Source organism: Drosophila erecta, unplaced genomic scaffold (assembly GCF_003286155.1).
Source record: "Drosophila erecta strain 14021-0224.00,06,07 unplaced genomic scaffold, DereRS2 tig00000126-arrow-pilon, whole genome shotgun sequence".
Lineage (NCBI taxonomy): Eukaryota > Metazoa > Arthropoda > Insecta > Diptera > Drosophilidae > Drosophila > Drosophila erecta.
Genome location: NW_020825209.1, coordinates 13,658,896 through 13,728,856, shown reverse-complemented (window position 1 = coordinate 13,728,856; position 69,961 = coordinate 13,658,896). Strand labels below are relative to the sequence as shown.

Sequence of the window (69,961 nt, the reverse complement as noted above, 5' to 3'; positions counted from 1 at the left end):
GGCGATAGAGGAAGGTAGTTGGCTTCTCTGGTCTAGATGGTTGGCATAGGAGGCACGAATATAGGAGCTCTGCAAAAAGACATTAAAATTATTGAAGCCGACAAAGGGCCATTAATTCGTTGCGCTTAGCTAGCAATAACGGGCACATAATTGTTTATTAATGAAGTTTAAGTATTTTTATTGGCACTCTTCTGCCAGAGAGCGCAAATTAGAGACGCTTTCGCTTTTGGTTAACAATGTCTACTTAGATACTTCGATTTTACTCACTTGGCACTGTCCGTAGTACATATTCCCCATGTCTGGAACTCGAACGAAGTACTATTCCACTCAATATCCGTACCCTTTACCGTGCTATATACGCATGCACTCAATGTGCCCATGTACCCCTGCCAAAGGGTTGAACGAGTGCAGTCCTGGTTTTCACCCCCACATATCCATATGGATACAAGGATATGGATAAAGAGACGCGTGCGCGAGTCTCCTCCGCATCGAAACCTATTGAATACGCATCAGATATCAATCGCCACACACACACACACACACACACACACTCGCACACCCACATGCTCGTGCATGGGAATTGTGAGAGAGATGGCACATGGGCGGAAGAAAGAGACGGGCTGCGAGGTCCTGTCTTCGATTTCGGAGCCACGAGTGCGAGGACAGCCAATCGTGCGACTGCAGGCAGCTGATTGGACGCATTTCCCATTTTCCCATTTTGGTAAGCAGGAAAATTCGCCCACACACACACACACACGCACACACACAGGACGATAAAAAAGAGCATAATGGAAACCCCAAGGAAAGAAGATGGAGCCAAAGAATAAAACGAAAAAAAAAATAAATAAATAAAAAACGGTCAGTTGGGTCGGTGAAGAAATGTGAAAAATTACATAATATGCGCTGAAAAATGTGCGTACATTTTTTGTATCCAAAAAGCTGACCAAGTAGAGTCGTTCATTCGTCTCCCACACTCCTATCCATATATTTCTTGTTTTATGCAAAACTTTTGCGTTTTACAATTCATTGCATATTCAATTTGGTTAGGTTTTTGGGTTTGGGTTTGTGTTTGGGTTCGGGCTTGAGTTTCTTTTTTTTTGGTTCCTTGCAGGACATCAAGGGCGTCCAAATCGCACACAGCAAAGGTCCAAGGCATATTAATAAGGATTTCATTAGTTTTATATGCTACGCTCTTTACATTCTATTATAATTTTGCTTTTTTTGCTTTTTTGTATATGCCCTCTAATGGGTCGATACTTTTGTTTCCTCTTTTTATTATCCTTTGGGCGGGAGAAGCTCCTAATAAATGGCTAAACGTTTGGACAAATGTCTGTTATATTGTATTATCGCTGTTCTTTGATATGAAAAGTTGCCCGGACGAAAATCTGTTGGGAGCTATCGCCATTCAAGCGGTCAGTTGGGTAATCTTGAGCATGGAAGTTTGTGCTATTCCCCAGCTCGTTATAGGTGGAATATCAGACATCATTGCAGTCAACTAACATTTCTCCGATTCTATTTCATCACTGATTAACATACAAATGATAAAATACTGATTTTATTTTATTTAAGCATGGGGTTGTACAAAGTTACAAAGGTAAAGCAGTAAAGTTGGATATTTTGCTTATATAGTGCCGGTATATTGAAAGTACCTACAAGGTCTCTGAGTCAAATTTGGTCGGACCTTAACAAATACTAGGCCTGCAGGGCCAAATTTGTATAGTATATTTCCATGTCCCTCTTTCCAATTTTTTTGTTCTTTTTAAGCCCCACCTCAAAAATTCCCATTTCATTCGCTTACGGTTACGAACTCGAGGCTCGTTTGTGTGCGAAGGCTTTTTGTCTCTATTAAATTAATCGACGCTCATTTTTCCAACTTAACAAACGCAGAAATAAAAAGTATAAGCGATAAAACATTTGCTGGCCACTGCCACCCTACAAAAAATAAAAAAAATACAAAATAAAACCCACCCCACAGCCACTTTTCATTCCTTCGCCGCTTGTTTCTGTTTCACTTTTAAGTAGCACTATTTTTTAAGGATTCTATTTTTGGCCGCCCATCAGTGCCGTTCACATCCTTACACCCCCCAAAACAATCTTGTATCTTTTTTTTGTCATTTTTTCCTGCTTATCAAATGCAAAACAAACGCACTCGAAAGGGGGGTTTCGGATTTTACGGGTTGCGGTTCCCCTTTGCCGCTTTTTTTCAACGCTCCTGAATCCTTGTGACATTTATGTTTCATTTGGTATTTTTGATGCGTTTTCCCCTTGTTTTTCTCTTCTCTTAACTTTTTAAAGGGCAGTGGCAGCGCATTTAGTGTGACATTTCAATCAATCAGCTGACTTCGGGCGAGTGATTTGATTAAACACCAGATTTATGGCCCTGTCAGGATATTCAGATGGCCGGAAAAATGCTAATGGCTGGGAGATGCCAACTAGAGTGTGAGTCGACTTCGAAAAGAAAATTTAAATACTTTTTAGAGCTTCAGAAAACTCGCTTAGCAAGTTGGACTTCTTCTGTAGAGAACAAAATTTACTAAAAATATAAAATATTCTTGCAATACAACAGCCTTTTTAGCTGAAGTTATAAAATTGTTATTATATTGGATTCCTACAAAATTAAGTTATCGATCTTAGCCAACATTTTTGTAGCATGTCGATGGAAATTGGTTAGAAATTGGAAATTGTGGGCACCCGAAGTTCAACCATTTAGGCTCGGAAACGCTTCCTTCTACCTGTTACCTACTTTTCAACGAATCTAATATACCCCTTAGGCCTACGAGTAACGGGTATATGAATTGCAAAACAATGGAAAATCGCAGAATGCTGAGAGAGCCAACGATTGCCGTGGCTGTGTGAAATGTTACTTCAAATCAGTAGAATCACGAGCCAAAGAGTCGGCATAAATAAACACATCAACACAAAAGGCAAAAGTTTTACAGGCTGCCGGCAACATGAACTCCACCCCCCCTCAGCCATTCTCCCCTAACCTTAACCCTTAAGGAGCTCACATATGAGATTTCTGGCGTCTTTGTTGTTGGACGACTGACGATGTCGTCTTCTGTGAAACGGAAGTCAGAAACAAAAATGCTCACAAAAGCAAGAAACAAAAAAGAACATTTTTTAATTGCCTCAGATAAGAAGTACACATAACTTTCTGCCACCCAACATTTAATCCTGCCACGCCCCCTTCCTGCCACTCAGTCAGGAAGGCGGCAATTTTACAATTCAGCGCACATTTGAGATGAGCTTCATAATTTTTTGCTGCTCATTGATGTTCTCACTCATATCACATCGAATGGAATAGTTAGGGGGCTACACACTTGCATCAGAAGACTGTGGGAAATAATCTAGAAGTACAATGAAACTACCAGAAGATACAAACGACTTATTCGATTTTAGATATAAGTAATCTAAACAACCGTAATAAAATATTTACAAAAATGTGCAGTATTAAAACTGAAATAATAAAAACTATTGCCTTAAAAATGTTGCCCTGGAAATACAAAATCCTCGTGATATTTTCAAGGAGTATCCAAAAATCTGCAGGAATGCTGGCACCCAACCAAGACAGACTTTGCAACTTGTACAACTCGTCCGCCACTCTTTCCATTCATTTCACATATATGTCACACAATTATCAAAGCTGTATCTATGCATCACCGCCCACCGAAAAATAAAATATAAGACAAAAAGGAGCAGCCTACGAGGAGAGCGTTTTGTTTACACGAATTACATGCATTTTACGCAACATAAACGAGATTAGTGCTCACATTTAGGCCAAACAGAAATGCCAAACCTGCTAGGGATGTGCACTTCGAAGTCGTGTCACGACTTTTCGTGCAACTTTGCATATTTCGGTTTTGTCACACATCTAAAAAAAAATTCTGGGCATTCTATTGACTGTTTGTTTGTAAAATTCTATGTGAGCTGTGTACGAGAGATGTGCACTTTGAGGTCGTGTCACGACTTTTCGTGCAACTTTGCATATTTCGGTTCTATAACTTAGGTAAATAAAACTCTTTGGAAATTCCATTGACTATGTATTCTTTGTAAAAATGTATGTGAGGTATTGGGCACTTAGGCAAACAATATATAAATCTGGATCTCCAGCCCAGCTGAAGCCACCATCTCTACCGATTTGAAGCAACCCTTTTTTCCAGCTCTACCTCATAAAATGGCCCAACCCTTGACATTTTTACTAGACAAGAAGACTTGACTAAGATACGACTCAGAAACATGGCGAAAACGAAGGAGTTGGGCGCCAATTGCTTTTGTTTTTTACTTGCCTTGAACTTTTCCCGCCAACCTTCCGCCCACTTACAACCCCCTTTTCCCCCCTCTTCTCGACCCGTGTGATGTGTAATTGTTGTGGGGGCAAGGTTATACTCATATATGGTATATGTGTGTATGTGTGTTTGCATTCTTAACAAGCGTAGAAATTTTTCTCATCTTTCTGTTAGACACAAAAATTTCTATAGACAATGTCGACGTTTTTCGAGTGTCCTACGTTCCAGCTTCAAATACATATGTAAAGCATGTGCATGTGTACATTCTTATATCTATATTTTTTATGACTTTCTGTTGATCTTGGCAGCTAGGGCACTTCTCCAAAAACGGTTAGTGAATGTAGTTGGGGGCATGTTTATGCTTTACAATCCCTATCAGAAGTTCTATAAAACGGATGCATCCTATTGTTTAAGACGACGAAAAGTTGGCGGAACAGCTCTTAGAATTGTATGGTATACGTAAATCTTATGCTTGGCCATAAAAAGTATTTCTTTTATTGTGTGTGTTAACTGCAATCGTGATTTTTTGATTGGGGTTGGACTGCAAAACCCTTCTCCTTGCTGTGAAAACAATCGTAAGTCGTAAGGATACTACGAGTGTCAGCTAAAATTTAAGCACAAAAGTTCGCCGAAATTCGGATGGACTTTAAGAAGCACAGCAACGTAGAAAAAGTTATATTATATTTTTGCGAACGCGCCAAACTCTGAGGTTTTTCACATGCAAAAATCGACAGGAGGCGTGCGGCGTGGGGCAAGGCAACAGCTGGAGTCAACTATGGGAAAAGAAAGGACAAGGAGGAAAAGTCAAGGAGGAGCCGGGGCCAAAGTGGAAAATCTCAAATCAAAATGCCATTAAAGCGTGTACCGCTCGACTATAACGGTAAAGTGGAAGTAAATATTGTCATTACTCAAGCTTAAAATTAAAATTACCCACCTGAATGGATAGAGTAGGTGGGGATAATGGGGCGCGTTGCAAAAATGATAAACTGCATGAGGCAAACTGGCAGGGCAACAACAAACGAACGAACCAGAATTTCAAATGCAAAACTTTATTTTTTCGCCCGTGTGTACGCCGTGTACGAGCAGGCCCCGCCCCCAATTTTCGCAGCCGCCTCTTTTCCATAAATGCCGCAGCGGCAGCAAAGAGCAAAGTAATTTTCATAACGACAACAACAAAGTCGCCGAACTTGCCAAAAGGTGCGCACAGCAAAATCTCCTGATGAGCTGCAACCCAGTCCAGAAGAAAATCATATTATATATAAACCCAACCCTGCCCCCCAAAAAAAGTGAGCCCCACTCCCACTTCTTTCGGAATGTGCCACGTTAAGCACATCTGTTTTTTATTGCTTTTAATTTGCCATTAATAAACCATTCCAAGGCGACCGTCGGTCGTCCAAAAATGCTAATTTATATATAGATAGATGTACTCTCTCGCCGCTCGTATATATGTACATATATATAGTAATAAGTAAAATATATCTCTGTGCATTCCGGGGAATCCAATTTGAATTTTAGCCCAATGCTGCCAATTTATTTTGGTGGGGGCATTATAGCCGCGCTAATGCCTCATAAGTCAATGAGTTTTTGGCATTTTTATGGCTTATAAACAGACACCGAAGTGGCAAAGTGGCGGGCAATGGGGTCAGGTGGTGTCCCACAGCTGTTGGCGGAAAACTCTACTCAAGTTGAGGAAAACTTTCCCAGACGCAGTAATTTCCGACTCGGCTCGCCAGTAAGCAGTGCAAAAAGTAAAGCAGTGCAGTATCTCAAGTATCTCCGCATTCATATTGATAATATAATATATTGGTTCACAAGCTGCAGCAGTAAATTGCCAGTAAATTGTAGAATGCCTCGGCTACAAAATTATACATATTACGCAGGTTTTGTAATGGAGGGAGAATCTTAACTAACTGCCCCCTTTGTTGGGGACAAAAACAGCCGGAGCTGGGCGACATCAAAGATTCTGTCAAGCGGCATTAACAAGGGAACCTTTAGTTCTCGAGGCTGTCCAACGGCCCACGGGCATTGGCAAAAAAGCAGGGCGAAATTAGCCAAAAGTAATCCTTTAAGTTGGCTGCCCAAAAATTGCACACAATTGTTAGAGTCTCGGTGTCCTTCCTCCGTTGCCAGCCACATCCAAAGCTGCCCCAGAAATCCCAGCCCACATCCAACATTGTCAGCCACCGTTGATGACATTGTGTAAAATTTTGTTGCTGCTGTCGTCGCTTCGTGTTGCCGTTGTCGTTGTCGTTGATGTTGCTTCTGCTGCACTTTAAGACTGGTTCCCGAAACTTTGGGATATTAAAAAACCCAAAAAACCCCAGGGTTTTCCAAATTTGCGCCAGCCAACTACTTATAGCTGGCCATTTTTTATAGTATTTTAATCGGCCTTCTGAAATCCTAAACTTACTAAGCCAGCCAGGTTGATAGTGATAACCAAATTATGATTTGACTACCAGCATATAGCCTTTTCTGCGTTTGGTGCTGCAGAATTATTTTCTCAATGTGTAATTTTCGCGGATGCTTCCGCTGGCTGGCTATAAAACTTTTATAGTAAAACGTAAATGCCACAAATGAGCAATCGAAAATTTCGCATTATAATGCAAACTGTGTGCATTTTTCGGGGTTATTGTAGTCGGCTTTCGGGCGAAAAGACAAACGCATACCGCGCCGGCAAGGAACATGGAACAAGGAGCAAAATACAAGGACCAAAAATCCAAAAGCCAAGAGGCAGTCGTCATGGTCGCCTCGCTGAATGCCCCTCTCGCTCTCTCATGCTCTCTGCCTTTCTCTTTCTCTTTCGCTCTCGCTCGCCTCTATTAATAATAATAGAATTTTCGGAAAATTTCGCAGCACTGGAAGGAGGAAAAAGGAAAAGGAAGCGCTGCCTTTCGGCTCGCGATTTTTGCATTTGACAACGAAAACGAAATGAACGAGTTGGGTATTCTCACCATTCCATCGCTAAAAATGAAAATGAGTGCCCAAACGCCCCATTTCCCCCCGGACTGCATTGCATAATTCAGCGGAGTCTGCTGCTCCGTCCGTCCGTCCGTTTGTCCGTCCGTTTGTCCGTCCGTCCGTCCGTTCATTTGTCCGTCCTGCCTGACAATAATGCTAATAATGATAATGATTATAATGCATGAACAAAATATTCCCGGAGATGCCATCCTTTGTCTATCGAACCATGGACTCCACCACGGAGCTCCATTTCCCCGCTGTTTTTGGCATCTAATGAACTTCTTTATGGCTGCATCATTCGCATAGCTAATGCGGAGTGTCTATGGCGCTCTATTTTGCCCAGGAGAAATTTAAGAAACTAGTTTCGAAAATGCCAGAGAAACTCGAAGAAATGCAATACTTCCTATATAAGTACGAGTATAAGTATAGTATCTTTAAATATATATTCATTGACGTAACGTACAAATTATAATACAGCCACCATAATAGTCCAATTCCCGCTATAGATTATCGATAACGTGGTGGTGCTGAGACAGCAAACACCTTCGCTACGCCCATTAAGTTTTACTGCTTTTGGGTTTTCAATTTTCCCGAGTTCGCGGAAAAGCCACGTGGACCAGAATGCCATTTAACGCTGCATAGGAAATCAAACGCGCGAAAGGTCAAAGACAAAAAAGGGCGGATGGTATGGGGTTATGGGTTTATGGATGGGTTGGTTGGCAGTGCTAGGTGGGATGGTTGGATGGCTGGATGGTTGGATGGCTGGGTTAGGTTATCACCTTGTGATATATGCCAAAAATGAAGCTTCTCCCTGTGTGTCTGCAGCATCTTCGTGTGCCATCGCAGCCGCCCTCTTGAAAATCCGGGGAATCCGGTGAACCACCGAAAATGGACTGGACCAGTTAACCCTTCCATCGAACTGGCTGAGGAGGAGGCGGTGGGCCAAAAAACCAGCCGTGTTGATTTAGGGTTGCAAACAGAAATTATGATAATGCCTGTGAAAACAACGGGCACGCGGAGATAGAAACGAGGAGTCGCCGGAAGCAAAGGAAAATATATTAAATGTTATTGAGAGGAACTAATTTTCATTAAAAGGATTAAAAAGCATTTGGCGAAAGGAGTAAGGAGTGCAAGGAGACCAAAGGGTGGAGATGGTCGGCTGTTTCGGGTACTGGCAACCGCGACGTTCTTGCTGGCACCGAATTAACATAAAAATCATAAAAATATGACACTGTGAGATGGCAGCACACCACCAGGACCATCAGCATTATCATATTTAACAGAGGCGCAGGGAAAGGGGTGATCGAAACCAGTTTCTTTGTATTATTCTTAAATAAAATTAAAAAAAATAAATATATATTTCAAGTACTATAAAAAAACTGTTTTTAAAATATAATATACCTGAATAACATACCATGGCTTCAGGTATATCTGCTCTATGGAACCCCTTTTCTTCAAAAATATCTATATATATTTCAAGCAAAAAACCCGTTTTTAAAATATAATATACCTAAAATATATCCCCAAATACAGTGTTATACTTATATTAATAACATACCATATATCTGCTCTGTGGAACCCCTTTTCTTCTTCCTCGAGCCCCTGGCTTTGATCATTATGATGACGACGAACGCATGATGCTCATTAGAGAGAGGGGGGTCTCCAGAAACGGGGCAACGCCTTGAGTTTGGGGCAAAGTCAGTGGCGGAGTCTGGCAGGGGGTTTCCATTGATGGCAATGCGCGACAATCAACACGAGGGTGGACTGGGTGGACTTCCAGTGGTTCGAGCACAGAGTTACTTGGATTTCGGTTCGGCTTGGCTGGGCTGGAGGATTAGCAATGGCCAGGACTGTGTGGGCTAAAGGTGGGCAGAGGAGCAGCACCATTTTGATGATACCAAATGCTGATGACGATACCGTGCCCCACGAAACAACATCCGCCAACCCATCAACACGCCAACTCGCCTCTCAGCCCAATCCCGATCCCAATCCCAATACCATTTCCTCTTGGAGTGGGACGCTGTTTGCTTTTTTGTGGGCGTCGCTGCTGCCACTTAGTAACTCACCCGCAGTTTATTATTTTCAAAATATTTAAATTTTTTGGTAATAAGCGAAAAATGGTTTTAATATAACCGAATGGGCGTGCCGAGGCGGACGTGCCTGACGAGGATGACGATGCTCATGATGCTGCTTATGTTTCGTAGGTAATCCACCTGGTAGAGCGCTTTGGGCACAGGATGAGTTTTGTGGACATTACGGGGATGATTGGTTTACTCTGCACGAACGGATTATCCCAGGCACAAAGTCACCTACAGAGCAATCTCTTCGAATAAGAGATGCCCTGATTAAATACTTATTATGAGAAGCTTATTTGGGGACAGAAGTACATCATCTAAGTTTATTTGAAGTTTCATTTATAACGTATTTGTGTGCAATCAGTAAATTTTTGCCTTCCGCACGAATTCAACAAATGTCAACTCTGACTGCATCGATGTAATGGATCACTCAAGTAAATTCAACTCTGCTTGACTGGGATATATGTACATGCATCATATCATATCATGTGTATGTGATATATGGGCAATTCTGGTATGACTGGCATGTGAGGCTGTTTTGCATTGATCTAGCGTCATGATCGGCGTCATTGATCCTGAGGGGACTCCACGTTCCTGCCCCAAGAGCTGTGGTGCCCTTGATTTTTTGTGTTTTGCTGCTGTTGCTGTTGGTGTCGCTGCTGCTGCTTTGGTTGCTGCTCTTGTTGCTGTTGCATGTGCATCATTTGCAAATGCTGCTGGCGATTGCGTGCATTATCCGCAGATTGTTTGTTCTTGGCGATGCGCTTATAAGTCCTGACCGTTTCCTCCCAATCGCGACCCATCACCTCACGGGATATTTCATCCGGACTGCGCATGAACTGCTTTCGCAACGATGTCGGCTCGGTTTGGCGGAAATTGGGTCGATAGGCAGTGGGATCGCGAGGATTCAACCATTTCGTATCGATATAACTCTGATCCCGCCACATATTATCCTCCCGATTGATGCGTCGCTCGAAGGCACTCGTATTTACGCCACGCGAATAGGAGGCGGCATCATTCAGCACCGTCGATGTGGCACTGGACCGCGGAACGCCGGCCCTGGGCGAGTCGGACTCGCTCTTGCCATCGCCACCTCGTCCCCAGGAATCGGAGGCCATAGTCCTTCGCAGATCAGTCCATCCGCCGCCCAAAAGGACGCACACGCGGGGTCGCACAATGTGGCACAGAGGATAAGACGAACGCTGCATGTTTCTATAAACGACACACAGAAAACGAAGTTATTAGTATTATTATTTTTTTTTTTTTAAATCTACGCTTTAAATGTCGAGAAATAAATAGCACTTTGCCCGCATGGAAACATACGAAAGATTTCCAATATCAGAAAACGTACCGCAAGGATATACACAAATGATTCGGTTTACAAAATCTTATGTCACCACCATATGTTTGTTAAATTTGGAATTTTAGTTGAGATTTTTTACAATAAGATTTAGAGTCTGGTCTTGCCGGTTGAAATTTCTAAGGTTGAATGAGAAAACACCAGATTCACAACCAAAAGGCTTGAAAGGCAAAGTAACATTAAAGTCAAGGCTAGCTTAATTGAACAGATGTAGCGTGATTACTAGATTGTAAAAGCATTTCCTTTTATATTTTCAGATAAACTTAAGAGCAATACAGCAACTGCGGTGAGTCAAAAAATGTGTACTTTATGCCAAAGAAATTCTTTAAGCGTGGTGATGGTAAAAACGCGGACATATTCTCAAATTCCCTTTATTTTTCACAACAAAGCAATGGGATTATGCATATGCCTTTCCCCATGTATGTGAGTATAATTATAGGGGACCAAGTCTTGAAGCAATTGCAATTCTGTGGCAGTACATCCGCCTGGGAAAATCCACTACTGACGACCATTAACTGCCCGAGTTGGTACTTTCGAGCCACCCTTTTTCGACTTAAACGTTGACACTTGAACTCTTTTTGATTTCGCATATGTGCGTGGTCCCTGAACAATGGCACAATTATGTTAAATATCGACAAGTGGCCATCCAGCTGCTGCTTTTGTTGTGTGGAAATATTAAACACTCGTGTGCGGCCACCGACAATCGAAATTCTTGGAGCCAAACGAAATTCAAATTAAAAATGGTAAAATGTTCAGAAAAGAGGTTAAGCACCTTGCAAGAGTGCAAAAGTTGCGGTTAGAGCAAAAAAATGGTTTCATTTATTGCTTTGTTTCGAAGGAAACGAATCTAAATCCAGCTTTTCTTGAACATACAAGATTTAAAAAGTATTTTCTTCCTTTAAAATCTACAGAACTTTACCGCATTCAGCTGATTTTGTATACATACGACCAAAGACACTAGAATAATGAGATGCGTAACGCCATACGATTTTTTTGCACACGATGAAAAAAAGGACAGATTTTGATTCATACGTTGCCATTGTGCCAATGCGTTTCAAATACGTTTCGGGCATTTTATAGACTTTATTTAAGACAATTTTTACTACTTTGTGCAAGTAACACATACACTACATACATACATACATACATACATACATACATACATACATACATACATACATACATACACACGTACATACATACATACATACATACATACATACATACATACATATATACATACATACATACATACATACATACATACATACATACATACATACATACATACATACATACATACATACATACATACATACATACATACATACATACATACATACATACATACATACATACATACATACATACATACAAACAAACATACATACATGCATACTTACATACATACAGCGGTACATGCATGCATAAATACATACATACACCGGTAGATACACTACACACACACTAGACTCACTGCTGCGACTCTAAATTAGAAGACATACCTTACAGTCCTCACTAGAACCAGTTGGGAATTATAGGGCTACAAGACAATATTTTTCCTAAGCAAATATCAAAAGCGGCAATAACTATGTGTTCCGACAGTAAGTTAAACATTCTTCAGACTTTAATTAAGGCAATTTTTACTACTTTGTGCAAGTAACACATACACTACATACATACATACATACATACTACATACATACATACATACATACATACATACTACATACATACATACATACATACATACACCGGTACATACACTACACATATGTACACTACATTCACTGCTCGACCGGTAAGATTGATTACTGGAAATGTTTTGTGACTCTAAATTAGAAGACATGCCTTACAGTCTTCACTAGAAAAGCAGCAAATTATATCGAAAAGCAATAGGTAGAAAACTATCTTAGTTGGGGAACATGGAAATATTTTATGTTTAACATTTATTATTTCAAGTCGACTCGAAGGTCATATAAATTTACGACCCCATTACAATTGTAATGTCCTCCCCGTGGTGTTCCCTGGGTACCAAAAAATACATATCTTACAGATAATTTATAATAAAAATATTTATATGTAAACGGTAGCTAATTCGAGCGGCGATTTTACTAGAGAATATTAAAACAACTTCTTAAAAAAAAAAAATAATAGTAACGGCATCAATTTTAAGTAATATTTAGCTCATATTACAACGAAATTGACCAAAACATTAATCAAATTCGTTTCTTAGATCAAAATTGACTTCGGACCGAAAATCGTCTTCTAGCACAACTTTTTTGTTTACTGTTTTCACTCGCACAAGCAAGTGAATTCTATTTTTAGATTTTTATGCTCTCAATTTTATGAAGAGAGCAATTACTGCCGCCACCAAAAAAGTGCAAGCTAGTGCAAAACCAATGTATGGCCGATACGCATCTTTCTCTTCTGTTTCTGTTTCTCTTTCTGATACTTCCATTGATCTCCAACGTGGACTTCCAAAAGAGCGCATTTTCCTGTTGGATATAACTTAATTATGCAATCTAAATGCATTGAATCACCTCAACCAAATGACAATAATCATAATGACAGTGGGTGGCTGGGGCGTGGATGGTGAAAATTGTTATCCACACAAAAATGTTAACTCATTTGTTGTCCCTTTTCAGTTGGCTCGCTGACAACCAAGCAAAACCACACAGAAAGATGGGCAGGTGAAAATGGTCGGGGGCTTTAGCTCGCAATTTTCCCATCATCGTTTCTTGGCGAAAAGAAGAGAGAACGACAAATCTTCGCAATTTATTTACGTGCCATTTCGTAGCGAACATTTTCGTTAGATTTTCCTCATTCGCCTGGCGGAATTCCAAGACAACTTCAGTCAGAAGGTCCAGGTTAACCCATACCCATTCCCAAATTTTGTAGGGCGCTCCTCTCGGGGATTTGCCCGCCACTACCATCTTCTTTGGTTTTTTGGCGACGACAAAAGTCATGACGCGCTGATGACGTTGCCAGTGGAAGGATTTAATGGCACATTAAGAATTTTATTACCGCCCTGCAACAACAACGTGATAAGGTGCTTGGGCGGGGCTAAGAAAGGGGTACGTAAGGTGCCGTAGAAGGGGTGCGAAGGCTGCTGGAGAAGGGGTACGAAAGGTGCTGGAGAAGTGGGGCTATAGAAAACCCCTTCGCCTACCTTGGCAGAAAAATTTTTCGCGCGCGTACACACAAAATTTTTGACAGGCATTTGCCATGAAAATCTTTTGGTGTCAACAGAAAATTTTCATCTCATTTTGGTTCATTTTCATTGGGTTTTTTTGTTATTGTTGTTGCTGTTGTTATTGTTGTATCTGTCTTTTTCACTACTTTATTTTTTGCGTTGATTTTCGGTACGCGTCAGCGAAAAGGGGGGTTTTCTTTTTAGGGAGTTCACAGGAGCTTCGCGGAGCTTCATCTTCACTTCCTTAGACGGGAATTTTCGACGTCTCGTTGGCTAAGACGATTGTCATTATTACAAGTTTTGCATAAATGAATGAATGACATTTATGTATTTCATTTAGCCAAAGCCAAGGACTCGACTTAAGGAGCTGAATGGTGGCTACAATGAATGGATAAGCGAGACTTGATGGGAGGGTAGGTGGTAACCCAGCGAAGTCAGAGATGCTCAAGAACTTGCGTTTTTTGCGTTATCTGTTGATATATGTATTTCGAAAATAAACAAAAATCAGCGACCAATTCTATTGGAACGCTGCAAAATAAATATTCAGTTGGTTAATATATTTTCACTAGCAGATCAATCTGAAAAGTTATGAAAAGGTATTACCATTGTGGCATCACTGGTTGATAAAGAGGTAGTAGGGTCGTGAAAAGAGGCAAGTAAGGTGGTAATAAGATGTTGGAGGCCATTTGGTTGCCTGAAATGATGCGCGAGTTTTTCAAATCTTTATGTCCTTTGTTTGATCAACTTTTGGCAGAGAGCTCCTTCAAGATTTTTGGACAAATGAGTGGATGGGGTGCATTTAGGATGAGGTCAGGTGAATTCGTTGTGCCATTTACCCATTATGTGTCAGCGAAAATTTCAATCCAACCACAATTTCATCATGACATTTGTGCATAATTGAATTAATTCCCAAATGGAACTCAGACCTTTTCGGTGGCTTGGCAATGGAGTGGCTGGAGGGCTCTTAAAGGATTTTGGGTAAGCATAAAGATTCTTAATTGCTGATGCTTACAATTCGAGGTAGAAGAACGGATTTACCTACAATTATATTTTTGATGAAAAGAAATCTAATTTTTTACATTTAGACAAAATCTGAACCAAACACAACTTTGGAACCACTGGACGTCAGCCCAACCAATTAAAAAAGTGTGTGACCTAAAAGAGCAGCTGCTAGATATGCGAAATAATCCCCAAACCAGCCAATTAACGTCGATCCGTAGAACATCTGGAATGGAATACAAGTTCTTTTTTCCCGCCCTGTTATTTATATGCAATTTAGGCATATTCCTCTGCCTTTTTTCTTCAATTTTTGTTTGTGCAACCCTTTTGCGCACCGACCTCATCCTTCCCGCTTAATTTGAATGCATTTAAAAATGTTAAAATATGAGAATTACCAAGGCAAACGGAACGAAACAAAAAAAGCTGAATTTATCTACAGAGACACGCACTTTGAACGTTAACTTAAGTGAGGGAGATGGCCATTTCGTTCGGGCAGGCCTCGGTACACAAAAGATTTGTACGTGTTCCCACTTGATGAGGCCAACCCCCCGGAACCCGTCTTTATCAAGCCCACACCCATGACAAATACTACGCGAAAAAATTCCTTAAAAACCAGCGAACGGAGCGTAGGAAAAAGAGTTAGGCGAGGATAAGGGCTGTGGCAAGGAAACGGAAAGGGGTGTACACTGCAAAAATATCTTCCGAATTGGCATTTAATTGGATAATAGTATACACCAAGTAGGAGAGTTATACTGAACTATTTTGGGAATATATCTATACATTATATTAGACATATTTATACAGCATTTTCTGAGATATTGAGATATTGAAATATTTTTTTCCCGTGCACGCATAGGCATTATTATCAAAAAAAAAAGTGGAGTACACAGAAAGGGGGCGGCGCATTACAAGGTCCTTCACTGCCCCATCCCATTTGCCAGTGGCTCACGTTACGCCGAAAAAGAGATAATTTTATTTCATTAATCCTTTTTTGGGACAAATTCGCTGTCCGTTTTTTTGTATTTTTTTGCTGTCCGTCTCGCGTTTTGTTTGTTGCCCTCTTGTTCCTCTGGTTCTTTTGCAGGATTCAGCTTCTGCTTTTTTCTTGTATTCCGGCTCGGATATTCTGGGCGTGGCTCGAACGTAATATTAGCTTAAAATTGTGTAAATAAAAATTACATTCGTAAGAAGGTCTGCTGCCACCCGTAGCAGTGGCAGCAGCTGCTTAAGTCCCCATCCTCGGACATTACTACGTACAGCCAGTAATTTTTTCTTTTTTTTTTGTTTCCATCCCATTTCGGGATGGGGATCACATGAATCAGTGACCGCAAGTTCTGGGTTCCGTTCGCTGGATTCGGTGGATCCTGTCGTCGCCATTTTGAGTACAGTCAAGCTCTAGTTGCATCTACTGGTAAGAAGATACAATCGTCTTTAGGATCAATAGGGGCTTATAGCACACATAAAATAATAAATGGCCTGACTCTCACTTTTTATGGCACACTTTAAGCGTAGATAGAGAAGTTTAAAGTCGTGGCTCATGCCCCAAAACGTGATCAATATTAACACCTTGGCGAGTCATTTGTCTGGCAATTTACAACACTTTTTCGGCCAATATAATTCGCGCTTAATGGCCTTTCGGCAGACTCTTTGGCAATGGCCGGTAAAAGTGGTAAACTGGTAAACTGGCAAACTGGCAAACTGGCAAACCCTTTGGCACGCATAATTCAAACGGCGCAAAGTTCAGAACACGCCCTCCCCTCATTCGCAAATTAATGTTACATTTTATTTGAAGAAGAAAATATAAATATAAATATTTTCGCAGCGTTACAAATAAATTTGCCAGGCGGCGCAGGAGTGCGAGCCGTTCTCCTGCTTTTTTCGCATTTCGCATTTTCGTAAAAAATTATAAACAGTCGGGTGTCCCCGGGTGTCCTTGCCGCCAGTTACGACTCCTGGTTGGGTATATAACTCCGCTCATTAGTTGCCCTACACGCAATTAAGCACAAATGGCTTTCGAGGCGGGCACACGTAGTCCCGAGTCCTTTGGCTCCCCATCTCCGCCGCCTTTTTGGCAGAAGCTGAAGCACTCTGCCTATGGATGTGTTGCTGCCCCATCGCTATGACAACTCGGTTTTAGCCAAGCTCCAGGATCCTGGTTCTGCTGCTGCTCCTGCTGCTCCTCCTGCTCCTGCTGCTCCTGCTGCTCCTGCTTCTCCCACTCGCTCAACTATAAATCCTTGGGCAAAAGTTATTCGCAGCGGAAACATTGTCATTGCTTGCTGGCGTTGTCGTTGCCAGCGCCGTGGAAACTTTGAGTTTTCATATTTCTTGGGTAAATCCAAAGTGGAGAACAACCTGTACAATCCAAATCGATTGATCAGGGATAAAAAAAAGTATTTAATTAATCTTAAGGTTCCAAATAGCAAAATCAGCAATTATGGTTTGAAAATCTTTACTTTGGCAGATGTTTTGCGAAGAAACAACTATGAAGTGATCATTTGGACACCAACCTACTAATTTGACAGGCCAATCCATTACTCAACACTTACTTAAATGCATGAACGTTGGTAACCCTGTATTTCGAGGTGTTTTAGTCGAGGTCACCATTCGACATTCGGGTCTTTTTTCGCTGGAGCTGAAGTCGAGCCGCATTAAAATTTGTCGTTCGTAACTTTGGCGGACGGGCGCATCCGCTGTTTCGTCTGGGACTATCCTTCCCCCATATCCTTCCCCTATATCCTTCCACCCAAGCCAACCGCCCGCCAATTTTCGCTGTAACATTCTGGGCAAAGCCAAAAAATTTATTACACGTAAAATTTCACCTGCGCAAGACATTGCTTTGCCCATTTTAACGGTTAAATAAACTTTTGGCGCTCATTCCCCTCCGCGCTTTATTATATATATTTTTTTTCTTTTTGTCTTTTATTGTATTTCTGACATAAATATACATAAGCGGGAAGAGGATACGAGGAGGGGCAGACAGAGCCGCACACAAAGGATTCATAAATTTCATAATTGTGAAATGTGCATTTTAATGTGCTCGCAAATGAGTTGAAGACAAATTTTTGAATTATTTGCAAAATTTTGTTGATTTATTGAAATTGCCCTGCTCTGCCACCATTCCAGGAATTATCCTGGCGGCACTGCTTGTTTGAGTAACTGCTTGAGTAACCAACTGCTTGCTGATCAGTGGATAAACTATGAGACTGCAAGTTAATAACCATTTTCAAACTGTTGCGCTGGAGCAGTCTAAAAATGAAACTGAAGCTGCAAATAGAATAAATTTCAGATTTGAAAATCCGTTTTTGTCAATTACCTTTTTGTTAGAGGTATGATGAATTTCTCAAATGACTAAAAAACCCACAAACTGAACTGAACGTCGAACTTCGATTAATAAGCCAATGATGGTATATTTTTACGCTTATTTTATAGCTACAGTATACATAAAATAACACAGTAGTACAGTAATTAGCATAGGACATCCAAAGGTCTATCAGTAATTTACTTGGTCGGCTGGGACCAAAATGTGCAGCCATGTGCATGATTCGTTTATGCCTTTGTCAGGTTCGTCAGTGAGCAGCAGTGAAAGCGGATGGAGAAGGCTGGAGAAATGTGGTAGCGGCAGTTTGCTGCACCTGTCTGACCAAGTAGCCAACACCCAACCGTCCACCCACTCGCCGCCCCACCCGATCCTCCCACCCAGTCTATCCGTCGAGTCAGTTGTTTGATTTTACAGTTGTAGTCCAATTACGATTTTGAGCGCATACCAACCGCACAGATTTCTGCCTTCAGCTATGTGTGTACTACGCAGTTGAGGTCAAAATGATAGTACAAATATTGAAAAGGCATAAAAATGTTTTAGGAACTAAAATTGAATGGAAAGTCAATGCTGACATATTTCAGTCGAACCAATTATAAAGCACATATTACCAATGAAAAACTGGCTTTAAAGCTAAAAGTAATTTTAACCTGGAATGTCGTAGCAACTTTGTGCAATATTATTCTATTATTATGAGCACATGTGTGCCGTGCTTGTAACTGGCTGTCAGTGCTGCAACATCGTCCTTTTCGTCCTTGTTTCTCGTCCTCAGTCGGTCATGCTCCTTCCGAACGGCTTGCACGCGGTTTTCGGCCAGCTCACCACCTGGATTCTAGTTGGGTTCGTCCTGGCCTGCTAGTCCTGCTAGTCCTGCTAGTCCTGCTAAATTACATTTTAGCAAGTTAATTGAAATGGAAATTAGTTGAAATTGTAAAACGAATTGAATTGTATGTGATTAGCTGCAGCATTTTCGAATTGGTTAAACAGCAGCAGCAGCAGCAACAGGAGCAAGCCTTGTTTTCCACCTGAAGAGCTTTTTGGCCAAAACTGTCCTTAATATTTGCAAGCACAACTGTACCAGCAATGCAAAAATACTGCCCTCCCTTCTGATTAAAATAGTTAGGTTAATATTTAGGTTGCGAAACTATTAAACTGCAGCTTAAAATTAGCAAATATTAAAACAACTTTATCCCCTTATTAAAAAAGCGTGTGCTTAATCACAAAAGTTACTATCTATTTGCGTTCTTCCCCCTGACTTCAATATACTTACTCTCCTTCTGTTTCACAACGACCGCAGACAAACGTAGCGCACAGCTCGCATATATTTAACCATAAGTAATATTAATACCCATTTTTGTTAACCGAAAAAAAGTGAGGAGTATGCTTTATGTGTGGGTTACTTGGTGGGTGGGTGGACGGGTAGTGGGCCAAGGGGTGGCGGTTGGGTGGTGTGTGGTGTGTGTAAAATTATTATCCTTCACGCTTAATATGCACAAGCGGAAGCCGTCATTTGTACGCCACGGAGAGATGACGATGACCAAAACCCAGGGCCGCTGGCCATTTAGCATACGCAACTGGGTGTGAGTGTATCCTGGTGTCTTTTTTTCTATTTCTTTTGGCCAGGCGTTTTTTATGTCATCGTCCTAGTCATCGTCTACTTATGTACCACATGCTTCGCATTGCACTCGGAAAAATTAATTAAAGCGATATTTATTAGGATTTTGACGAGTTAAACATTGCGATGGGTTCGAGTGGTGACCCAAAACTCGGTATTTGGTCAGTTTTTAGTAATTGCTATGCTACCTCTGTCTAAAACAAAATAAAAAACAGATGAAAGTACTCCTTGAAGGTATAACATTCAAGGATTATGTTTACTGACGATTGTTTTTGAGTGACAAATTAACTTTGGATTAGGGTGACCCAAAACTGGACTGCTAACATCCATAACTTAGGGTGTTGACTACCGATTTTTATGCTTTTGTAATTAAATTATCTAAGAGCATACAATAAACTTTTTAGTTTCAATTTTTTTAGAGTTTTAATGATCGAAAATTATTGAAAGGTAGTTAAAAAATATGCAACCGTTTGTTGACTTTAGATACCATTTTCCAATGCCCTGAGTTGCGCATTTAATTGCGCAACATTTAATGATTTTGGGCAAGTTATGATGCGACACAGATGGATTTTGGTAATTAATTGTTCATGCTGATTTTGCACAGTGCACTCTCCTGCTTGCTACGTGAGTTGTCCGTTGTCCAGCGGAGAGCGTGTCCTTACAAAATTAGTGCTCTTTTACATTCATATGCACACATGCATCTATCCCAAATATATACGAATTTTTTTCACAATACTCGTACATTATTTCGGTTGTACATTTAGCATGGGCTAAAAAATAAAAAAATTATAAGAAAAAACGAAGTGAGAGGGGCCAGCGGAGAAGCGGACAGCAATCGCAGCGCTGATATATAATATTATATATTTTTTTGCAACTGTTTGTGCCACTTTAGCGGAAGTATCGCAGCGACATCAGCACGAATAGACCCCTTCCCTATGTGCCCCATGTGCCCCATGTGCCCCATGTGCCCCACCCGAAAACCCCTTCTTTTTTTTTGCACAGGACACTCTCGAGCTTTATGCGTTTTTTGTGTGTTTAGCAAAGCATAGAAAAGTGAGCGCATAAAAAATTGAAACCATTTTCTCATATTAAATGTGTGCCGACCGAAGAAGAGGCGGTGGGCGGGGGGCGTGACAGCAGCAGTTAATAATGAGCGCAGCGCCCCCCATCGGCCAGCGTTGGCATCTGGTCGCAAGCAGTCAAGAACTTGAGTGCAAGCAGTTCTCGCAAAGCAAACGTAAGGATTTGCTAATGTAAACCATCTTTAAACGCGGTTCTAATACAACATTTATGAATATCTTAGTAAGATGTTCGTTTCTAAGGAATCTCCTTCTAAGAATACATTGAGAAACTATTTATAAGGTTAATGATCAGCCCTGGGACCCACTTTATAAGCTATATATGCCTCTACTGAAAAGCTGATCTGTCCGCTTCATTCTTCTGTTACTCTGGTATGATTTTCTCCCATTTGCTCGCATTTTACACTATCCTTCGGTTGACAGTACGTGTCTCCTTGTCAGATATATATATATCCGCATACATACTATCTGAGACACTGAGACGCGACTGCTGATTATTATTCCGCTGACCGTTTCGTATTTATTTGAAAGGCATTTGCCGGCAGCCACCAACACACATGCAGTCGCACAGGACACACATCTGTGTGTGGTGGGTATGGTATTTTTTTTTTTAATTTTTTTTGTCCTGCAGGCGAGGAACAAAACGACATATTCGTCCTGCATAAATGATGTAATTACAGCGCAAGATTTTTGCTATGAGCAATTTTTATTTTAATTTCTTCCCCCGGCTCCATCTTTCTCTCCATTACCCCACTCATTTATATCCTTTCCTTTCCTTTTTCCATATTTTTTTTGCCCTATATGTGTACCCTCTGATATGCAAGTACGTATGCCATACTGCACTTGGTCACACACAAGTCTGCCAGCTTGTGAAATATTTTGCATGCTTTTATCACAATTTTAATTAAATGCACAAATTACTATAATATTTATATATTCACATTTATAAAGGTTGAGTTCTTTTTGCGAATCCTTTGACTAAAACTTGTTGCCTTTCGATACAATTTCTTAGATTCCCTAGCAGAAAACATCTGCTGCTTGTTGTGCTCTGTGCAGCAGACTTTCAAGATACTTTAAAAATGATAGAATATTTTTAATTAACCCAATTTCATGGTTGACTTGCTACCATTTATTTTTACCAGCCAAAGTCTCGAATAAAATCAACAAACAAGCGCTTATTTTTCCCACCTTTTTTTTTGTTGATAAACCTTTTTTTGCGAAATGGAACGCTGATATTTTATGGCCCCAAAACGAGACCCCAAAAATATTAACCCACCTGCCAAACAGACTCTAATGCATTTCTAACATGGGTTGAATGTGAGATGTGGGAGGGGCAGTGACCAAAAAGGGGGCGGTTGCGATTTGTTGACACAGCCAACGCCGCAAAAACATTGGCGGGCGTGTTAAATGAAATGAAAAGCCAAACGCGCGACCGCGAAAATCAAACAACAATAAAAAATAAAGGGGAAAACCGCAGAAAGGTAGCTACAACAACAGCCGCCAAACTGGACCAGGAAAATTGCGATGGCAGCGGAAAAAAGAACAAGAACAACACACTCGCATATACACAAACAAAAACAAGCGCAGTAATAGTAGTTAAACCCAATTTGTGATTTGTTTTGCCAAATCGCGGGAATGACGGCAAACGAAAACCTGTACAGTGTTGCAAACATCTACAAAAGATTATAGACCACATTTATTGGACACATCTCTGGCATTAAAGCCTATAAGAAGGCAAACAAGTTTTTTCTTTTCGAAACCATTAATGTATAAATTGTATTTCATATGAACTGAGTATTTTTTCCAGTGCGCCAATATAGCAACAGCAACAGGAAAAGCCACAAAGCTAAAAACAGCTAACGGGTAAACGGTAAACCAGCGACCGCCTGAATCCTGAATCCCGAATCCTCAATCCTTTCCCCCCGTTTGTGTGTGTGTGTGAGCTGTGTGTGTGTAGCTGTGTGTGCGCTGTCGCGATGAGAAACGTGCCGATGCATAATCATTGAGGCCATTATCATTTATTTCACTCAAAGGTGTCGTTGCCGTTTCGCTTCCGTTTTGCGCCGTGTGGCACCTGCAAAAATCAAAAACACACGCACCGCCAACAGAACGGAAGTAAAAACAAAAACCCAAAAACTTAGGTCAGTCCTTTTTTTTTTTTGGCCCTAAGCTGCACGGTACGACTTGATAAATTTTGGAAAATGCAATTGTACGGCAAATTTCCACATACACATGGATTTCACAGGTTATAAGCATGAAACTCTTCACAAATGCTGTTAACATAATTATTTGCTAACAAATCTTTAAATTTAAACAACTGCGTAATGCGTTGCAAATTTATGAACCCAAATGCCACGGTTAGCCACTCAAAGAAACCAAAACGCCCATATTCATTTGGCGTGGACTGTGCGCGCGATTTTCGCATATTTGTTTAGGTCAGAAGTATAAAAATCTAACAAACTATAGCGTAATGAAATCAAAATAAAGCAGGACCCATATTTCCATGAATAAGTCAACAAAAAACACACATACCGTGTGGATAAAATAGCATTCTAGAAATGAATGCACCTCTCTCAATACCGGAAGTAAACATAGATATCATAGCGATAAACTTAAGTTGACTGTCACAGTCCTAAGGCTCCAACATTTGATTCGGGTTTAGTTTTCTCTCACCCGGTGAACGATAAGCAGCCAAAAATTAAGAAACACAATTCTTATTTACGTACATATTTTTTTCGAAACAAATACGAATACAAATACCAAATCGAAGAGAGACCAAGGAGGCGCTACTTCCAAGAAAATCCAAAGAGTCCCCAATGAAGTGATGGCGTTGAAGATGAACCAAAACCAGAACCAGGTCAAGATCAACTACGTGCAGCAGTATGTGGGTAGGATGACGGGGCCGCTCGTCGAACCCATTTTCCCAGTGCCGCAAATGTCATCGGCAACCCTACGTGTCCGTCGGGCTGTCGTCGAATCCTATCGCGGACCCCAAATTGCTCCCGATGATGCCATGCTACCCATGCCGCCCCACAACAAGGTCCAAAATTTGGGTGAGATGCTGCAGGAGCTTCGATTCAGGCTGAAAGATTTCAAGCTTTGGCATCAAGTCATTCGTCTGCTGAAGAAACGGCTCTAGTCTGTAATGTGCAACTGATGAATCCTGATTCTACGCCTACTCTCAAAATCCCAATTAAACGAGTTAAAATTGTGTTCGATGTTAGGTTGTACAAGTCATTGTAAAATCGAGCACATGTATTTGTAGTCTGGCGTCATCTCCAAATTTCTAAAATAATTAACAAATGTTGCTCAAAATTATAAAAGGTGTAGATAATGCTTAACCAATTTGAAAAACCTGATACATTTCTATTCTTGACGCTGCCACATAGCTAGCAATTTAAATGTATTAAGAGTGGAGTTGGGACATCTGGCCAGGCCCAAATCACAGAAGGCCAGCACTGCAAACTGGAACAACAACAATGGCAAAAAGCGCAACAACAACAAAATTAGAATCCAACATTAAAATAAGTTTTTAAAACTAAGCACCGTGGCTTATGTCACAGAGAGAGTAGCAGTAGCGCAAAACAAAGCAAAGCAGTAAAAAAAGCCCAGCAGAACCACAGGGCAGACGACATTTAGAATATAAATTTAGTTAAACAAATCTCGGACGAGGCGAGCCTCCCCAAGGTACGAATGCAGCCAGGGTTGCCACCGACATGTATAAGTTCCGCGCGAGGCACTGCGCTGCGTAAAAATTGGGGATCTCCTGCACTCGCTATTAAAAATATAATGTTAAATATAATTCAACAAATATCTTTAGTATTGATTTTTCTAAACAGAAAGCTATATAATTAGTCAATATTATATAATCTGTTGTTGTGTGTTTGTGCGTGTAAAATCGTCGTCTTAACCCGTAGTAATACAAATAACAAATAATACCACTTAAAACATGATTCATATATTATCCATGTTAGATCGAACAAACTAGTAATCCCGACTGCAGAGCATTGGCAAAAGCTTTCGACCCCAGACCCCCAAAGTGCATTTCATACGTTTTAGGGTTAGGGTTAACGCGGCACTGGTCCCTGCCGACCTCCCTTAACCCCTCCCTGTATCCTTCTGCACTTTCTTGTTTTGCTTCTTTATCTTTTTGCCATGTAGGCTTCTCTGGCTCGTATTTCCCACCTCTTTCGCCCCGCCGCCAACCGCTGACAAACGTCAAAATATAATTTTTGCGTGGATTTGCGTTGGCCCAACAACAGCAACAGTAATAAATGTGAGGGGGCATGAAACCTACCTCCCACCAAAAAGAGTACAAAAAAATAAGAGTGAAACAATTTTTGCAACTGCTGCCTGCTGCTCCTTATCTCAGGCACGTTAATGTGGCCTATGTGGCTGTGTGGCTATGTGGGGAAAGGGTTGCCAGCATTGCATGTCCTACTGTGAGACATAATTTTTAATAATCTACAACACAGCCCGGCCACAAAAGGGGTGGTGAAAAGAGAGGGGGGCCGACGCCCAAAAATACGCGCATGCAAATGGCTTAATTTAATATATAATTATACCCTGACATCGCAGGAAGGCAGCCGTAGTAGATAGGGCTACATCAGTTAGGGTATGGCATTTCGATCATAAAGAATTCAAGTATTTTTATAGATTTTAATATGTGGTATTTCAACTGCCTCTTTCAGTATTTTTTTAGCGCCTTTCTCCGCGATTCTCAAATGTTCAATATAGCTAGTGCCCTTTTAGGCGATTCTCAAACTTCTGAAGTGTTTAAAAAAAAGTATTTAAGCAAATTTCCGCATACTTTCACCTAGGGCATTTATTCGTCTGCCAATATTAATTTCATGTCGCCCTCACTGGTAGTGATTTCCTAGGTTTCGGTTGAACACCGGGTGCTTGTTCATTTTTTATCTGACTCCGTAAGGTTGGCCAAACGGTGTTAAGACTAAGATGCCATATACTCGTGTGGAAGATTGTCTTGTCTAAGCTCCAGATTGATGCCGCCTTTGCCGCAAAACCCAATCCCAGAGCTGTAATTAAATTATCATGCCAACAGCATAACGCTGACTTAACCCCATCCATTGCATGTGTTTTTTGAAAAGTGTGGGCGGTGTTGTAATTCAAACAGGAGCCAACGGGTTAACATTAGCGCACTTTTATGGCCTTCGCTGGATAAGTATGTGTCCTTTAACCCCCGCCACTTGAGTATCTTTTTTCTATGATTAGCTGCGAAATTTATGCCAGCCGCAAAGGCATTCTGCGGCAACGAGTTGAAACAGCGAAACCTGCAGTGCCTTTTTAAAACAACTAAATAAAAAGCTAAATATACAAGTGGTCAATGAAATTATATGATTTGGATGGCGAATTATTTCAGTTAAAGATTAAAGTTAAGCTCTATATTGAAACCAAATAATATCGCCCAAATATAGAGAAGAGCGCAAGCTTCAGAAGACTTTAACTCAAATGCAAATCCAGAAAAGAGGAGAAAGAGTGCGGGAAATCGTTGCTAGCTTTTCCATCTTGGACAGCAGCTGTTGACCAAATGTGGACTTAGGACGTGCTTTTTATTTTTAGAAACTGCTCTTAAAACGCGATAAAACACGTTGAAATGGCAAATAGAGGACGAAGGAGGATGCACCACGAAAAAAATGAAGCGAAGGAGAGTAAAAGATGTAAATTAGTAGGAGAGTCGACGAAGGCGGGTTACATATGTACTTAACCAGTTACATGTGAGTATGCGATATATATTTTATTCATATAGAGCCACAAACACACACACTCGACCAAATCCCAAGTTGGGAAATAAAAAATATGCTTAAAAAATGAGGGGTGGTGGGCTGGGCTGCCAGAGCGGACAGTGCATCTGGAAAAAAATGTGTAAAGCGTGCATTTACATAATGAAAGATGTAGCCGTGCAAGTGTGTGTGATTTTTTCCTAGAGTATATGTGAGGCAAAAGGATTAGCGATGGTCGTCATGTGCGTGGCCCAGCCAAAAAAACAAAAAAAAAAAAAAAAGGAAAAAAATTAAATTATAAAATATTGAAGCGAGTAAGAAATGCGCAAAAGGGACAGAAAACCGAGAACCCAGCTTGCTCCTAAATGCACTGAAAAGTACTTGCGTTATTTCACATTTTAGTATTTATTTTGTGAAACTCTTGAAGTGAAAACACGGCAACATTGTGCGGTATTTGCAGTAATTATTGAAATGCTAAACTTCTTAGGTTTTTTGAAGGCACTCAGCTATACTCCATAAACAATATGTGTTTCATTGTAACAAGAAATCAAGAAGAACTGGGTAAGCTGATTTTTCCAACGTGCAACCAAAATTAATGTCCCTTTAGATACAAATGCAATTTATAAGCGCCGCTCGTATGTGCTTTCACATGGCTTCCATCGCCCACTCAGTCCACTGTATATATATGTAAATATATTATTTTTTTGTCAACATAATTTTGAATAGCATTAAAATTATTAGCTACAAATGAATAAAAAACGAGCGGGGCGCGGGCAAAATGAGGCTGCGGGGCAGCTGGAAAAAATTAGTGCGAAGGACTAGAAGTAAAGAAAAGAAACGGGCGTACCATCCTTATGTCAGGGGGTAAGCCCTCTGGAACCCCAATCCCAATCCCAATCCCAATCCCCACTCTATGCCGCCCAGCACAAATGCGCATAATGAGCTCTGGTCAGCCAGCCTAGACGGCCGTGGGAGGTTGCCATCGCAGAGATTTACGCGCGACAAGTTTTTCTTGCCCTTTTCCGCAGCGTAATTCCTTTTCATGCCCTATCATCTGTGCAGTTTGGGGTATGCCCTGCTAAGTACCATTTTGTATCGCAATAAATGGGAGCTCTTATGACTTTATCTTGTAACCGTACAATACTAGCCACTAACATTGCTACCAAATGCTGGCATTGAGTTGGAAACTTGTGCAACAGTCTCATGCAGATTTATTTTAGAGTATTAAACACATTGCCCAACGCGTCCTTATTTTAGGTAACATTTTTTGTAGCCTCGCAACATCCAGCTAAACACTTTTCAGTTGATATCGCAAATCCTTTTCGCTGGCGCTTACATAATGATATGTGGCCGCAGATGCCAAGTGAGGGAAAATCTGAGAAAAAAATACATGCAAAATATAAATGGTTAGGAAGTAGCGTCTGCTGCTTGCCTTTTTGCACTTGTTTTGCATTCGCATGCAATTTGCCATATAAATCCGCATTTTCGTTGTAGCGCCTCAGACATTAATTGAAAATATTTGGTTGTATTATTTAAAGTATATTTAAAAATCAGTTTTATACCGTTATATCATGCTTGCTGTATTGTGTAATATATCAGTTAAACGTAACTCTTAACTAGACAAAAAAATAATCGATTATATGGTAAATAGGGTGACCGTGAATAGTATGTAGCTCCACTTTTCAGAGTTTATGAATGGTGCATTTGATCCTCGACCAGCTTTTTGGGCCTACGCTTGCGACGCTTCCTTGCCTTTCGCCGTAGACGATCGAATTTCCGGATCCGGTCGCAAATGAAATGCTTGAGGTCATCGCCCTCGGCGGCCGATTGACGACTGCACGACATTGTGAATAATATTAGCGAGTTAAGGTAGAAAAAGAATCTTATATCGTAGTCATCCAGTGATGGTTTGCCCTTGGTTCGATGATTGTTATTATTATAATTGTTATCTTTCTGCCGGTCTTCCTTTTCCCATTCCTTTTGGTAATTACTAAAGTTGTGTTTGCGCAACTTGGAGGCGGGATACGTGTTGGGCGATGGATGGGGTTCAAAGGTCGAGCGCTGGCGCTTCGAACTGGCCAAGTGCTGCCGAAAATAGTCGTAAATGCTCATGTTCCTTATAACGATCGTGTTGGTGGCGGTGCTGTTGCTAATGTTCATTATCGGTCCCGATTTATGCGGCGCCACATGCTGTAGATTTAGCCAACTGCCGCCTGCCACAATCTTATTGCAATTGTTACTGGCCAGCAGCGTTGTCGTTTTTAATGTATTTAGCATTGGCTCATTGGTGTTATTGTTGCCGATGTTATGGCATCGGTCGTTGTTGTGTTGATGGTTCTGATAATCTTGATTGTAGTAAGGATTTTGTTGGGTTATTGTTGATTTGGTTGTATTGTAATCTACAGCAGTGACTGCAACCCGTCAATGATCGGCGACCAGCGGTCCCCAGAACATTTTCGATATCTTCGAGTCGTCCTCGGTTAAAAAGAACTGACGGCCCAAATGCACAAACTCCTTGAGCGACAATTGGCCATCGCCGTTCTTGTCTATCACAGCGAATGAAACGGCAGCATCGTCTTCGGTCAGTCCCAGACAGCGGAAGAAGAGCTTGTATTGTTCGAGATCCAATGAGCCAGTGTGATCAAAGTCCACAGCCTAAGAAAAAACCGAAAAGTTAGTTGGTTCAGTTCGATGGTGTGCTTATACAAGTATCATCAATGATAGCCACTTAGAAGTGAGACCAACCTTAAACAAGTAGGGCAAGAAGCGACCAATGCGCTTGGCCATCTTCTTGTCGTTGAGACGATGGTGCAGATCGGTGAGAAACTGCTCAGCAGTCACCAGATTGTAGGGGGTTATCTCCCCGAACTGCTCTTCCCAAGTATGTTTGATCACATCGTTGAACTCAGCAGCGACCTCTGGGGTCAGATGGCCCAGATCGCTAAAGCGTTTGGCCAGCAATTTAAAGTCGTCGTAGGACACAACGCCATCGTGGTTAACGTCCAAAATGCGGTGCAGAGTACGCATTTTGCGGCGCCAGAAGGCTGAGTCGCCCTAAAAATGAGGAAAAATTTACAAATTAATTAATTAGTTTAGCTTATTTTATTATAAATATAGCAAGTCCTGAAAGCTAAACTACAAAGCTCTTTCCAATTCTTCAACCGAGCCTTATGGCTTTTTCAAACTACTTAAGGACTTTAAAAGTAAAGCTTTTAAGCTTCAAAGGAGGACTTGGCTGTCCTTAAACTGCTTTTAATAACAAATTCCTCGAGCTTTCCTCACTTCTGAGCCGACTGCTTGCGAGCTTTTGGGTGCCTTTACAAAAAGCGATTCAAGGACTTGCGAGAACTGCTTGCTGACTTGTAAAGTCGGGAAACACTGCTTTGAGCTTCAATTCGCTTCAAATTTTGTTTGTGGGAAATCTGCTATTTGTTATTCACAACCAAAACCAAAGCTTTGATCATAATACAGTCCGTACTCGAAAACCAGTTACTACTGTTGAATGACCAACTGTTCACCAGGTTACAATGTTGGACTATTTTAAAATGCCGCAAAAGCAGGTTCAAAAAACGACATTGAGCGCGATAAACAAATTTCGAAACACGTTTCTCGACCAGCCGCCCAGCGAACATGGAAATGTGATTTGAAATTTCTCAGCCACGTGGACGCTGTGAGTTTTGTGGGTCCATTTGATGGGCTATGCATTTCTCAAGCAGTTCACTCACCCGCTCGCTGCGCTTGGAATCCATTTTCTGGCGACGACGCTCGAACTCATCGTCCGAGTCGGAATCGCTATCACTTTCCACCTCACGTCGCAATTTGGCCGCTCCGGCCTTTTTTGAATATAGACGGACGGCCACGGCAGTTGGCATTTGATGCCAAAGCAGTGAGTTTGCTCCATTTGCGCAGATATTGCCACCAGTTGCCATAAAGAGGCGCTGAAATCAGAAGAAAATGGGAAATTAGCTCAATGAAAAATATTGGATAGTTTTCTAAATTTGATAATCATTTGGAAGAATGTGCTTTGAAAAGGGTGATGCTATCGTATCATTAACAATATTACGCAATCATTATGCTATTGTTCTATTTAATTCGGTTTTCACACAGTCCCATTGCTGAATGCTCTTTTTGTTGTTGATATGATTGCTATGTATGCCCTTCGGCCTGGTCTGTGTAAGCAATCATTATGTTTTTAATTACAACTCGGCGCACTGCTGTTTTCCCGTATTGCTTTTGTTGTGCTTGTTGTTTTCCCCATTGTTAAGGTCAGTTCTGTTTACTCACAAAACAATTCTAAGCCCGATTCGTCGTTATCTGTTTTGTTTTTTACCAGTTTTCCATCTTTGGGCCGCCATAAAAGTGACAAGGAATGACTCTCAAAATGTATCTCAAAAAACTCGGTTCACAGTTTGAGATGCTCTCCGTAATGGTATGAAACCACGTGGCGCTCATGTATGTTACAAAATTAACAGATGGAAATATAAACCATTAGCCAAAGAATCTTCAATAAATATAAAAAAAATTATATATAAATTCACATCTTGCACGGCATTTTAGAAATTTTGTACAAACAGTGCTTTGCCACCATTGCAACATTGAAAATGGAGAAAAGATATATGTTGAAGATGCCAAAAATCAGTTCGGGGAAAGGAAAAAGATAAAAAGTTCGCTCATTTTTAATTACAAGAAAACAAAGTCTCTTGTAAACGTTTTGAATTCCAATGGCTCTCGATAAGAAGGAATACAAGTAGAGATGTTGCCAGCTACCGACGACGATGATATCATATGTACATCATACCATATAACATTATCATAAAGCCCGCACACTTATTGTATTGGACTGTTTTAGTTTTCGGTTCCAGTTGCTTCGTTTGGTTAAACGAACTTTGGATTGTTTTTGTTTTTTCGGTTTTCTTTTCTTTTTTTCTTTTTGTAAACAAGTTTCTCCAAAATACGAATTAATGAATGCAAAAAAAAAACGGGCCTCCTTTCATTTAAATGTCTGCTCGTATCGAAAATAACCGAGAAACACGTTTCGACCATAAGAAAATTTAACAAAAAAACAACGACAATGATTTATGTAGAAGAAGCAGAGAGTAACAAGTCGGCAAATAAAAGTCAAAGTCGAGCAACAGGTCAATGTTAATTTAGCAGCAAACAAGAAGTAGAAAAATCGCGAAAAAAAATTAACTTTAATCATTTCCTGTGATTCTAAAACTTCTTTTTCCGGGCGATAAGAGAAAAAGTTCCAATGCATTTGCGCAGGTTTTTCCTGCCACAGAATTTGCGCAGTTTTCCGACTTTCAAAATGAGGGGGTTGTTGTCGGCGAGAAAGAAAAAAACACAAGCTTTCACCTGAATACACGGTGGAAAATACCAATGAATATTAATATTGGCTTAGCTGGTTACATACATGTATGTTTAGTATGTTTAGTCAATAATATCAACATAATATCATAAATTTCGTTTCGAAACCGATACATTTATGTACATAATTTCTGTTGGCAAATGGTGGCCGGTATTTTCAAAACTAACATAAGAGTAAGATGAAACATGTTTAAATATTACCAGAACAATTTAGTTAATGTATTGATTTAATAGCAACTTTTTTTTGTGTGTAGGTTTCATTTGTTTATCTTACTGTATCTTGTTCTGTTTTATTTAGGGATATGCCTACTTCGGCGCCGGTTTTCTAATTTGTTATTGATTGATTAAAGTGCTGCGCCCTTTCATGATTGATTTGCAAGAAATTTGCTATCACCCAAATGATTTTTATAGTCAATCATCAATTGAACTCAAACATCGAAAATCAGGGAATTTATAATCCCAATCCCGAATTGCTAAAATTGAGTTCGAGTTCTTACAGTTGCAGATGCACTGCTACAGTTTAGTTAGCACTGGCCTCGTTTCGTGAACATTCCCGCTCCCAATTTTCATTCTTCTCCGTTTCCCTTGCTTCTCTTATTCTCCACTCCTCCCCATTTACATTTTTCCTTCCCCCTCCCTGTTACTGTTTTTCGAATTGCGATTCTATTTCTCAGCTTTTTGTTTTGAGCTTATATCTTGCGGAAGCTGATTTTTGGTGGAACATCTTTGGTGGAACTGGTTTTAAACTCTTTGTTTTATAACTGTTGCATTTAAGCTTGTTTTTCTATTAACTGTTCTCTTCTGCCCTCTGGTGCTATTTTAAGTTAACTTCTTTCAAGCCTGCGATTCGCTTCCAAGTTTCAGGTTCTTTCAATTCAATTAGATACACTCATATATTCAATGCACTGGGCAAAAAAGGGATGCACTTACGTGACAATCGCTGTGCGAAATGGGCGTGTTTTGGGGCGGGGAGGCGCTCTGCTGCAGAACGCCGACAGTTGCGGCCATGTTGCGTTCCAGAATTTCTCTTGAAGTGCGCAAAATACCACGGCTCACGATGGAGAATGCCATTTTGTTTTTCGGTCAAGTTTTGGGCTCGCTTTTCTTGAATTTTCCCTCAATTTTCGCTTTGTTTTCCTTACAGTTTGAATTGCACTCGAGAAAATGTGCAACGTTGCCTTTTTTTCAGGGTGTTTGTTGTTTAACTCTTGTTATTATTTCGACTGCAACGCGCATTTAACAACCGGTTTTTTACCAAGATGCACCACAAAAAAATGTTTTCTTAAATGTTTCCGCTTTGTGTTGTTACACTTTGTTTTTGAGTCCGCTAATTTGTATTTCGATTTATCTGGGTTTTCAGTTTTCAGCTTTTTTTTTCTGATTTCTTTGCTTGGGAGTAAACACAACCGTTCGCTTAAGCGTTCGAATTCGTTTTGAAAACCATCGCTGCGCAAAGAAAAGAAGTCGACGTCGATGCCTGTAAAAGCAGAGCGGTCTTTCAGTGTGTGTGTGTGTGAGCGGGAGTACGTGTTTTTGTGTGAGTGTAGTGTTGAGCAGGGAGCGGAGAGGTGAGCATAAGAAGGGAGCGGGGAGAACAGCTGCTACTTGGAACTGTTACCACAAGCATTGTTACACACTATGGAAGCCAAGACAATAGTTGTTACAATTTTCAAATATTCACAAAATCATACATACACATGTCTTTCTTTACTTTCAAAATAATAGCTGCGTAATGTTTAAAATCAGCTTAAAGAGATTACTGTAGTTTCTAGTCTTGCGACCACTGCTGTACGCACGCACAAACACACAGGCAGACCATGTAAGCCGGTTGAAGAAGAAAATGAAGAGGAAGCAGGAGCAAAAGAAGAGGCAAAAACAAACCAACTCAAGACCCAGTGAATGTCAAACCTCGCTTAAATTTTGTTCATTTTCAAATGGAAGCCCAAAGGAAAATGCATTATATAAACATGGGATTACACACACACACACACACGGGCATTACAGTTTTCCATTGATAACGTAAAGGAAAGGTCCAAAAACAAAAGCCAAAACTCAAAATGAAAATATCACAGTGTGCGTATTTAGGTCGCTGCGTGTGACAAACTGTCAATCCAATACAATATGCCCCAAGACACCCTTCACCCCTCGCGCCCCACTTCGCCCAAAAGTGCCCTCTACGCACACACACACACATGTTTCTGTTTTCCCGTTGCTGTTCTACTTCATTACCCCACAGCAAAACGCATGTTTACACCCATACGTGTGCGGTAAATATAATAGGATCATTACAACATTTATTACAAGCAAAAAAAAACATAAGACCGCTTTCAGCTACTGACTATTCTCAAGCCAATTGCATTTTCCCACCATTTTATGGTATCTAAAACTAATTCATTTTCATTTTTTATGATATACATAAAATGCTGATCATTCTTTCCAGTGGATCACTATTTCTGGTACCTCCACTGTGGACACCCAGGCACACCATAGTTACAAACATACATATGTGTATATGTGTATGTGTATGTGTATGATTGTATAATAGTCTTGATCAAATAAGCGCCAGTGGACTTGGACCCAAAAAAAAAAACATTGCATCGGAACGAAAACAAAAAAGAAACTACCGAAAAATTAATAAGGGGAGGGAGTAATTCGGAATGGATATATCAGTGGCCGGCGAAAATTAAAGGGAATTATCGGCCCACCACTAATTCCCTATTATCTGGCTTCGTTTTAATAGTTTTTACTGTCCATCAAGATCAATGCTTTCATAAAGGCCCGATGGTTTTGCAGGCACTGGTCTCCCCACACCAAGAAGTGCAACATTTTACGTACAAAATAACAAAAAGAAAAAGTCGGAGGCCCCCCACTTTACCGTTTCGAATGCGGCGAGCGGAGTGCACTGCACTCTGCGGAGGCAAAAACTCGAAAATACAGACAGAAAACCAAAACATGTGAGCGGCCGGGAAGTTTCCAGGGCGGATTATGCGGAGGTGAACTCAAGATAAATTGAACGTAAGCCGTTTACAAAGATAATGGAACATTTGGGCTAGAACGTTCTGCTTCTGGGGTGTTCCTTTAGCAAGCCAGCAGTGGCATTTGATGTGCTTTGATTCGAAATATTACCTTTACTTTTAAAGTAATAATTATTATGATTATGATAATTTTTTTTAAAATCAGCTATTTGATATCTCGATAATAGCACCGCATAAACGTCACTTGTTTTGGGTGGACGTGTGCTTGCAACGAGAACAACCGGCGCATCGGCGGCAGTCTGCTGACTTTCCGACCGTCACGTAACACCAGGTCCAGGGACAACAAAAGCAACACAGCACAAAACAACTGCAAACATATGACCACCAAAACAGGGTCGCTACCACATAGTATATCGCACATACAAGTGTGTATGTATGTATAGGGTGTATGCAGTTTAGCATGCGCCCGCTACAAATACACACAATTACATACAATCTATTTGCTGCTGCACCTGCAAAACCAAACAGAAGGTGGAAATGGGAAAGTAAGCAACGAGAATTGGAGCCACACGACCCGTTCAATGACGTCACCAATATGTTGCTTTTAACATTACACCCACGATCCACATGACAATCATACATACATAAGTAGCTCCACAAACCAATTGCCGAGCATTAAAATGCGTACTATAAAACAATATAATGCAAAAGAGGTGAAAACAGTAGATTACCTTTGAAAAAACCTTTGAAGTTTAATGAAATCTTTAAACTTAAGATACATACATATGTATGTACGTAAGTAATCACATCAAGAGTTCTGAAAACATCATTTGAAACACTTAGTATTTAGTATTTAGCCCCCTTAGCTAGTGCGCACTGTATTGTAGTTGTAAGATTTTGCTTCTGTTTCTTCTGTTTCTTGGGCGTGTGCCGCGGATCCCATCGGAATGGGTGGATCGCAGTCGAGCAGGCACGCACGTGTGCGGTTCGAGGTGCCCGAGAATATTGGACGAGATCGTTTCGTCTCGAAGTGGAAGTGGAAGCCTTGTGCTCCATGCTCCACGAACTTGGGCTGTTGTGCTTTGTGCTTCTGCTTCTGCTTGTGCGTTTCTAGTATTTCTTGTCGCGCTTTTCAAGGTCCGCAGCCCCACAGTTTGGATGCCATTTCAGATTTCCGCAACGCCATTTATATTGATGTGCGCATGTATGTACATGCGTATGTATGTACGTATGTGTGTGATGAACGAGAGTGCGTTGTTGTTGTTTTTCCTGCCTTTCTGTTTTTTTGGCGTACGTGTTGCGCCCCAACGCCGGCTTAAAAAAAAAGAGTTTAAATAAAAAAAAATAGTGAATTGAAGCACAGCAACATGTGAGCAGAAATTATTCTGTTCGCGTTGGATGCTGCTTTAACCCTCTAAAATGACAACTATTCAACATATGTATACATTTAAAACAAATGATTATTTTAAACTCGAATTCAAAACTCTAGAATATTTGAAATATTAACTCTAGAAGCATTTGGAACACATATTGCACAAAATGTAATTTTTTTTGTTTATGTGCGTTTGATTTGTTCTACGTTTTATCTGTCCACACAGAGTGTTTGTAGGGTTAAGCGAAAGGGTTGTTTACGTTTCGGGCTCACAAGTTTTTCTTTCAGTATGCGGATTTTGGCACGTCGACACACCGGCGACAGAGGAGCGACGTCGACGCTGGCAGAGAAGTCGTGCTGCGTCTCTAAATAAAATGACATAAAATTTAATTGCGTCGTGCATTGGTGTGTGCGTGTGTGTGAGTTTTCCAGTTGCCTGCACCACCAGAAAACAAAAAATAAAAAAGACAAGAAAAAAGCAGCGACTACGTGCCACTTGCAACGCATCCTTTTCCACGTTGTTGTCGTAGGTCTTCCATTTTTCCAATTCATAACATTCCAAATTTCACGGGGGAAATCTATGAAACACTCTTTGAAGTGTAAGGTAATGAAATTATACTTAAATAGCTGGTTGAAATTTAAAAAATAGAAATGTTTTTTCAAAATTGCACGCCATGTATTTGTAATTTGAAAATGCGCGATTAGCAAGCGTTTAGTTGCTTGAAAGTTATTTCTTTTCGTGTAATTTATTAAATTACATCTGACGGCCGCCTTATCAGCGACCTGCTTTAATGGCTGATAAAAGTCCAAAAACAACAGCAACGCACAGCAAAACAAAAAATAACAACACATGACTTTCTGACCATCGCGGGTTACAAAACCCAAAAAAAAAAAAGCTAGAGATAAAAGCCAGTCCAACTTTACGGTAAAGATTAGGCCAGAAAACAAATACGAAATGAAAATGAAATAGGCAAACACAAAACAGATTTGAAAATTCGGAACTGCTTTTCGAAAATGTTCGGTAAATAAAGGGCCTGAAAATTTGGCGGGTAAACAAGATTACAGTTTGAGAGTCACTCAAGGTAACGAGTTTGAGACATGTTCATACATACATATGTAAGTAGTAATACGTTTAGTAAACCAATTTGCATAACCAAACAATAGCATTTTTATTGCAATATAACTTTAAAAATATTAAAAGAGACAAATTTTATTCAAAGCTTATCTTTAATTAACTAAGCAAAAAGACAATCGTGAGTTTCGTTTCCAAATCCATTGTTTAAGTTTAATATAGGTCTTCAAAAAGTAAAATTGATAGATTTATGTGATATATAAGTGATCTTAATTAATCTTTTAGTGATGGCAAATAAACACACTTTTAGGGCTTGTGTAATTGGCCTTCAAACACAACAGCATTCTAAGAAAGGAAAACAAAAATCAACAACGTGGCCCAGAAAAACAAAACCAAAACAAAACACGCTAAAAATCTAAACAAACATAAGAGGCATGTGAGTTGTTTTGTTTTTTGTTTTTTGTTTTTTTTTTTTTTTTTTTTTTTGGTAATCCACACCGGCATTGTATATGTAACATTTAACCCTGAAGTCGGGCGATTGAAAGCTCCTTAAGAGGCAAGTGGAGATCCACCACACTGAAAAAAACAAGACCACATTGGTCAGTTCTGTACTTTCACTTATTGCGCTTTCGAATTTTGCGCCTTCAGTGCCAATGCTATAAGCAATTTGATTTTGCTGTGTTTTTGAAACTTGTCGAATACTTTTTTGATTTGAATTGTACCACCACTTTTACTCTTATGCTTGTACTTAATGCAGTATTTGTTCTCTGTGCAGTGCGAACTCCCATTTGAAATAATTGTAAATAGGTTTTTGTTTCTTGCCATCGCCTGCTATTTTTAGCTGCCAATTAGAATTGGCTTTTGGCCTTATCTGGCTCCCAAAAAGAAGAAGCAGTGAAAAAGGGTAATTGTGTTGCGACTACGTTGCTCCCGTCACGTTAACACAAAAATTGGCGTAAACAAAATTGTAAACAAAGATTACGCACTAATCTACCATATCTCTGCTTGCTCTTGTAAGTGGGCGTGGCAATGGTTTTCGCATAGGCACAATTCTTCAAAAAGAGAACCAAAACTCGTGACAGTGTTGTTAAGTAATATGTAAATGGGTTATGACTGTACAGCTCGTATATTCACGATTTGGGTATTGTCGTGCAAGAAAGGAGATAAGGAGATAACACTAACTGAAACATGCATACGTATAAAAGCAAATTGCATTTGCCAAGGGCCAAACAAAGATGCTAAAATGTCGGCCCATACGGCTAATATGCTCGTGTTCGTACTATCCCTAGTTCTCCATAGTCCAGCAGAGAACTTTTGCAGGCAGGATCTCTGTGCCAAAGGAACCAGCCACATAGCGTGTGTAAGTGGTCGGTCGGTCGACAGAATGTAACAATAATATATATATTTGTAATTTCTGTATTAATCTGAGCAGCAGAATGTCAACGGATCCTTTGGTAGCTCCTGTCCCAAAGATGCCACCGCTATTAAACTAAGTCGCGAGGACAAAAACGTGCTGCTTAAGGCCCACAACTCGGTGAGACAAAAGTGGGCAAGCGGCGCGGCGAGGACTAGGAGGATCGCCTGCAAGATGGCCAAAATGGAGTGGAATCGGGACCTGGAAAGGATGGCGCTCTTAAATGCCAAAACCTGCCTCATGGCTCATGATGAGTGCCACAACACCGACAAGTTCCGGCTCTCTGGCCAGAATCTATTTGCCGCGGCATTTCAACAAGCCAAGAACATTACTGCAAGGAGGCTCTTGGAGCTGGCAGTTCAGAAGTGGGCAGGCGAGGAAGCGTTCCTTACCGCCGCGGACTTGAGGAAAACGCCGCCTAATCCAGCCGAGTACGTGCCTACTTCAAAGTGCTCATTTTCCCGAGTTGAAAAACCTTATTTTTAGAGTGATTGGCCACTTGACCGTTCTGATCAACGAGAAAAGCTTTGCCGTGGGCTGTGGCTTGGTTTCCTTTGAGCTGGGCGAATTCAGGCGATACAATCTGGCCTGCAACTATGCGCATACAAATGTGATTGGCCAAAGTGTTTATGCCGAGTGCGCCAAGGCGGGCAGTGGTTGCCCAAAGGGCAGAGACCTGGAGTATTCATCGCTATGTGCTTAAATGCGGTGGAACCACTGATTTGGTTCAATTCAAATTATATTTACTATTGTTATTTGCTGTTCTATTGATGACAAACGAAGGGGCTTTTGGCAAGTGAGGAAGGGGGCTTGGAAGTCAGAAATCACTTAAATTTGTGGGCAAGGGCGCAGAACTTGGGACTACTTGGAAACGAGGGTCTTGAAAACGGTGGGGCACTTGTGGGCCGGCAAGTGGCGGTAGCAGTACGTCTTGATCGCGTCCAAGTCAATATCCGCATCCGGCGATACAATGCATATGACACCAAGCCGATGACCCCACAACTTGTTGGGAATACCCAGGACAGCGACGTCGTTGATGTTCGGATGCGAGATCAACACCTTCTTGATCTCCGAACCGTAGACCTTATAGCCGCCAACGGTGAAGACATCGCTGCTCTTGCTCAGAAAGTAAAAGTTACCATGTCGGTAGGCGCAAATGTCGCCGGTTTTAAAGAAACCATCTTGGGTGTTCTGCTGCTCCTCATTGTGTGTGGTTGCCGTGTCCACTGCATTGGATACCAAATGGGCGCCGGCAATTTGCAGTTCACCAATCACGGTTTGCGTCAGGGACGTGTCGCCGCCGATATCCTCCACCTGTATTAGGCCATGATCCACGGTGCCGCCCAGTTCGTTCTTGCAGGTTATAAGCTCGTTGCCCTTGTTGCTGATCAGTCGGGCCGTCACTCCCTTCAATGGGGAACCCAAAGTACCCGGACGATAGTCATTGAGCGCGGCTTGGCTTGGCGCTGAAACCGCTCCATTGGTGGCAGCATCGCGTTGTGGCTCATCCAACGGATGACCCAAAACCAAGCCCGTTTCCATCATACCGTAGTACTCGTAGATATTCTGACCCGTTATCTCGCGCCATCTGTAGAACACCGAGTCCGGCAGCAAGGCAAATGCGGTGGCCATCAATCGTATCTTCTGCCGGCAATGATTCACAATGTACTCCACCATCCGCGAGTCCTTGGCGAACATTTTCTCGTACTCGGCAATCAGCCGCTTGTACACGATTGGCATGGCCAAGAAGAGGGTAACCCGCTGCTTGGATGGGCTATTTATGCCCAACAGCGCACTCCACGCATTGTGGCCATCGAACTTCTGCTGCAACACCACATTGCCGCCCACATTGAGCACGGCACCCAGGGCGGCGTGCATTCGATTCATGGACAGAATGGGTAGCATGCAGTCGGTGGGTCCCAACCGCCAACTGGCGACCAAACAGCGCACCTGAGCATCGATATTCCGGTGGCTCAACAGCACTGGCTTGGGATTGTTGACCGCGTTGGGCGAGTAGATGAGCATGGCCGGCGCCTTGGCATAGAAATCATTGGGCAGCGTGCTCTCGGTTAGGACCACACCCTGGACGCCCACCAGCTGCTTGGCATACATCGATGTGGAGGACACACTCTCCGCCGTTGGCACAAACGCGTGATCCAAAATGATGGTGGCCGATTTCAGGGCCTGCGACAATTCCTGGGCCAGCGACTCGAATTCCGGTGTGGCTATCAGCAGCTTGGTCTTGCAGCTCGATGCCTGGCCCTGCAGCTGATCCATCGCCTGGCCGGACTCCAGCGGAACCGCCACCTGCCCGGATATCCAGCAGCTCCATTGTATGGCTATCCACAGCGCGTTGTTCGAGCACAAGTACGTCACATTCGATAGCGCGGCACTGCCTGCAAACAAAAAATAGTGCCATTAATAAGGCTATGTCAACGAACCCAGCCCACTTACCGCATATGTTTGAGATCTGAATGGCCAGGCGCTTGGCGGCCAGATACAATTGGAAGTAGGTGTACTCCCCGGTGATGTCCTTCACGGCGATCTCATCCGGATAGAGCATGGCCTTCTTGAACGTGGGCACCACCAGATTGCTGCGCTCATCCTCGTCGAAACTGTGGCGCAGCTTCTCAATGAAGCCATCCTGAAAACAAATTGGAAATCCTTAGTAAGTTGTAGCCCTTAGTTATATGAACACTTATTACCTTGTGTATCAATTCAGCGGAGCAAAGGCGAACCAATGGACGCAACTTTAACTTGTGGCAACGTCGAAGCAGCAGCATCTTAGTTTTTGGTCTTTTAGTTTTTAATTGGTGTGGCCGCGAAAGCGCTTAGTTTGAGTAATTAGTACGGAGAGCAAAAAGTAGCTCCGATTTTCAACTGCTATCGCTTGAAAAGCCAAAACGATTCTGAGATTTTCCGCATGACATGCTTGGGAGCACAGAAAGGAAAGTCGCTTGATTCGATTGGTTTGATTTTTCGTTGGTCTTTATTTACACAATAATAGTTGGCAGACACAAAAATTATTAATTACAATAGTCGTAATCGTAACGTAAAGTAAGTAAAAAAAATGATGTTTTTCAAGTAAAATGAACGTCACAAGTTTTCTTTTGGTATTTTTTTGCTTGTCTGCTTGTGTTCGCCTTCGTTTGTTCGATTTAGTTTATTGTTATTTATTTTTTTGTTGTGACCTTTGCATAATACTCAAAACTGTCGTTTCCAACAATCCTGGCTTGAGAACTCGAACGTGCATGGGGCATAGATGGGGTTTTTTTAATTGGGTTAAGAGAGGAGGTGCAACTGAAGACAACACTTAGGAAACCTATATACATTCTAAGATGGAACAAGAGAAAGAAGAGTCAACTATTTTGGGAGATTTTTGAGATAATGGCAACACACACCGTTTGTTCCTATGGCAGCTATATGAACTATCATACAAAAACGTATAGGATAACAATTTATATGGCAGCAAAACCTTGAGAAGACGGACGGATAAACGGAAACAAGTACAATTGCAGTGTATTTAAAATCTAGTTTCTTTAAATATACAAAAACACATATATTTAGCACAAATCGCATACACATTTTGTAAATTTTCGTTACGTCCAGGATCGATTGAGTTTTTCTTTTCTTTTCTTTGTTTCGCTCGTTTTGATTAAACTCTACACTTTAAGTAAGGGCCGGGGAATTTTTTCGAGTGCAATCAAGTGGCGGGCAGTGCTTGCTAAAAATGCAAGAGTTTTACAATTAACAATACAATCACAGATTACGAATTTAACATAATTAACGAAAAAACAATACAAAAAAATTGATCGATTCGAAAAGGTATTTCATTTTGGCCTGGCAGAGGGAAGAAGAGATTCTAAGACTTGGAGATTCGATGCATGCACTCCTTCCCTCGATTTCCAGCCGATTTATTTCTTTCAATTTGTAGAACTGTAAGGCACTCGGCAGTCTCTTCTTTTTCACTTATACTCAAAATGCGATTAATGAAAAATATGTAGAAAGTTACTGGCACGTTACTGTTTTCAATATTTTGAAATTTGTTGTTTTTAAACATACATATGCTCGTACATTCTTTCTTACAAGCAAATGTTATCTCAACACTTAAAATGAATGCTATTTCATCTGGCGCGAAATAACAAAAAGAGTCATAAATTTGACAACTGGGGAAAACCAAATTTTTAGCTCAACAAGTTGTTTGTTGCATTACATTGAAAACAGCAACAGTTCTGGGACAAATAAAAACTAGGACTATCTCCTCCCGATCCATCCCAAGCCCCACTGCACCCAGTTCGACTCCAGGTTCTCTGGATCTCTGGACCCGATCTGAATCCTTTACACTCGCTTCGGTTTGCTGACCATTGTGTAGTTGAGGCCATTATAGCTGCGGTGATCGATGGCTGTCGGCTCGAGGCTGCTTTTGTTGGCCGTGGCAGTGGTGATGGTGCTAATGCCGCCGCTGATATTGCTGTTGGAGATTCCTAGATTATTGTTGTTCGTTGTGGCGATGGCCTTTCGCAGCACCCCATAGCCGCGATGACTATCATCGGCCTTGCGGAAGCTCTCCGTGTCGGGACTAGCGATCAATTCGTATTCATTGGGTGGCGGTGGACTGCATCGGATGCGATTGCCGGGTGTGACATTCACAATGGTCTTGTAGCCACTCGATGTCTTGTTGTTCGGCGATAGGAAGTCCAAGCGGTCGTAGTTGGATTCACTTATGGCAGTGGTTGTGCTAGTGCAACCCTCACCAATGTCGATGTCTATGATCTTGGGTGTATTCTGGCCGCCACACGACGATTTCGATACCGATCGCTGGCGCACAAATTCTGAGGTATCGCAGAGTATGGGCATACGTTCGCTGTGCCTGACATCGCCCACGCCCCTTGTGCGCCACGCCTCTGTGATGTTCTCGATGCACTCGTAGTCCCGCTCCGGCGGCGGTGCCTTCGAGGCGCTCTCGTTGCGCAGCGGCAAGTCGGGCGGTAAATCGGTTGATGTGTCCGGCAGGGATATCGATTCACCACCTTCGAGGGGTTTCAGTATCACTGAACTGTTCGCATCGGAGGTGGCAGATGGCGAGGATATCGTCGTTATGGCCACAGGCTCATATTTAACAATGTTCCTGTATTTATCACAATGGGTTGTCGGGCTTTTGCGTGGCGGTTTGTTGGGAATGTGTTTACTGCTGCTGCTGCTGCTGCTGTTGCTATTGCTGTTTGCGGGCACGGACAGCGTGATTCCTCCGGTGCTTCCTAAAACGCCTCCACCACCCGTTGATGTGGCGCCGCTTGCTCCACCTCCACCCGCGGAGAAGTTGTTCAGAGAATCGTTGGAGCTGATGAAGCCCCTCAGGGATATGCAGCTTTGCGTCGAGTTGATCTCGAACTCCCCACCGTGGGGATTGCTCGACGGAGATGGTGGCAGGGGGCTACGCGAGCCGGGTTCCATGCCAGCTGCCGCACTAAACTGATTCTCACCGCACTCCAAGGTGCTCAGACTATCTCCGCTAATCAGTTTCTTCATCGACTTCATCTTGGCGGACATGCAGCGGAATACCTCCTGCGGATTGGTGTGATCCAGTGTGAAAACGCCCTCGCCGGTGGTGCACTTTCTGCCCGCCTCAAAGGTGAACTTGCCATCGCGATAGCCGTACTTCCTGATGAACCGGTACGGCCACATGGCGATTGTGGCGCCCAAATCCTCCGATTTCAGCTGAAGTTCAGTGGGCGTCATCTGGAGCATATACGTCTTGGGTTCAATGCAGCAGCGAATGGAGGCCTCGGATGGTATCAACGTGATAATGAACAAGCCGTCCTGCGAATTTATAAAAGGGTTCATACAATTATTTGCTGATTTTTGTATTTATATTATATATTTCTATACGAATTATCCCCGAAAATAATACATTTCTGAACTAGCTAACATTCTTCTGCTCGATAGTTGGCGTTGTGTTTGCCTTCCACTGGTAATTATGTTTCTTAGAGCCTCTATTTATATACATTGACTAGTGTTTTTGTAAATAACTACAATTAAGAAGACACACAAAATCAAACGGCAAAAATGTCCGATATATTTGAAAAGCAGATAATGGATAAAGATAAGGACACTAGAAATGAAGAGAATCCCAACGAGGAGAGTCCCAGCGACGAGAATCACAGTAAGGAGTATCCCACTGAGGAGCCTGCCACTAAGAAGCCTCCAAGTGAGAAGTCTTCTCATGAGGATATGGCGAAAAGTAACTGGGAGGAAAGAATTATAAGCAATAGCAAACCCTTCCAAGTGCCAGAGGACACGGAAGGCAATGAACTTTATGACCAGCATCGGATGCAATTGCCTACGGGAAAACCTTTTCCACTGGAAAACCCTTTCGATCTGCGAGTGGGAAACTTTGAAAATATTCTAGATGAATTAAACGCGAACAAAAGGGAAATATGTTATCCGAAAATACCACTGGAAGAACTGGCCAAGAAAGTGGATCCAGATGAAACCATTGCTCATACGTTGGATAAGCGTTGGTTTAAATTCACAGGTCCGCCACGTAAAGTGGTCGGCGAGGTATTGCTGGCAGTGTTCCAGAAAAACCTAAGGCCTGGTTTGATTGTCGTGGTCGAGGAGAATCATTTCCGTTGCCACGCGATGGTGCTACAAGTGCTCTCGAACTTTTTCCAGCAACCGGAATTGGCACTGTCGCATCTCTTTCAGCTGCCCAGTCCGATGGTCACCGCCCCGGCATTTGTGGCCATGTATCGTTGGGGCCTGGAGCCGGCGGAAAGAGTGCCCGCCCCTCTTCTGATGCAGGTTTTACGGGCTGCGGTGTTCTTCGATTGCCAGGAACTCGTTGATAACTGCTGGGTGGGAATCAATGAGGGTACTCGTTTCCCGGACCGGACATTGTGCATTTATCTTCACGGCAATTTGATGGGTATGCGCCTGGAGGAATGCCTGCTAGAGCGATTGAGCTGTATCTTTCTGCAGTTCGCCGCCAGCAAGGAGTATTTGGATCTGGGAGCTGACACGGTACAGAGATTACTGGGACTATCTTCGCTGGCTGTGAACTCGGAAATGGAGGTGAGTTTTTGAGTGGCATCGGCGAGTTTCATTTAATAACTGCAGCCTATACATTTAGGTTTTTCTAGCCGCAGTTCTTTGGCTGAATCACAAGTGGCCGCAGCGCATCAAATTTTCCTACATTATGATGGATGAAATTCGCTTCGACTGGTTGCCTTTTGCATTTTTACTATGTATGCGTAAGAAACTGGAAAGCGGTCCGCCAGTTCTAAAAATGTTGTCCCGTGCTCAATATATCCGCAAGAAGGTTTATAGCGCCCTAAAAGTCATGTAAGTCAGGAGGTACTAAGTTGATTGTCAATACGAATCGATTCCCACAATAGGAAGGGTTCGAGGAAAAGGTCTCAGGGACGGGGCGGAAATACTGATCGCATCTGGATCTACGACCGCCGGGCACCCCATCATCATGCGCCCAATTGTCGCCGTGTCCAGTTCCTTCGCTATGACGACTTTGTGCGTTACCTTGCACTCCTACAGACTGCCGAAAGTAATCACTGGCTGGGTTTTCGAACCATCGACGATCCCAATATCAAATGCTGCCCCTCGCATCGCCGCTTCTGATCTCTCAATTGCAATGGCAAGGCAGTGAGTTAATCTAGGTGCAGAGGGCAACCTCTTCTTATTAACTGTATTAGGGAATGGATGTGCCCTGCAGAGTCCAAATTCTTGTGAATTCTTTGAATACATATGTGCAAATGCAGTGCAACAAGGTCTGAACAACTATAGGATTAAACAGTTCGTACGACACACCCCAGAAAGTGTTCGCTTTATACAGAGATGATCACTCACAAAGGAGCTGCAGTAGAGGTCGTTGTCCTCCTCGATGGCACCGATTCCGCCCGATGGTGAGGTGTCACAGAAGGCCACCGTCTGCAGGGCGGTGATCCAGTCCTTGAGCTCCTCCTCGCTACTTGTGCTCAGTGTGAGGGTAGCCTGCCGCTTGACGATGTGAATGAGGCGTTCGGGCGGCGGCTCCTGGGTGATCTTCACACAGTTCTCGAGGGTGAAGATCTTGGGGTTGCGGTCCTCCTTGCTCTCGCACATCTCCAGGCGGGCGATGCCGTGGCGACTGGCCTTGAATAGCAAGCAGTAGCGACTGCATGCTTTCTGCAAAGGGAAATTGGGATTAAAATGATTACATTTCCATTTCCGTAACGTCCTGTACAATAAGTATTTAGTCTTACATATGTATGACACCCAATTTTTAGGTATCCTACATGTGGGATTGATGGGATAGTGCTGCATATATGAGTAGGGTATGCGCAGAGCTGAGGTTCTGAAGTACTCATTCACCCCCACCCCGCCCCCTGCTTCTTTGCGACCCCCTCCACCACCCTTTTCCCCCAGTTTTCTGTTGGCTCAAGAATTTCCTGTCGCACATAAACACAAATACCATGAAATAGCATGAATCGCCAGCTGTGTGTGCCATCTGAAACTGCAACATTGGAGGCAAAGTTATTAGTACCTCAAGCAAGTTCAGTGCAAAGCATATGTTATTCGAATTTCAATTTAACTCATAGAACATCACATTTCAACTGCCGCATATGCATAGTGGTTATAAAACTGGTTTCACAACAATCAATTAAATTTCAAGTTTGAAGAAAACACAATGCAGGATTGTTCGGTGGCGAAATGTTATGTATCGCAAAATATCAAAACTATGTGTGAAGCATTGTTTAATGCTGATATTATGGCCCTAGCTGTATGAAGTCAGGCCCCCTCTCGCTCACACCCTCTAACGCGCATTCGCCATCTCACTCGCGCTCGCACAGTGGGCCTCATTTGTATGCAACAAGTATGCAGGCAGAAACACACGCACACACACACATTGCACATAGGTCCTGTTTGGTTTGTCGCATGCGACGCACTTGTAGGATAATTAGAAAGTAACTTGGTAAAAGGTGATAAATGCGGGGACATGTCTGTATAGAAGGGCGGAATATACGGAATACGGCGATTTTCCATACCTTTTTCGAGATGCGATTTAGCGAAAATCCAGTTTGGGTCGGCACATTAAGATATCCAGCCAAAACAGGTATTTCAACATCCATTCTGTGCGCCACTCCTCCGCCTCTCCACTCCTTCTTCCCACTCTCCTTCGTCTCCTGCTCTCTTTCCCTCTCCTTCGTCGATCTAGCTCACACAATGCGCCTCCGATTCCGAATTGTTGTTGTTGCTGCTGCTGCCGTTGTTGTTGTTGCTGCTGAAGTTGGGCTATGCGATTTCTGGAGTTTTCCCTCAACTCATCCGATTATTTTGGCTTCACGATAGCTTAGCGTTCGCATTTAGTTGATCACTTCATAGTAAACATCACATCATATCGCACAGCGAACACGGAGATTCGAGTTTCGAAAAGCGCAGCCGCAGCACAAAAAAAAAATACACCTAAAAAGCGAGCAGAGGCAAGTCGACTTTATTTATTTATGCGCTGCACGGTTGCATGCAACTGCTGCAATCGTCATCGATAATAAACGGCGATCGATAAATTGTAGCTGTTCGAAAACAAACCGGTTTCATTATTTCGCAGCTCTAATAAAATAAATGAATATCCTATTTTATATAATCTTGCTATGTTTCCCGGTTTAGCGTGCATTTTTCATCTCTCATAATTGCGTTTTTGGAGTTGCCAACTTTTCGCTCGACACGCAAAAAACTTGTTTATACACACATCCGATAGCATGAACAATTTATGCATTTTTAAGTTATATATTTCAGGTAAAAATATTTTCTGTGAGCAATAGTTTAGTAGCTCTAAAGTGTGTTTTGAATGAAAATTAATCGAATAAAAATAAATCAAACAGTCCGGCAATGTTAGCGTTGAGCCTCGCCCGCCTGCGATAGTTCAGCGCTGCCATCCTGCAATGCCAGGTGCCATCACTATTATCAACTCGCATTGTTTCACCCATCTGGTAGCACCGCAAGTCGTATTGTGCAAAAAGAAAATATAATTTAGCCAAAACAAATCCAAATAAGGACCATGGCCCACGACCGCGAGGTGCTGCGAATGATCTGGGAGGGCCAGATAGGCATATGCTTCCAGGCGGATCGGGACGAGATCGTGGGCATAAAGCCGGAGCCCTTCTATCTGATGATATCGCGACTTAGCTACTTGCCTTTGGTCACCGACAAGGTAAACAATGGCTTCAAATGGCAATGGCCCTACCATGTGTAAGATCCCAATAACGCCTCCCAATGTCGCACATATCCTGGCAGGTTCGCAAGTACTTCTCACGCTACATAAGCGCCGAGCACCAGGATGGAGCGGTGTGGTTCGACTTCAATGGAACGCCCCTGCGCCTCCACTATCCAATTGGTGGGATCTACATACACGAGATGCTGTCATGCATGCCCATTTTATACTAATGATACCGTCTTGAACCCCGCTTAGGTGTCCTATACGATCTGCTGCATCCGGAGGAGGACAGCACGCCCTGGTACCTCACCATTCACTTCTCCAAGTTCCCCGAGGACACGCTCGTCAAGCTCAATTCCAAGTATTTATAACAGAAAGTGCGCCGCAGCTTGTGTGCCCTACAGACGTACTATACTTATATTAATAGCTCAGTCGTGATTGCCAAATCCTATTGCTAACACATCGTAACTTGGGCACAGAGTGCAATCAGTGCACAGATGCCGTGCACTACGCAGTAATAGCAGGGTAAACAATGGTCCATCAGGCAAATCGAGCAAATGTTATGATAGAGTAAGCCATTGTAGGAAAATGCCAATTTACAAGTTGGACCCAATGTGGCCAGTTAGGATCAGTGAACGTTTCCATTATGAAATGTAGAAAATAATGATTCATGAACTCAATTCGGCCTGAACAATAACGTACCGCAGTAACGCATAGTCTCGAATATTTGATGAGAAGTATAGTTATGTCTGCAAGGCTACACAAACTGTTCTTTTCAACTGCATTTTAACTCATTTAATGGCCCGCCACTTCTAGGGAGCTGCTGGAATCGCACTACATGTCCTGCCTGAAGGAGGCGGATGTGCTCAAGCACCGCGGCCTGGTCATATCCGCAATGCAGAAGAAGGACCACAATCAACTGTGGCTGGGACTGGTCAACGACAAGTTCGACCAGTTCTGGGCCGTCAATCGGAGGCTGATGGAACCGTATGGCGATCAGGAGTCCTTCAAAAACATTCCCCTGCGAATCTACACAGACGATGTGAGTGGCAAACCAGGATTAGATAAGATCAAATCAGTTCAGTTCAGTGCAGCTCAAATTGATGGATTTTTTTATCTCCATCATCGACAGGACTTCACGTATACCCAGAAACTGATTTCGCCGATCAGCGAGGGCGGACAAAAGAAGAGTTTGGCCGATTTGATGGCCGAATTATCGACACCTGTGCGCAAAGCTGGTGAGTTGGGATTTTCGTCTTTAGCCTTTGGATCTGGCTATCAATTACCGCAGGCACTCTAAAAAAAGAAGAGAAAAACTGAATACAAAACTCGAAAGTCGTCTGTAAAGGAAAACGAAAACGGGAAAAAACCCATTGTCTGCGCAGACGCAGCGTCTCTTGGAAATTAGGGAAAAGGTGCCAGTCAGTCTGGCATGGCCAAGTGCATGTCTATCTGTATCTCTTTCAGATGAACCACCCGTCTGACTTATTTATTTTTCTATTGAATAACACAAACGAGCCGAGCCGAGCCGAACCGAAATGAAAAATCCGCCCTGAGCGGCACTCTCCGGCAATCATTCTTCAATTCATCAATGTCCCATCCGAACAAAAAGCCGAAAAAAACAAAAAATACAAATACAAATAGGAATAGAAGATACAAAGGCAGATTCTCCGATACTCTCGGGCTGAAAACAATGCCCCCGGGGTGGAAAAGCGACCCGGAGCGGAGCGGATCGGATCGGAACGGATCGCAGGTCTTTTTGGTCATCTCGCTTGCCCCAAGGAAGACCTGGCCAAAAATGTGCGCCTCTAGCTCGTCACATTTTCCTTTTTGGCCATTCAGACCGAGTGCGTGTAACACACAACACACAACACACAAACGAATGAAAAATTCTTTGTCTGCCGGCTGAAAATTTGTCGACAATGAAAATGTGCGTATGGATTTTCGGCAGAGCAGCAAAATCAGCTAGAGAAGCAATTGAACGAAAGATAACATCCGAAAAACCATAAGCGATTTAAACGAACACCACATAGGCAATAGTTTGAAATGAATCAGCCATTTTGGGCGCATTAAGTCGCGACTGCAGCAAATGTATATTATTTTATATTATTTAGTATGTTCGTTAATAGCAGAAACGTAGGTAATTTAAAAAGAGCATATGCAGCTTTTGAGAACAACTGCAGCAATACAATAAGTAACAGACTTTGAGAAAGTAAATGGATTATGCAGCACCTGCAACATTAGCAAACCTGCTACTTGCAACTGCAACTACAACCAATGGAGAGTGCAACTGATGCCGAGAAACGTGCACCTTCAATGTAAACTTGAGCCACTTGCTGACACATTCATGCAACAATATTAGCTGCAGCATAAGCTATGCAACCTGCGACATCCAGGAAAAATCCCAGCAGCAGATACACCAAATGCAAGCGTCATAGAACCTGCAACTGCCACAAAGCCTGCAACCTGCGACAGCAACTCTTGGAAAATGCCACACATCGCTGTTGACCTGCGGCGCCCGGCGACAGCATGAGCACGAACCAGAGCGGGACAGCGACAACAAAGAGCGAGAGAGACGGCGAGATGCGGCCAGAAAGAGACGGGCGCAATTCAATGTGTTGCCCACCGGCAGCAGCAACTTGCAACGCGCACACACACTGCAAAACCTCCCACTCCAGTGGCTTAGGTGCAATAATAGCATTGGGAATTCCAAAGTTGGACAAAAGGCGGAACTAAATACCTGCGGCTGGGATTTACGAATTATATTGTGAGGGTTTTCTTTTTTTTCGGGAATGCACTTGGATGGATAGCTAGTGCCTATAGAGAGCTCTGCTTTCCATTCAGTGCGAGACAGGAGATCCCACCTGGGTGCGTCCATATGTACGTCCATATGTAGGTCCATGTGTAGGTCCATGTGTTTCGGGCAGGTTGGGTATTTCCCAGGTGTCCTCCATGCTTTTCGTTTCGAGTCCTTTGGCTGAGAGCCTCTATGCAGCACCATGTGCACCCCTAGTGCGCTGGCCAAGGTGTGAAATCTTTATTTGCATGCTTATGGACGGCCTTCTCTGCCCAACTCGATGATCCTCAGGAATTTCCCATTCGAAAGGTGAGAGATTTCCGGCGATTCCAGAACAATTGCCAATGGATGTCGATCAACACGTATTTTCCCAAAGGTCATTCGGCACTCGGCGGCGGTGCCTTGCATGCCGTCCTTGGCACAGGATTCCGATTTGGATTCCTCGGCTCCTTTAGCCGCACGCCTGGCTTAAGTGGGCCATTCAGGGCAATCCGCTGGCAATTTGTGTTCTGGCTCGGCTGGCTAGGTGGATTTTCAGCTGTTAGGATCTTTTGGGATCAGGTTAGCATATTGCGTGACTTCTAGGGGATACAAAACAATCGCTGTTGATTTTGATTATCGTCGTATATTAAAAGATTCGAGTCGCATCCGATTCCATCCATCCATCCATTTTAGCCCCCAACTCCAGTCCAAGAATCTTTCGCATTTTTTTTTTTTTGGAGTACACAAATCGAAATTGAAATCAAACAGAAATGCATTCAAAACATGATCAATTTGTTGCCCCGGGTTTTTCATGAAACTTGGATGATATTATGTGCATGAGTGGATGGGGTAAGGAAACCGGAGGATGGCGGAGGCAAAGAGCAGTGCGATAAAGAGGAGGAGGGGCCGATGGCTTGGATAACGATTGCACGTATTTGTGGTGCGTGCATTTTCATAGAAAATCGTATTTAAATTGAAATGAAATTCAAATATACAATGCAGTCGGGTCTCTGAGTCTTCCGTCGGAACGTGGAAGGTTCAAAGTAGATGCGATTCCAAGAAATCAAAAAACGAAAAAAAAAAAAAAATGGGAAAAAGTGAAAAAAAGAGGAGAGCAGAAGAAGAACGAGAAGCGGCAGAGGAAGAATCTAAGACGCGTCAAAAATAAAAGAAACGCATTTCTTTTGGCTTCGCCTCTGGCTCCTGCTCCCTCTATTCCCATCCCCCTCGCTCTTTCTGCCCGTCTCGCTCGCACTCGCGCTGCTCCTTGTGCATTGGCATTCGCTTCATTTGTTGTTGCTGCTTTCATGATTTGCCGCCGGCAGCGACGCCGACTGCGCTGCCTTCGCCGGAAGGCAGCCAGAGTAAATGCAAGTGGCTTTCAGTGTTGCCAAGCTTTAAAAGCTTACGAAAATAGATAATTTTCGAGGCTAAAATGCGTTGAAAATCCAAACAATCTCGGAATGCTGCATTTTATTATTGCGTATACTTATGCGCCGTTTTAAAACTACTCATTTTGTATAATCAGTTCTAAGTTCGATTTTTCAAACATTTTTTCGAGTGCATGGGCCAAAAAATATGAAGTATTTTGCATATATAAGCATTATATGTGTATTTTGTTCTGTGTAAAAATTCAGCTAGAAATGCAGCTAGAAACAAGCTAGAACGGGCTGAGCTGCTTCAGCGTGCGTGTGTGTGCGTGTGTGTGAGGCATGCTGGCTGCGCGTGTATTTGTGTAGGGTGCTCTCGAATGTGTGAAAAGGAAGTTCTGAGATATCACCTCCGCTTATTTGTATTTACACCTTCGCCGGCACCTCGATCCCCTGCCCCTCGATCTCGTACCCCTCCCCCCACTCCTCGCCTCCCCCGCCTGCTGCATATTTTTCTGCTTATTTCTTGCTCGCTGCACTCCAACAAAACTCCGGTGAAAACGGCGGCGGCGCACGGAAATCGCACCTCAATGTTTATCACTTATGCATTCCCCCACCCCTTCGCCCCCCTCCCTCTCCCTCTCGCTCTGCTGCTTCCCATCCCCGTTTTCTTGCGATCTCCCTCTTGCTCGCTCTTTCATCGGCGCATTTGCTTAGTCCCATTTCGACACATTTTTCGTTTGCATTTCGTCAATCAGACAAACAGTACAAACACAAATGCCAACCTGCAAAATGCAACCTGGACAATGCCCATGTATGTGTGCCCATGTATCCATGTGGCCATGTGTGCATGTGTGCAGCAGGTGTGTGTGTGTTTGTGTTTGTGCGACAATTGGTGGTGCCACGCCCCGCTTTTTGGGTGGGCTGCAGCCATGTGCGAGTGTGTGTGTGAGTGTGTTTGCCTGTTGATCTTCACAGCATCATTATTTAAACTCGCCTTTTTTAACACCCGGCGATCATCAATCATACTGCATTTGAATGCTACCAAACCCAAAGGAAACTTTCAAAATATACGAAGAAGTATACAGAACGTAGTTGTTATTCCAAAATCTTAGCAAGGACTGAGAGTTTGTTCTTCAAACTAACTTTTGGGCATAACTACAAGTATCTCGTAGTTACAATAATATCTCGTATCGTAAGTAATTACAAGTACACAAGTATCTCGAGCATTTCCATTACCAAAATTTGCCAAATCTTTAAACTAACTTTTGGGCATAACTACAAGTATCTCGTAGTTACAATAATATCTCGTATCTTACAAGTATACAAGTATCTCGAGCATTTCCATTACCAAAATTTGCCAAATCGTTAAACTAACTTTTGGGCCTAATTACAAGTATCTCGTAGTTACAATAATATCTCGTATCTTACAAGTATACAAGTATCTCGAGCATTTCCATTACCAAAATTTGCCAAATCTTCAAACTAACTTTTGTGCATAACTACAAGTATCTCGTAGTTACAATAATATCTCGTATCGTAAGTAATTACAAGTATACAAGTATCTCGAGCATTTCCATCACCAAAATTTGCCAAATCTTCAAACTAACTTTTGTGCATAACTACAAGTATCTCGTAGTTACAATAATATCTCGTATCTACAAGTAATTACAAGTATCTCGAGCATTTCCATCACCAAAATTACAATACTGAACACTGTTGCCATGCCAAATCAAAAAAAATCCAAAAAATCAAAAAACACTTGAAAAGCCCTCGCTTCTTGCACTTCCTGCCACGCCCCCTTGGCTGCATCCACTTAATTTCCCACTTTCTGGTTGGCTTGTTTGTTTGTTTGTCTGCTTGTGTGTTGCTTTTTGTCTGCTTGATCGGCCATTATCGGGTGCAATCTTCAGTCTTCAACTCACAATTCAACTGCAGCGTCAACGAAATCCGATTTGATTTCTTTTTGCTAAACATCCGCAATCACCAACTGCCGCCCCTTTGATCGCCATTTCCCCCACTTTGTAGCTGGATGAAAATAAACCGAAATTAAATCGCATCGAAGTTATGGGGCCCACAAAACGAGGCATCGACGGCATGACGGACAAACAAGAGCAAAAACAATTGATTAGCACTTTTCGATTTCGCACTCTTCGATGGCGTCACTGAACTGCAAAAGCTGAGTTTTCCAAGTGCACTTGTGTTGTGATGGAGTTTTCCAGAGTTCTCCCGAGTTTTTAATTTCTGCTGTACTTCACCAGCAGTAATGGCTTTATGGCACACAATCTATTAAGTGATTATAGTGATTGGGGAGCGCGTTATCAGATCGATGAAGCTTTGCTATTTTCGCTATTTTTAGCCATGAGCTATGCGCCTTGTCGTTCAATTTCCCCTATCTCCCCATTCGTATGTTTTCACGTTGACGATAATAAAAATGGGATCAATAAATTTTCAGACTGTTTGGCGCCACTCTCGCTCTCGCTCCCTCTCTTTCTCGCCCGCCGCTGTCTCGCTCCCGCCCAAACATACACATACCATCGAGATCATATACAAACACATATATAATGCTTGTCCGCGGGCCTGTCGCCCATTTAATAGCGCACATATGTACATATGTATTGTATATCGTTCGGGTCGGTTTCCTATGCAAGATTTATGATCTCGTTGGCGCTTTGGAGGTGTCTTTGGTTTTATGGTTTCCCCACAAATCGCTGGATACATCGCCGATCGGACGACATCTTGGCTGATATAACTTTTAATTGCTTTACGGTTTTATTTTGCCGTAAAACTGGATGAAGTTGATTTGAGTTTGGAAGGTGTCAATTCAAAAACCCGCTCAACATCAGCTCTGAGTTTTTTTAAAACTCCCAACTCCCAACTCTAATTACATTTTACTCGTACTTCTTTACAAATGCCTTAAACCGTAATGACTAAATTATTCGCCTACGACTAGCATATTACGTAGTTATGACTAGAATCATTAAACATTTTTATTTGAAAATGATTGTGAATTGTAATCGCTCATTTACTTTTTACCACCACTCGGTCAACAGGCGAACTTTGGAACAATCTAATAGATTTACTTCCCCCCATTTTCACTTCGAGCGATTAATATTTATTGCTTTGCTTTATTACTTTTAACTAGTACCTGGCCTTAAATGTATACAAATTTACTTATTTTCAGCTTGCCATTGTATTAACTTTAAAACTAAAATACAGCCCAGGCGTGCAATTGATTAGTCATGCATTCCAGCATTTCTGGGCTTTGTGATCATGTCGTTGAGTTCTTTGCGATATCTTCATGGCATCGTTGGGGCATTATATACGTAACACCTGAATATATGCCCCTGTATCGCCAATCAATTCGCTTCCCATACTTCCACTCGCGGCACTTGTATTCCGTTCATTTATTATTTTTGGGTAGCGCCATTAGCTTGGCCATTAAACTCGTGACTTGCCCAACCGAAACGGATCGAAGTGGAATGGCACTGCTCTGTAGTATAGTATAGTATCGTGGGTTCCATGGAGCTACAGAGCCATGCGGCCGGCCCTCTTGAACTCGCGTCCGTTGCACAAATCTTATCGCCGCCGCCCACCGCCCACCGCCTGTAATCAGCCATTATCAGTCCAACCACTCGCACACATTCCACATCTGTCGAGTACACCATAGCACCATATATGTACATACATGTACTTGAATTAATACATGCGTTAATAAAGCGTTGTCCGTAACGCTAGTTTTAGCCCACCGGGCGATTGGCGATTGGCAATCGTGCGACATTGCAAATTGGCAATCGGTAATCTATAATTACACTTTGTATGCTAAAATTAAGAATGACCAAATGTGTCATTTTTTTTGGCCCAAAAAAAGCAAGGAAATAAGAATAGAAGCACACACTCGTAGATATGGCACCAAACTTTGATTTCCAAGCCAGTCCAATTCTTGAAGAATACGTTTTTTGTCGATTGCCACAATCTTTATAGCTCGCAAATTGATCATGATCAGATACGCTGTATTATGCGGCAAATAGAAGCGACTGAGATACGCCCTATCAGTCCGAAGTAATCGCTAGCTGATCTCATTCATTATAATATAGGTAGTGATATGTAGGCTTCACTTGAGCGCTGTCTCATTAATGAAATACTGATTGTCGATCCTTTACATAATGGCTTAGTACGCATTTAGTAAATCAATGTTACTGATCATCAAAACGCTGTCTTCTTCAAGAAGTTGAAGTTAGTTGTCAATTTGGAACTGGGTGAAGCGATGCAATTGCTTTGAACTTCAAAGGATCTCCTTCCGTTCTATGAAGACCGAATTTAGCCGGCTAAATAAAACATATAACATATATAACTGCTCAATTATACTGAGGGCCAACTTCTTGGGTTCCCGATATGGTGTTGCTGTAGTACTACTCCAATGTTCTTATTTCCAGTTGGATGTCGCACCCACGCCATCGATCTTCACGAGGAGACGCAGCTGCAGTGGATGTCCGAGCATCTGAGCTATCCCGACAACTTCTTGCATTTATCGGTGGACTACAAGGATGTTTAGCCCTATATCTACATACATGTATATAACTTAACCCTATATTTTCGACATTTTGCCCAGTTCGCGTGTGTGTATATTTGTGTTTGTGTTCGTAGTTGAGTCCATGTCTGCTGTGCTATTTTCCGATTCCAGCGAATCCCAGGGCGATCCTCCGCGATCGATTTACAGTCCTATACACATACATATATATATGTAAACGCCTACATGTATATACATAAATAAATGAAATATAAAATATATGTTTAGTTAAGCTAATCTGTATGTTATACTTACGATATATGCCAGCATTTAAAAGAAGCGAGCAGCGCAAACCAAACGATTCCTGAAACTTCCCACTAACTGATAATACCAACGCATATTACTTCATACGGTTTTTATTTTTTATTTCGGAGCCCTTTCTGCCAATTTATGTTGCAAAAAACCCACTGAAATCTAAGCACAGTTTTATTATGTTTAAGCAATTAGTCTACACACTGAACTAACATCACACTAATGATGAATGACAGCTATTTTGTATCGAATCAAAAATACATATATACACAAGCCATTCAAAATTTGTATATCTTCCAGGGAGGCATAAAATAAATCATTTCTAGCAAAAGCGTGTCTTCGAACTTGACTGATATTTGGAGTCGAAAAGTTACAGAACCTCGATGGTAACTTTTGAACCTCCGCAAATTGGTCAAGCCAAAAAAACAGAGAGTGGGGTTATCAATTTCTGTCAAGATAGTGCCTGGAATTGAAAATCGGGTGCTATATCTGTTTGCTTTTCATTTTCGAGTTATTTGCCTGCAAGCGGACGGACCTTGCACAATATGTTTTTGGCCAAGCCCGAAATCGGAGATCTTCAGTGGTCTCCTTTACTCGAAGAGCATCGAGCACATAGTCACAGTGTGACAAGAACCACAATGTCCTGATCTATAATTAGTTAACTTTAGCTTTGCACCACTCGAGAATGATTTATTTGATTGTTATTTGTACCGTGTGTCTGGGCGCGTCCAAAAATAAACCGCATGGCACATCTGATAAAAAGCCAATGCAAGTTGGAATAAATTCGTATGAATTATTAGCCCAAATCGAGTGGCTATTTCTTAAAGTCATTATGGGGTTAGCACTATCAGGAATCTGATGGATGAATTCTTCGGCTTCTGCGATACTTCCTTCTTTCCACTCAGAGTTCCACATTCAAGCATCTCGTGGATGACATTGTATAATCGCTGCTCGAGTAGTAACCCAGAAGCCCAAAGATATATTCAAGCGATTGGTACAGTTCAGAACGGAAAGTATTCATATAAGAGATTATGTCACGATTCTCGATGGGATCGCGCGAGATCCGTTCCTTTGATTACAACATCACACGGTGCGCAAAACTCGCTTGATCAATAACAAACTATATAAGCGTATGTATGTAAACATATATAGATATATCTGCCAGAGACGATCGCCATATGCAAAGTACTCGAGATTCGGGACTCAGGTGAATTCTGCTGCCGTGCTATGTGCCAGTGTCTTCTTCCCCTATTTACTTTGTAAAATTTGGCTGGCTGCAAATCAAAATATATATTTTTTGTTACGTCCGAGCGATCGAAATTTGTCACGTGGCATGAAAGGCAGCAACAAAAACATAGCAACATATGTACATATATACTTTTCTTTCGGGAGATACAAGAAAAGCGAGCAAAAGCTTACACGGCAACGCGCTTCGAGGAAAATAGCACGAAAATAAATTGAAATTTAGCAATCATCTCCACCCACAGCCCACAGTTTCCCGGTGCCCGTGGACCCCACCTCGATATACTCGTGTGTGCCATATGCTCCTCCCGGGGTTCCTGGGCCCCGATCTCAGCCAGCTTCGTACCTTCGTTCTTTTCCCTGCGTTTCCCATCTGGGCCTTCTGCCTAGTTTCACGTCATGCCAAAACTTCATATCTTCCTTCGATCAAGGATTACATTACTGCATTTGTACGCGAAGTAAGCTCTTGTACCGCTGGTACTTCCTAATCTTACTTGGTGTCGATCCATCCGTACAATCCTCCCGAATTGATGCCCCGTCCCTGCTTCTTTTGCTCCTCGTCCCCGGTTTGACTTGACTACGTGGGAACGATCACCTGAACGCTCAAATCGCATAGATGCCAACAGTTCCGATCTGCCAGCACCATGCCCGCCCTTTTCTACACAGAGAAAAATGTCGTTGCTTATTTCTTTGCACACAATGAGTGCAGCTCGTGCAACTAATGGGACTAGCGCAATTATCAAAGCGATTTCAGCAAAAGTAGTGCAACAATTTTTCGCCCAGTGCATGTCTAGGGTATCCCATGGGGTCTGCGATCGCTCTGTCCGTCCATTTTGTCCGCAAATGTCGCAAAAATTCTTTGGCAGCGATCGCGCGGATTTGCTCGACAGAAGGGAAAGCGCGTCAAGTGAAAAACAATGAGTGTGCCGCTCTGTCTCGAGAACCGATCCCCCAAACCGATCCAATCCGATCCGATACGATACGATCCGATACGATACGATGCGATAGCTGGCGGTGCTGATGCTGATGCTGATGCTGATGCTGATGCTAATGCTAATGCTGATGTGGCTGTGGATCGCAGTGGTGGTGAGTGCTCGTGATTGGCGCACACATTGGCAAACGAGAGCACTTTATTTTTAAACGTTTTAAAAATACGATCATTATAGAATTTGCGGCTTAGTCATACCCCGCCGTTGAAATGTGCCAAGCGAATTTGACCAGAAACCGAGTAGTTCGAGGAGTGTGGTCTGTTCTGCGTGTGTGTGTGTGGAGGGGAGGGGCGTGGAGGGGCGTGGCACGGGCAGTCGAGGTGGAAAGCCCCAAAGCCTTAAGCTATGCCCCGACTTGAGTGACTGACAACCCATGAGTTGTCACAATGAGGCACGCAAATAACGCGCACCATTTGAATGGCACATTCGGTATGATCGCGGAGATCAAACGGCGATCGGTTCTATAAATGGGGCCCTAACCTCACACGATCAGCTAAGAGGAATTACGGCGACTTATCCAGCATTTAGATAATCCCAATTGATGGCGGGCTGTTTGCCAAAAGTATATATCAGTCGGTGCTTGGGCGCAATGATTTACAATCGGGAAATGGCATTTGAGCCAGATTTTTATGGCCATCTGCAAAATGTTACCAACTGTTGGTCCCCAGAAATCAGGAAATCAGGTTCCTGAATTACTCCATTTGCAGTCAGCTGAAAATGAAACCCAACACAAATCCAATGATAAAAGCAGTTTCAGTTTAAAGTTTTTTAGTTTTCTGTTCGTTTAATCAATTTGTTTTCTTTTGGATTTTGTTGTTGTTGTGGGTGTTTTTATGGTTTATGGTCACACAATTATTGTTGTTCTTGTCAAATGTAATATATAAAAATACTGATTTTATATATATATATTTCTCTCTATGTATAGGCTCATTTCATATTTCCCTTGGCAATGAAAAAAAAAACGTTTTCCTCTTGTTTGTATATAAATATATTGTATATATGTATATTGTATATCATTATAATTAACTTGTAGATTTAACCCTTAATATTACGTTAAATTTCTTGCTCTCTTTTGTGTTTGTAAATATATATGTATATATGTATATAGCTATATATATTCAATAAGCTTCAGTTTTCAACAATTTTTATTAAAATTTTGTTTTGTTGTCATATCACAAGAATTTTCAATTTCCAAATAAAAAAGTGTGTATTGTAAAGGTGTGTATTTGTTTCGTTTTTAAAGCTTTACTCTTAACAATTTTCTCAGTTTTTCCAGTTGCATTTTTCACATTTTCTCTCTTAATATACTCTCCCACACGTTATACAAATGAAATGAAGCGATGAAATTCTTAAGCAAATTCAAATGTTTCGCCTTGTTTTACTTTTTGTACACAATTATTTACACAAGCTAATACAAGGAAAAAAAAAAAGAAAAAACTGAACTTAAGCTTAATTTGTTCTTAGTAGGTAGCCAAAAAAAAAACGATCTATTCCTAGGGTTGGGGTTTTTTTTTGCTGATATGCTTGGAAGATATATGTTTGCGCTTAGATGTACAATTTTTTGTTAAGGTAAACTTAGGTGGTAGGGCTAAAAAAAAACGTTTTAAGCTTAAATATGGCTTAGAGAACTAAAAGGCCAGGCCCAGTGACTGCCATTATAACATCCGATTGGTGGGATTGCTGCTTCCTTAGTTTCTATTGTGTGTGTGTGTTGTTTGTTGTGTGTGTGGGTGTGTGGGTGTGGGTGTGTGTGAGTGAGTGTTCTTAGGCCACCAGGGTCAGGTTTGTGGGCGCAGAATCCGCCACGAGGATCAGGGGTCGCTTGGCCAAGGACTCCTGATCCAGCCAGCGCTGCAGGTGTTGCTGATGTTGCAGGTGATGCTGCTGCTGCTGTTGCTGCTGCTGCTGCTGTTGCTGCTGCTGCATGTACATCAGATTGTCGTTGTAGACGGCATGCAGCTGGAGATTGAGGCTGTAGTTGCTGCCGCTGTCGCTGTAGGTGGATGAGCTGCTCTCGTAACCGGAAACGGGCGATCCCTTGGGGCAACAGAAGCCGGTGGGCGAGAGGGCGGGCGCCGAGAATGGGCTGAGGGGCGTGGTGGCTTTGCTGGAGCTGCAGTTGTCCTGAAATTGCTGATTAGGACTCCCGCCGGCGACGGGAAATGTCCGCTGCTGTTGCACATTGGTGGGGCACTGAAAGCTTGTGCCGATCGAGCTGCCGGGCGATACACAGCCACCGGGATAGGGATGATTGCTCCAGATGATGGGCTCCCTTTGTTCGTTGATCGCCGCTGGCTTCTTCTTGAGGCGACGCTGTTTCTTGTCGGCCGCCTCCTTGGAGTCCACCTCGTCGTCGTCGGCATAGCGAGACTCTTCCTCATCGTCCTGCTCCTCCTCGGCAGCGCCCTCATCCAAATCCTCTTGCGGATGGTGATGATGGTGATGGTGATGCTGAGGCTGATGATGATGATCCTGCTCCTCATCGTCGTCCAGCAAATAGGGCTTGAAGAGCTTGACCTGTTTGGAGGGCAGCTTGTGCTCCTCCGGCTGCTCCGTCTCCACATCCACGTCCACCTCCACATCCTCGTTCTCCGCTTCCGTTTCGGGCTCCTTCTTGATCACCTCCTCCAGCTTACTGATCTTATCTGGCTGCATCGGACTAGTGATGACCTTACGCTTGCGGAAGGTGAGATCCACACCAGACGGATCCTTTTCGTTCAACTGCATTTGACGGCGGGCAGAGGATCCGAGGGAGAGGTCCATGGGCGCTGGTGTGGCAACTGCCTCCAGTCGATTCTCCAGATAGCCATGGTGATGGTGATGGTAGGCATAGGGCATGTGTGGAATGTGACTGGCTGACGATGTGGATCCCGGCGATCCGCTCAGGATTGGCACTTGTATTGGCACTTGGTTGCTGTTGCAGTTGCTGCTGCTGCCGCTGCCGCTGCTGCTGTTGTGGCAACTGCTATTGTTGCTACTGGGCAATGTGTTGCTGCTGCTGCTGCTGGCGGGGATTGCTGCTGTCGGTGTGGGATTGCCATTGCTGGTGGCCATGGCGGCGGCCACAACAGCGGCTATTTTGGCCGCCGAAAGGACACTCGACGGTCCCTGATTGCTGCCATTTGTGGCAATGGTTGCAGGTGTCTCCTGCTGTTGATGCTGCTGCTGCGGATCCTGTTGCTGCTGCTCCTGGTGCAACTGCTGCTCCTTCTGATGCTGCATTTGAGGATGCATTGCCACCGGGACATGCATGTGTGGATGGGCGGCCAGGGGGTGTGGAACCATGCCATTGGCAGCCAGCAAATGGTGGGCGGCATGATGGTGGGCTGCTGCTGCTGCTGCTGCCGCTGCTGCTGCCGCCGCTGCTGCTGCAGCATGATGGTGATGTGCGGCATGATGGTGGGCGGCGTGATGATGATGATGCCCCACCGCGGCGGCATGATGGTGATGCAACTGATGCACCAGCGGATGGCTCAGCTGATGGAACACCTTGACCGCCGGTGTTGGCGATACCGATTGCTGCGGGAGTAGTTGCTGCTGCTGCTGTTGCTGCTGCTGCTGTTGCTGTTGCTGCTGCTGTTGCTGCTGCTGATTGTTGGCCACCGATGATCGCAAATTTGACTCGCACTGCAACCATTTTTGGATTTGCCGGCGGTGAATATTGTATTTCCTGGCCGTGGCCCTTTGATTGCCCTTGCAATCATTATCATTCCTGTATGATTCGAGGACCTGCAGCTTAAAGTGGGGCGTGAAAATGCGACGACTTCCCATTTTGGGGCTGCCCGAAGAATTGCCATTGTTTGTGTGGCTGTTTGTGGCATTCTCCGAAGAATCCTTGGGCCGCTTGAAATTCAAAGCTCCCGATCCGTTCAACTGTTCGCTGCTGCTATCCATGATTATGGCTTATTTTCGTGGCGTTCTCTACAGAGTTATTTTGATATTTTCCCCAAGATTCTGGTCAGTTTTGTATGTATTTTTTTGTTAATTTTGTTTTAGCAAAAAAAAAAGAACAATTATAAGAGTGTGTTGGCTGGTGTTCGGTTTTGCAGTAGTAGTAGGTAGTAAGTTTTAGGTGCTTTTGTTGTAGCTGTTGTTGCTACTTGCGTGCGACGCTTGCGCTTTCATAACTCGCGATCTGGCAGCTCTGTCCCCAAAGCAGCGACGTCGACTGCGACGCGTCTCACATACACACACTGGCACACACTCGCTCAGATACTCTTGGAGTTTATTTGAAATCACTTTTCAAAATCCGTTTCAAATCTATATTGTTGTGTATATTTCGATTGGTATAGATCGGATAAATAAAACACAGTTAAAAAAAATATATATGTCTGCGTGCTGTTGCTTCTTCTGCTCTTTTTCCTTTTTTCTTGTTAGCTACTTCTCGTACGTTTCACTACGCTCTTCTCATAACTCGCGTTTGCGATCCGCACGGCAAGGAATCCAAAACACAATTGTTCTGCCCTCGGCGTTCTAGTTCGAAGATACGTTCTAGACTGCCGCGCCTCTGCCGGCGTCGCTGCCGGCGCCGCTGTCGACTGCGGTTCACTCAGAAATGCTCACGCATACAGCCGTAAAGTGCCTGCCTGTCTGCTGTGCTCTGCTGCTGTTGTTGTTGCTGTTGCTGCTGTTGTTGCTGTTGCTTCTGCTGCTGCTGTCGCTGTTCGTGTGGGTGTTCGTGTGCGTGCAGTGGGAGAGTGAGCGAGCGAGTGAGTGTGATAGAGAGGGGCAGCGAGAGAGCGAGCAGCAGAGAGAGAGCGCATGGCGCTGAAGCTGAGCACTGCAGACAAACTGACGACAATCGTGTCGCGAGGTGTCTGCGCTTGCATGTGTGCGTACTTGGAGTGCAAGTGCGAGCGGGACGCCATTATACCAGTTAGCTGTTGCGGCGCTTTTGTTGCTGCTGTGCCGTGCTGTGTTTTGTTGTGCTGTGTGCACGGTGGGACCGAATGGACAACAGAGGACGGAACAACCCATTCCCCTGCTGCTCCCCCCCCCCCTTCCGAACTCTTTTTCCACTCTTTTCGATTGCCACAGTCACCCGACTGACTGACTAACTGACAAACACCGGGAACGGCACAGTGGGACAATTTGCTTGGCATTTTGTTTATTAAAAATAATACAAATTTATAACGTGCTTATTGCTGAAAACATTTAATGGAATAAATCAAAAGATAAAATCGTTAAGAGCGAGCAATTGTCAAATATTTACTTTTTTCATAATTTAAAGGCCCTTTCGAATCAATAACTGAAACGTTAGTTTTAAACTGTAATTTTAAAACATTGTACCCTTTTTGCCACTAGCACCATTGTTTTAGACAGAACCCTGCAGTTAACAAAGGTAACGCGCAAGTTGCATATCACATTTAATCTGTGTTTACAAATAACTTATTTTGAAATGCAATAGTAGGCTTAGATTTAACCCTTCGCGAGCAGCTTTTTGCGCCACTGTGCTGCGACTTTCGTTAGCGGCTGCGGTTGCTGTTGCTGTTGCGCTACAAATTCGCTGGCTCTGTCCGTCGCTCACACACATACACACATGCACACACACGCGTGCAAAAGACACCTTTGAATGGTGTGTGTGTGTGTGCGCCAGAGTCGTGGCTGCCAGACATTCTGGCACTGCCACTCCACACGGCACCCTCCCGCGCACCCCCTTCCACGCCGGCCAGAGCCCCCCACCCTTTTTGACCCACACCCCTGTGCCCCCATCCCCATCCCCCATGCCCCATGCCATCGCACACACACTCACACACACATCCGTAGAAACGACGCAACAGATCGTCGAACGAACTTGTTGAGCGCCGCTCTCTCGCTAACAAAACGGCGCGTTCTCCCTTCTTATTCCGCTCTCTCTTGAATCAACTGTTGAATGTATTGCTGCATTTTTTATATTTTCACACACACACAGTGCCATGCAAACAGAGGTTTCCAACTATCTTGGTTGATTTTACTCGTTCTTATGGCCGTGGGTGCATATACACCACATAGACTTGCATATACACACACACATATGTATGTACATATGTATGTAGCTTTAGCTTATTTCTGTCGACGATGCCGCCGTTCTGTCTAAGCTTAAAAAATTGAAAAAATAAAACAATGCAATCAGAAAGAACTAAAAGGGCATGCAATAAGTGCAACAACTAAATGTGCACAAGAGTGCCTCTCCGCACTTGTTGCAAATGACAAACGAAAATGCTGCCTCTTCTTCGTTGCCAGCTGCTTCTTCTTCTTCTGCTGCTGCTGCTGGTCTCCTGCTTCGGCAAAATCTGGAATTCATGAATGAAACACGCACACACTGGCGCAAACACCTCGCTCTCTTTCGCTATTCGCATGCGTGTGTGTGTGTGTTTATTTGTCGGCGACAGTGGGCTGCTTTGCTTGCGTGTGTATGCAAATTTATGAAAATTAAAATAGAAAAAATGACATAAAACTAATCAAATATATGTATGGGTATTGTTGTTGAGCATCAATTTGCGCGTGCGATATGGTAAGATGAAGTGCGAGCGGGACGGGGCGAGCGGTCTTTGAGTCACCTATGTAGCTCTCCAAAAACAATAACATAACCCAGCAAAATGAAAAAAAGCAATAACAATCCAAAGATATCGGGGGTCCAGATTCCCACGTCTCTGCTGCCCCGCCCCACTGTTCCCAAAAGCAAGCCGCAGACCCCGCCACCCGTCCCACTGTGCCCACGAATTAAAAGCCGACGACGGACTGTCTGGAAAGATCAAGGAAGCTGGAAAGGGACGGCAAGACAAGATGGAGCCTGCGAAGCGCCTGCACACAAAAAAAAGAAATACAACCAGCGAGGAGAACAGCGAGGAATAAACTTGGATGCACTGACAAAAAAAGTTAGAGCTTAGATACGATCACGACGTAAAAAACGGCTTGAAAATCGAACAAGAACTGAATTCTTAAGACTAAAGAGAAAGCTAATGCTAAAGGTAACAAATTTAAAAAAGACAATTTTTCAAAATCAACAATCCTAAAATCTTCAAAACAATAAATAGCTCAAAAAAAAAATAAGAACATAAAGATCTAATTTTAAAATATAAATATAAAAGATATAAAATAGGCTAAATTGACAGAAATTTTGAAAAAATCTGTAGGACAACGAAAGAAAAAAAACCCTTTGAAAAAGGCGAGAGAAATACATTTTTGAATTGCATTTCCAAGTAAAGCGGCCACAAACAACCCAAAAATATGCCGAAAAAACGCACACACACTTGGGCCGAAAAATTCAACCGACAAAAAAGTTCAAAAGCAACACACACACACACTGGCACAGAAAAATCAAAAGAATTCCACTTTTTTTTATTTAGACCGTCGGCTTCTAAATCGATTTATCAAAAACAAAACAAAAAAAGAAGCGGAAAAGACGAAGGCAAAGAGATAAAAATTGAATATAAAAAGGTAACGTAAAAATCGAAGAAACCTATACACACATCCACCCATACCCATGAATTGATTAAAAAGTTGAAGAAAAAAAAGAGGTATAAAAAATTGGGAAAGGGAAAGGGCGCGGCAGCCGACGAAAAAGAAGGAAAAGCAGGAGAACGACGTGCTGGGGCACTTATGATCTCCAATCTCGCAGAGAAGGGGCAGAAGATGGAGGTGGAGGCGGTGGTGATGGTGATGGTGGCGATGGTGGTGGAGGAGACGGAAGACGAGTGGTAGGAGTAGAAGAACCTCAGGTTGCTTTTTTTCAACAACGCTGCCGCCGCGCTGTCTGCGTTTGAATAAGCCCACACAAACAAACAGACGAAAAATATGAAGCAAGGAGAGACGAAGGAAAGGAGAGGAGAACGCGCGCTTGAAGACCGAAGAATCGCAAGATGGAGCCCCAAGAAGACGAAGCACGTATGCCAGGATATGCTTAATGTTCCGAAAGTGGAATAGTATCGAAAGCCATACCAATCAAAACCGTAAGAAAATATGGTCCTTTGAGTGTCCTAGCATTGATCATAAATTTTAGAAAATGTTGGTTTCAAAAAAAAAAACCAAAACAAAAAAAAGTTTGGTATTTTACAAGTTGGTTGCCTTTTAGATACTGTTTTTCAAATTTGCTCTGGATACGATCGAAAGTTTCTAAGTTCTATAGTTTCCTCTCTACTAAGAATCCAAAAATGCAACGTAGTCCGTGATACACCATTTATAAAAGCCATATATTGAAGTTAGTGTTTTTATTAGGGATTTTGGACAGTCTTCTACCTCAAATGTTGGTCGTCTCTTCTTCTGATTATAATGACGAAAACAACAGGAAATTCCTCGACTGTGAAGCCAGGCATACTCATTTAGCCTATGACTAAACGGCAACAGCACTAAACTATATGTACATATGAGCCTTATCAGGAGATAAGATCAAACAAAGGCGATCCAAGTGCCAAGCTCTATTTGTCGGCCAATAAAATTCTATTCAGTAAACAATTTTCGACAAAATGGTGCTCGAGCAATTACAAAGTGCACTATATAGTTGTATCCACAATCGAAGTCGTGAATACACCCCGTATATACATGTATGTACATACACATGTGTATATATGCACTATCTATCTGAGCACGTAGTACCCACGGGTTATCGGTTGGGGGCCCCTGCTGCAATCTCTTCGCCACTGACCACTGCGATATCTTTATGGGGCTTTGGGGGTACGTCACCCCCGTGAACAAGCCCTATTCGGTAGTGCCCCCCATCGATCCACGTGGGTTGATCACGTTTCGGGCGGGGAGCAAAAAACTAGATCCAGGAAAACATGGTGCGAGTGCTAAATTATATCAGTTGCAGGCCTAATGATATACATACATAGTACGTACGAATAGTTGTTTCAAAGTGCACTGTTCTACTCTTGCACTGTAGCACCTACTACATATGGCAAGCGATATTGACTGGAACACGTCTCTTGTGCATTCTAGATTAGTTCATATCAAACAGTTTATGGAATGCACGAAGAAGTATTCAGCCGTAAATTCAACAGATTAGCTTGATAAACAACTTAACACTAATCACTAGTTGTACAATGTTTTGAAATGCAATGATTACGTCCATTGGAAAGTCTAGCTGCAATCCAGGCTTTTATTCGCTCTTAATCGCAACGCATCACGGCTAGTAACTAAAGCTTTTCCATATGAAATAAATATTTATGAACATATATTATTTTCACTAATGAGATTAGTAAGCAGCAAATAATGCAGTTGGACCTCCTCTAGGTGTCCTGGGCTTTGAGCATCACGAAGATCACGTGCTGATGACTGAATATTGCACACTCTTATGCTTTTCCTGCGAATGACGCTTGCATTTTCCGATTTTCCGGTTAATTATTTGCTGTGCCACTGGGAATGTGTGAAATATCCATTTTCAGTTCATCTCCTCGAACGTTTTCCTTCCCTTTTTCGAAGTACTGGTGTTTGCCCAATCTTAACGACTTCCAATGGTAACATTAAGGATCGTTCGCTGCACGATCGCTTCAGCTTGGTGCCTCATCCAAGCCCCATGCCTCATACCCCATGCCTTATAGCCCATGCCGCATGCCCCATGCCCCAAGCCGCATGCCCCACTCCCCTCTTCCGATTCCCAATTCCCGATTCTCGATTCTCGAAGAATCGACTCGCAAGTCCGATTCCAGGTAACTACGAACCGAAGCGAACTCAGGCGCCTAATGGATAGTTCTTCTCGGAAAAGAAAGCGGCCTGCCAAAGCTGCGAGCCAAAAAGCCAGCGTCAT

General features: G+C 42.6%; 9 protein-coding genes across 9 annotated transcripts; 4 read left to right on the top strand and 5 right to left on the bottom strand.

Annotated features, from left to right (window-relative positions):
• Window positions 1-9,620: 9,620 nt before the first annotated feature.
• LOC6551442 (probable WRKY transcription factor protein 1) lies at window positions 9,621-10,840 on the bottom strand. The gene is made up of 2 exons (XM_001978504.2): window positions 10,671-10,840; window positions 9,621-10,531 (listed from the first exon to the last, which is right to left on the bottom strand). The coding sequence occupies exon 2, from the start codon at window positions 10,525-10,527 to the stop codon at window positions 9,886-9,888; it is 642 nt and encodes a 213-aa protein (XP_001978540.1). The 5' UTR covers window positions 10,528-10,531; window positions 10,671-10,840; the 3' UTR covers window positions 9,621-9,885.
• A 12,699-nt stretch (window positions 10,841-23,539) lies between these two features.
• LOC6551441 lies at window positions 23,540-24,232 on the top strand. The gene has a single exon (XM_001978503.2). It carries the CDS (start codon window positions 23,712-23,714, stop codon window positions 24,024-24,026), a length of 315 nt encoding a protein of 104 aa, XP_001978539.1. The 5' UTR covers window positions 23,540-23,711; the 3' UTR covers window positions 24,027-24,232.
• A 3,914-nt stretch (window positions 24,233-28,146) lies between these two features.
• LOC6551439 lies at window positions 28,147-33,467 on the bottom strand. The gene is given in 4 exon segments (XM_001978501.3): window positions 28,147-29,283; window positions 29,374-29,682; window positions 30,354-30,566; window positions 32,926-33,467. Coding segments are annotated over 4 exon segments (1,629 nt in total). The 5' UTR covers window positions 33,067-33,467; the 3' UTR covers window positions 28,147-28,317.
• A 2,423-nt stretch (window positions 33,468-35,890) lies between these two features.
• LOC6551438 (venom allergen 5) lies at window positions 35,891-39,583 on the top strand. The gene is made up of 4 exons (XM_026982305.1): window positions 35,891-36,194; window positions 38,536-38,774; window positions 38,847-39,259; window positions 39,315-39,583. The coding sequence occupies exons 1-4, from the start codon at window positions 35,918-35,920 to the stop codon at window positions 39,529-39,531; spliced, it is 1,146 nt and encodes a 381-aa protein (XP_026838106.1). The 5' UTR covers window positions 35,891-35,917; the 3' UTR covers window positions 39,532-39,583.
• A 35-nt stretch (window positions 39,584-39,618) lies between these two features.
• Window positions 39,619-41,718, bottom strand: LOC6551437 (acyl-CoA synthetase family member 3, mitochondrial). Its single transcript, XM_001978499.3, has 3 exons — window positions 41,534-41,718; window positions 41,283-41,472; window positions 39,619-41,224 (listed from the first exon to the last, which is right to left on the bottom strand). Exons 1-3 carry the CDS (start codon window positions 41,609-41,611, stop codon window positions 39,690-39,692), a joined length of 1,803 nt encoding a protein of 600 aa, XP_001978535.1. The 5' UTR covers window positions 41,612-41,718; the 3' UTR covers window positions 39,619-39,689.
• Window positions 41,719-41,789: 71 nt separating this feature from the next.
• Window positions 41,790-48,526, bottom strand: LOC6551684. Its single transcript, XM_001978497.3, has 3 exons — window positions 47,870-48,526; window positions 46,692-47,009; window positions 41,790-44,648 (listed from the first exon to the last, which is right to left on the bottom strand). The coding sequence occupies exons 1-3, from the start codon at window positions 47,951-47,953 to the stop codon at window positions 43,167-43,169; spliced, it is 1,884 nt and encodes a 627-aa protein (XP_001978533.1). The 5' UTR covers window positions 47,954-48,526; the 3' UTR covers window positions 41,790-43,166.
• On the top strand, window positions 44,795-46,203 carry LOC113564477 (kelch-like protein 6). The gene is made up of 2 exons (XM_026981452.1): window positions 44,795-45,902; window positions 45,961-46,203. The coding sequence occupies exons 1-2, from the start codon at window positions 44,895-44,897 to the stop codon at window positions 46,174-46,176; spliced, it is 1,224 nt and encodes a 407-aa protein (XP_026837253.1). The 5' UTR covers window positions 44,795-44,894; the 3' UTR covers window positions 46,177-46,203.
• Window positions 48,527-48,758: 232 nt separating the features above from the next.
• LOC6551683 (autophagy protein 5) lies at window positions 48,759-58,276 on the top strand. The gene is made up of 6 exons (XM_026981453.1): window positions 48,759-49,032; window positions 49,116-49,215; window positions 49,291-49,396; window positions 49,852-50,077; window positions 50,168-50,273; window positions 57,621-58,276. Exons 1-6 carry the CDS (start codon window positions 48,880-48,882, stop codon window positions 57,737-57,739), a joined length of 810 nt encoding a protein of 269 aa, XP_026837254.1. The 5' UTR covers window positions 48,759-48,879; the 3' UTR covers window positions 57,740-58,276.
• A 3,117-nt stretch (window positions 58,277-61,393) lies between these two features.
• Window positions 61,394-64,762, bottom strand: LOC6551682 (histone-lysine N-methyltransferase set1). The gene has a single exon (XM_001978495.3). It carries the CDS (start codon window positions 64,129-64,131, stop codon window positions 62,002-62,004), a length of 2,130 nt encoding a protein of 709 aa, XP_001978531.1. The 5' UTR covers window positions 64,132-64,762; the 3' UTR covers window positions 61,394-62,001.
• Window positions 64,763-69,961: the final 5,199 nt, after the last annotated feature.

Coding starts and splice junctions, on each gene's coding strand:
- LOC6551683 (XM_026981453.1), top strand. CDS start 48,880: ATGGCCCACGACCGCGAGGTGCTGCGAATGATCTGGGAGGGCCAGATA. Junction 50,078..50,167: donor TGCGAATCTACACAGACGAT/GTGAGTGGCAAA, acceptor CATCATCGACAG/GACTTCACGTATACCCAGAA. Junction 50,274..57,620: donor GACACCTGTGCGCAAAGCTG/GTGAGTTGGGAT, acceptor TCTTATTTCCAG/TTGGATGTCGCACCCACGCC.
- LOC6551441 (XM_001978503.2), top strand. CDS start 23,712: ATGGCGTTGAAGATGAACCAAAACCAGAACCAGGTCAAGATCAACTAC.
- LOC6551682 (XM_001978495.3), bottom strand. CDS start 64,131: ATGGATAGCAGCAGCGAACAGTTGAACGGATCGGGAGCTTTGAATTTC.
- LOC6551684 (XM_001978497.3), bottom strand. CDS start 47,953: ATGGATGTTGAAATACCTGTTTTGGCTGGATATCTTAATGTGCCGACC. Junction 47,010..47,869: donor TAAATCGCATCTCGAAAAAG/GTATGGAAAATC, acceptor TTCCCTTTGCAG/AAAGCATGCAGTCGCTACTG. Junction 44,649..46,691: donor ACCTCTACTGCAGCTCCTTT/GTGAGTGATCAT, acceptor ATAAATTCGCAG/GACGGCTTGTTCATTATCAC.
- LOC6551437 (XM_001978499.3), bottom strand. CDS start 41,611: ATGCTGCTGCTTCGACGTTGCCACAAGTTAAAGTTGCGTCCATTGGTT. Junction 41,473..41,533: donor CCGCTGAATTGATACACAAG/GTAATAAGTGTT, acceptor ATTTGTTTTCAG/GATGGCTTCATTGAGAAGCT. Junction 41,225..41,282: donor TCAGATCTCAAACATATGCG/GTAAGTGGGCTG, acceptor TTTTGTTTGCAG/GCAGTGCCGCGCTATCGAAT.
- LOC6551442 (XM_001978504.2), bottom strand. CDS start 10,527: ATGCAGCGTTCGTCTTATCCTCTGTGCCACATTGTGCGACCCCGCGTG.
- LOC113564477 (XM_026981452.1), top strand. CDS start 44,895: ATGTCCGATATATTTGAAAAGCAGATAATGGATAAAGATAAGGACACT. Junction 45,903..45,960: donor CTGTGAACTCGGAAATGGAG/GTGAGTTTTTGA, acceptor CTATACATTTAG/GTTTTTCTAGCCGCAGTTCT.
- LOC6551438 (XM_026982305.1), top strand. CDS start 35,918: ATGGGTGGATCGCAGTCGAGCAGGCACGCACGTGTGCGGTTCGAGGTG. Junction 36,195..38,535: donor GTATGTACATGCGTATGTAT/GTACGTATGTGT, acceptor ATGACTGTACAG/CTCGTATATTCACGATTTGG. Junction 39,260..39,314: donor ACGCCGCCTAATCCAGCCGA/GTACGTGCCTAC, acceptor CCTTATTTTTAG/AGTGATTGGCCACTTGACCG.